This window comes from Papaver somniferum, chromosome 7 (assembly GCF_003573695.1).
Source record: "Papaver somniferum cultivar HN1 chromosome 7, ASM357369v1, whole genome shotgun sequence".
Taxonomy (NCBI): Eukaryota; Viridiplantae; Streptophyta; class Magnoliopsida; order Ranunculales; family Papaveraceae; genus Papaver; species Papaver somniferum.
The window spans coordinates 224,427,987-224,500,075 of NC_039364.1; the positions used below are offsets into that span (position 1 = coordinate 224,427,987).

General features: G+C 36.4%; 4 protein-coding genes and 1 pseudogene across 4 annotated transcripts; 3 read left to right on the top strand and 2 right to left on the bottom strand.

The window, feature by feature from the left end:
* The first annotated feature begins 1,453 nt into the window (after positions 1-1,453).
* LOC113293407 (amino acid transporter ANT1-like) lies at positions 1,454-3,852 on the top strand. The gene is made up of 3 exons (XM_026542055.1): positions 1,454-1,865; positions 1,947-2,588; positions 2,926-3,852. Exons 1-3 carry the CDS (start codon positions 1,629-1,631, stop codon positions 3,337-3,339), a joined length of 1,293 nt encoding a protein of 430 aa, XP_026397840.1. The 5' UTR covers positions 1,454-1,628; the 3' UTR covers positions 3,340-3,852.
* A 469-nt stretch (positions 3,853-4,321) lies between these two features.
* On the top strand, positions 4,322-9,078 carry LOC113299681. The gene is made up of 9 exons (XM_026548753.1): positions 4,322-4,584; positions 5,470-5,697; positions 5,880-6,001; positions 6,303-6,363; positions 6,562-6,702; positions 7,457-7,564; positions 7,746-7,974; positions 8,196-8,444; positions 8,711-9,078. Exons 1-9 carry the CDS (start codon positions 4,417-4,419, stop codon positions 8,791-8,793), a joined length of 1,389 nt encoding a protein of 462 aa, XP_026404538.1. The 5' UTR covers positions 4,322-4,416; the 3' UTR covers positions 8,794-9,078.
* A 612-nt stretch (positions 9,079-9,690) lies between these two features.
* Positions 9,691-10,493, bottom strand: LOC113299682. The gene has a single exon (XM_026548754.1). The coding sequence runs from the start codon at positions 10,410-10,412 to the stop codon at positions 9,954-9,956; it is 459 nt and encodes a 152-aa protein (XP_026404539.1). The 5' UTR covers positions 10,413-10,493; the 3' UTR covers positions 9,691-9,953.
* A 638-nt stretch (positions 10,494-11,131) lies between these two features.
* Positions 11,132-12,442, bottom strand: LOC113296029 (EP1-like glycoprotein 4). Its single transcript, XM_026544370.1, has one exon. It carries the CDS (start codon positions 12,440-12,442, stop codon positions 11,132-11,134), a length of 1,311 nt encoding a protein of 436 aa, XP_026400155.1.
* A 964-nt stretch (positions 12,443-13,406) lies between these two features.
* LOC113296030 lies at positions 13,407-19,656 on the top strand (annotated as a pseudogene).
* Positions 19,657-72,089: the final 52,433 nt, after the last annotated feature.

Consider the following 72,089-nt stretch of genomic DNA (forward strand, 5'->3'; position numbering starts at 1 on the left):
GCAGTAAAGGCTTATCGTTTACAGCAGTCTCAAAAACACTTACCCCTTTGTAACAGTGACGCTGTAACACTTCTATAGCGTTGCTAATTCTTGTTTCATCTTATATACATCAATAAAAACACCTATTTTATCCATAATTACATTTTGTGAGTGTGTTTTCGAGATGAGGAGCTAAACCCAATCCCAGGGGTGATGGAGGAAGCCATTCTTCCAAAAGTTATGTGGTAACATTCATTTAAATTTATTTATGCAATCCTTTTATGATTAATTGCACCGAATGAAAATTGAATAAATGATTTTTATTAATTAATTGTGTTTCTCTTGATGAATTATGCTTGGTTTATTGCTTTTGATATTTCATGCTTGCGATTAACAATGGATGTTTTGAAAATCTGATTTAGGCAATGATTAGAATCACAATTGTTTTTGATTTGAATTATAACGTCTAGAATTGCATGATAATAATTATTATTGAATCACATGAATTTTGGTGAATGGATCCTAACCCCTGGTCTTTCCATAATATTTACATCACCTTTGAATTTAATTTGTTTTATCTTTATTTTTTTATTAAGTCTAAAAATTATTTCCTTCACAAGTCTGAAAAGAACCCAGTTTTTACCACAACTACAACATCATTTGAAAAACCATTACTACACATTAAGAACGGTTCGGTTACCTCGCAAGCTAAATTTGGTAATCGAACTAGGTTGACCTAACCGATTTTTTTCCAGAAATTTTGAGTTTGGCCAAATTTTTGCACAATTCAAGCTACATTAACTAAATATGAGGCATACCTGAGTACCCATAGCTTCATCTTCAGGTTGTGGCTGATAAAATCCATCATTTGTTTGGTTAGCTTGAGTTTGGGGCAAAAAGCTTTCATCATCTAACAAATAACTCATTTCCAGATCATTAGAAGTATTGACAAATACACTATGAGGTGAAGGGGGTTCTGATTCTGAGGATGAGGTATCATCACGTGAATCACCCAAATCATAATTACTAAACTCAAAAAAAGATTTTTTTGGGTTCACCCATCTTCTTCTTCCTATTTCCTTCTTCTTCTTCTTCTTATCTCTCAATAATAATGTTATAACAAAACAATCCCACTAATATAACTCACTAATTACTTACTAATCATAACACTAACACTAACTAATCATCACACTAAGTTATCATTAAGAATAAAGTAGATATTTTAAAAAAGATCAGATATAAGAGGTGATTGGCAATTACTACCAATAAACCACCCAAAAACTTAAGAGTAGTCCCCATTTTTTGAGTACTCCCCAAGAAACGGTTCTTATGAATCCCGATCAGGGTTTAAACTTTTGAGTGCACCTACCGCATATTCCATGCAACATTCACATGATCAACACCATTACACTACATACACGTAACATCTTACACCACCACCTTTGTTCTCCCTCAAAAGGAAATATTTTTTGTCTTCATCACCAGAATCTATCCCGATAAGACACACGTTATTACTTACTCCGATTCCCAGATAATATATTTTATTCTCAAACCAAAAACCCTTGAAAACAGGAGAGTGAATTCAGAATTTCAGATACAAAGAGAAGCAGTGAATCATCATCATCAACCGTCCAAGCAACAAACACCAGATGGGCAAGAAAGAAAGTTTAGAAGATGGAGTTGCAGTTCCATTACTTGAACCTAGTTATTCAGATATACGAGGAGGAACATCTACATCTATTCAAACAATTGGAAACATCATAGTATCTATAGTTGGTACTGGTGTTTTAGGTCTTCCTTTTGCTTTCAAAATCTCTGGTTATCTTACTGGTTCTATCGGTGTTATCATTGCCGCCCTGTCCACTTTCTACTGCATGAATCTCCTTGTAAGTTTTTCTTTCTCCTTGTATGTTTTAGGCCATTAGCATCAACTTTCATCTTAAGGTGAAATTCTGTTTTCATTACAGGTTCATTGCAGGGATAGTATAGAAAAAGAAGAACCAGGACAAGTAAAAACATATGGAGATATAGGGCAAAAAGCATTTGGATTACCAGGGAGATATCTGACAGAAACCCTAATTATAATATCACAATGTGGTGGTTCAGTAGCTTATTTAATCTTCATTGGTCAAAATCTTTCATCAATTTTCAAACACCAGAATATACCTGTTTCTTGGTTTATAATTTCATTAATACCCATGGAAATTGTTTTATCATGGATTCAATCGCTTTCGACTTTGTCGCCTTTCAGTGTTTTTGCAGATATTTGCAACGTTTTAGCAATGGGTATTGTATTTAAACAAGACTTGCAGTTATTTGATGGGATTTCTGAGAGAAAAGCAATCACAACTGAGGGAATTATTAGTCAAGGTTTAGTGTTTTCGTGTGGAATTGCAGTGTTTTGTTTTGAGGGTTTTGGTATGACATTGGCTTTGGAAAGTTCGATGAAAGATAAGAAGAAGTTTAAATGGGTTTTGGGTTATGCTTTTTTAGGGATTACATTTGTGTATATTTGTTTTGGATTATTCGGGTACCTGGCTTATGGTGATGCGACGCTAGATATTGTTACTCTCAATCTTCCTAATGACTGGTCTTCTACTGCTGTTAAGGTATTTTTCCTTCTTTTTTGGCTTGGGTTCTTTTTTTGTTTTGTTTGTTAAGTTGATGAATTTTGAGTTAGTGTATGGATTCTGATCGTTAAGCTAGTATGGACGAATGTTTACCTTTTGTTTACCTTTGGTCATAGCAAAACTGTAGAACTACAAACAAGCATACATTCTGCTTAACTGAAACGATTCATATAAAGTCTTAAAAACAAATAGATAAGAAAAATTGAGCAAAACTGCTTGGCAGCATTCTGATTAAATGAAAATGTGTAGTGTGCATTGCAGCTGTAAATCAACGAGAGAATGTTATATTAACGTTTTATGGCTTGTCGTGGAACAGATCGGACTATGCTTGGGGTTGACATTTACATTCCCTATAATGGTTCACCCGATTCACGAGATTGTGGAAGGAAAGCTGAAAGAAAGTATGTGGTTTCAGAAACTCTGTTATTCAGACAAGGAGGAAGTATTCGAAAAGAGAGAAAGGTATGGACTGTACCTGTGTAGGGCTTCCCAGGTGATTGGACAGGCCCTGATAGCATTATGTGTTCCTGGGTTTGGTGTTTTTGTTTCACTGGTCGGAAGTACAGTTTGTGCACTGCTAGCCTTTGTTTTGCCTTCTACATTTCACTTGATATTCGTTGGATCCTCTTTGGCATTGTGGCAAAGAGCATTGGATATCATCATTCTGTTTTGTGGATTTTGTTTTGCTGTTTATGGCACTTACAATGCCATTGTTGGTGGTTCAAGTTAGGGTTACAGTACCGACTACTCTACTCATGTACATCTTAAATCTTGTCTACTGCTCTGGTGGGTTCCAACTTCCAAGTAGATTTCCTGGGCTGATTATCGTCTCTAGTTCTGTACCCTGTATCTGAAGGATCCGTGAAGTACTTCGTAGTTCTTATGTACTGTACATGGATTTCAAAAGGTTATAGAATACTGCTGCTCTGGTGGTTCCAACTTCCAAGTAGGTTTCTGCACCCCGTATCTGAAGGTCCCGTGAAGTACTTCATAGTTCTTGTGCACTGTACATGGATTTCAAAAGGAAGGGGACTATCAGAATGATATATTTCTTCACTCATATACCTTATACATAGTCTACAATCTACATGGAGTTGAACATGGAAAGGTTAACATTGCAATGACTGGATCACGGCGTTAAATATTTTTTTTTATGCATATCAGTTACCTGCTAGTTAAATATTTGTTTTCAGTAATTCGCATCTGCTATTGGTTTGTCTATACAATCTACTGAAGATATTGATGCAACAAACATTATGGCTGTTTCAGTTATTTTTTTTTTTACTAAAGGAGATACAATCTGGTGGACTTGAACATTGCACCATGAGAATCTTACCTGTGGCCAGCGGCCACCACCCTAGTTTGCCTGCATTGTCATTGAGACCTTCTAAAGGCATGCCCAAGAGACCACCACTTTCTATTTCAGTTTGCACCATGGAATATGGAGTGGACTCCCAGGACTTACAAGGCTCTTTTTGAAACCCTCAAAAAAACAAAAAAAAAAGCTACAAGGGCTCTTTTGTCCTTATTCTTGTTCCTCTCCAAAAGAACAACAAAAAATTCCATAAAATAGGCCAATCTCCCACAAAAGAGTACTAGTGTACTCCTTCAGGCGCAAAACTACATGGTCAAAGTCAAGCATAGGACTGATCACGTGTCATAAGCCCAACAAAGCAACGAAAAGCGTCCTCCTCACGCGCCTAGAACTGTTCACCACTGTATCAGAAAACCAAGAAAAAGTGGAGGAGTCTTTGTTCTCATTCTCCTTGTTTTTTGTCTTCTCCGAAGAAAACTTCGTATCTGATAAATGTTTGAAGATATGAAGGCAATTAATAAGATCAAAGTCTCGTTCCATCTTCTACAAATTCTCATCGCCTCGCTTTTCTTCCAAGCTGCTTCTTCTTCAGTGAAAGTGGAACCTAAAATTGTTTCTCGTATCTCATTTGGTTCTTGTGCTAATCAAAGTGCTCCTCAGGTTACTCTTTTATTCAATTTCTTAGCCTGTTCTATTCTTTATCGCGTTTCAATTTCTACTATTTAGGATTGACTTGACATTCTTAATTTATGATGTTTCTTTAGATCTTTAACGAATTAATTTTCTGTCTTTGACATTGGGAAATGTATTCTCTAAGGGATGATTGGTTTGTTGAATCGTAAACCGTAGAATTCTAGGTATTTTATTGGTATTCATAAAGGTTTTTTAGATAATCTAATGTATGTATGCGCGAGGTATAATTAGGAAGCCTAATGCCATGAATAAGTGTGCACTGATTGCGATGTTGTTCCACAATTCTAGTGGATTGTAAATCAAACTTGTGTTAATGATTTTGACCACAAACTAATATAAACATCAAAAAAATATGATTTAACGGTTTCAAATTTAACTGTCCAGAAAGAATCTAATTTCTCGCTCTAGAGAACACTAATCTACAAGGACATTTCAATCCAATATTTGCGGACACTTCTGCCCGTACTGGCACAATGCAAAGTTTGATGTTGTTTGTATATCTTGTGTGGTATTTCAGCTTACCATGTCTGAACAAAGTGAACATACATAAAGCCAAAAGTATAATTATTTGTGTGTGTGTGTGTTTGCTTGGACAGCAATTTGTAGATCTAATGGAACTGAATATATCTAAAGAAATGAAGAACATCATTACTGATACATGTAAATACGTATGCAATGTCGTTATCGGCGTCGCGGCTACTTGTGGCTCATTGTGTCCAACATTTCGTATCAGTGCTCGTCACTGCTACTCGTACTCACATCATTGCGTTATGCAGCAAAATATTTTTCTTTCATCCTTTTGTTTTCTTTGGAATTACTTAATATAATGTCAGGACTTGTGCTTCTTTGCAGCCCATTTGGAATGCAATTGTTGACTTTGATCCCCAACTTTTCATTTGGCTGGGTGACAACATTTATGGAGACATCAGGCGCCCCTTTAGAGTATTTGGAAAGCAAAGGACAATTGGCCCATGGAAGAATGTTCCTAGGTTCGTCCCTGCATCTAAGGAAGAAATGCAGTTCAGGTATCAGTTGGCGAAAAGCAATCCAGGATATTCTCGTCTTAGGAAGAAAACACAGGTATTCCGAATTTCCCACTATTTTGCAAATTTGTTTAGTTTGGGTTATTCATGCAGGTCATCTGTGTCAGAGTGCTTCAATGTGAAAATCTGCTTCCTATGCTGATTTTCTACGATGTGCTGCTTATTTCTGTTCATGAGTTTCGCCTTCTAACAACATTATCTTAAGTTTGAGTTTTGCAGGTGATTGGCACATGGGATGACCATGATTATGGATTAAATGACGCTGGAAAGGAGTTTACTGGGAAAAACACCACTCAACAGCTAATGTTAGATTTCTTGGATGAACCAAAAAATAGCCCAAGGTGAGGGATATTCTTTTAGTCCTTTTTTTTTTAAAGGAGAAATGAGTTTGGATGTAGTGCTGATTCAGAAGGATGACAACGGGATTAGCTGATTTTCACATAGTAAGCTTGTGTTACCCACAATGTGTTTTTATATCGGATATATATACTTAACTTATCATGGCTTTACAAGACCTCTACTTTTTATAAGTTAAAATATTCCAAACAGGAAATTGCCATTCTCATGTTTCTTAATTAATACAGTAAGTCTTTTCATCAAAAAATAAATAAAAATAAAGCTTATCACGGCTTGTTATTGCAGGCGCAAGCAGGCTGGTGTCTACGCCTCATATATGTTTGGCCCTAAACGGAAACAAGTCAAGGTTTATAAGTGGCCTTTAATATTTAACCACTTTATTTTACTGATATGTTCCTTCAAGTGCTGCTCTTTACCCTTTAAATTGCCTTGCTGCAGCATATTTATGCTTTACTATTACAGAGCATTTATCAGAATTTTGTAGGATATTATGGGGAGAGATAACAACAGCTAAAATTCAGTTTGTGGTTACTGATTTCCTCAGGTGATTATGCTAGACACCCGATACCACAGAGATCCATTGTCAAGTGATGGAAGTATTTTGGGGAACTCACAGTGGGAATGGTTAGCAAAAGAGTTGAATGGGCCAAAGTCAGAATTTACCATTATTGGATCTTCCATCCAGGTACGTCAAAAACAAATAGTTAACAGTAATTCCCAATGTTTATGTCACTATGGACCATGTGTTGCTGAACCTAGGGACTGGTGTTTGTAACAAAGGATGCAGTATCTAGGTATCTCTTTTTATCTTTTGGCTACATATAGGTTGAAGGGATAAAGGGTCTTAAAGGAATTCTTAGGGTTAAGGTTCCCCTTTATGTGTTGTATTGTTTGACAAGCAACCAAGGTTACAGTGAGTATCCTTCCTTGATTGAGAAACTTAGAAACATGAAGACTACTTTGGAGACTGAAACTTTCATGATTGTATTACGTTTCTTTATATTAGTAGGATTTCTTAGCTTACACTGAACATGAGTTATGTTAGGCTTGTTCTGGCTACTTTCATGAATTTATGTTAAGTTTTTTGTCTGTCCTTTCTATTTCATTCTTTCTCTTTTTCCTTTTGGTGCTGCATCGGCCATATTCCTTTGCAATTATCAGGACCATATCGTATTCATACCATATCGTAGAATGGTTTCATCAGAGACTTGTTTTACTTTGTGCTGCTACATCGGGTTAGAAGGATTACATCTTTTCATAGAGGACATATATGCTTTGAGGCTTGAACACACCTTCACTTAACATGGCACTTTAACTCATCCATGTGTTAAGATCACAAAACAAACTGTCGACGATATTGACTTTATATGCTTCTTTTGAGCGTTAGATGAACAACCACCTGCTCAAAATCAAACATACTTGTTTATTGTATGATTCAGGTTATTTCGAATATTTCTGCAACTACTGGACCCCTGTTTTATCTGGAATCTTGGGGACAATTTCCGAAGGAGAGGAAGCGCTTGTTCGAACTAATAACAAGGAGTAAGGTATTTGAATACTTGCAATTTGTATATTTGTGAGAAATGGTAACAACTTTGCTCTCATAACACTTAGCTTGTATTGAGCAACTTTTCTTCTGGTTTTATACAGCTAGTGTGACCAGCTGATCTTATGATTTGAAGGCCTTTCTATTGTTTTATATCTTTTGTATCATCTCTACTCATGCAGAGAAATGGTGTCTTCTTTATAAGTGGCGATGTTCATTTTGGGGAGATAACTCGATACGACTGCGGCACTGGATATCCACTGTATGATATTACATCTAGTGGGATCACCCAATCTGTGGAGAAGGCAATCCCACGGCCATTGGCATTTCTGGTGAGAGTTGTAGCATGGTTAACACCAACAACCATGCGAGTTACTGGACCGCAATGCCGATTCAAGTCATGCACATATGGTAAGTAACTAAGTTATCAGACTTTCTTTTCTCTGCTACATTTGAAATTTGACAGTTTATAAAAAAGATGAAAAAGAAAGATTGGAAGTTGGGTTCCGACCAGTGTTCAGGAAACATCCATTTCAAAGTTGTTACCATTTTCGTTGGCTGTGGCTCCCACCGATTTTCGATGACACAACAGGACTAACTTCAACTTGATGATCTTCTTTTCTTTCGTTCAGGGCAGTCGAATTTTGGAGCAATTGAGATAGACTGGGATGCTAACCCAGTGACTATGAAGATTCAAATAAGAGATGTTAACGGAATTCCTGTTCATGGTGTCAACATTTCAGTCTCAGATTTGCAAAACCAGGGTGTAAGCCATCCAACCGCAGAAGCAGGAAAATATTTGCGTCACTGCTCTCTTGAAACTAGTCTACCTTGGCTCGACAGACATTGCTTGATAATTCTATTCGCATGTAGTTTAGCAGGTAAAACAAGTCTCAACCTTTTGCCTATATTCCATTTCTGTTTGTTCGCCGCATCATACTAGGCATCCAGTAAGCTCTATCTCGCTGTGTATGTCATCTCAGACGTTAGCTCTGCCGTAGAAGGTGCAGCTGCTTCTCCCAGCAGTATCCTTCAAAAAGGGACCCCAAAATTTTATCAAAAACAATAGATTTACGCCAGCAGTTTCAGTCTTAGCTTCTCCTTCAGTTTCAAGTTAACAAGGCCTAACCACTGCTTTTTCTTGCAGGCGCACTTCTTCTTGTTATTATTGCTGTTTATGCATCAATATTGTTAAGCAGCAAATTAGTTCGCAAGTGCAAGTTCGATTAACAAATGGTTGGCAGACATGAATCTGGTATAGACAGAGTATAGATTAATGTAATATTGATACATGGACATGATTTCATATTTTTAAATTGATAATAGTTGAATATTTATTCGGCTGTTAGATTAGCACCACATAAAGAAAAGAAAACCCAAGTTATTACAGGTTGCACATGAATTACTTGTTTACCTTCTTCAGTGCAAGATTCAATTGGTGAAGAATATTGAGAGATTCTCATCCATTTGTGGTGGGATTGTCACATCTATTTCAATTGGCGACTGTTGAGAGTTTCTCGTGCATTTCTGATTGTCACATCTGTTTTTCCAGGGTCGGCCAATAAGTCTGCTGCATTTTCTTCCGAAACTGCCAAGTGAATCAGGCCTTTGAATGGCAGTTAACTGTCCCACTGGTTTCCATGCTTAAATTTGGTAGACATTTGTCTCACTGGAAACCATTTAAGAACATGGTTCACTGCCATCCAAAGGCCTGATTCACTTCTAGAGGGAAATATAAACACAATTTGCCTACCTTCCTATTTCTTGTAATCCAAATGGATTTATAATGCTTGGTTTCTGATAGTTTTAGTTTTGCAGCATTTCAATACCAGTAGTTGATCTCAGCTAATACCTTGCTCCAAATTAAAAACAACTTTCTTCTAATCACAAATGGATATGAGGTTAAACACAACTTTCTTCTAACCAAAAAGGATCTGAAGCTAGGTTTTGACAGCTTGAGCATTTCAAAACAAGTAGTTAATCTAAAGATGGGTTTCCAAAGGCTAAATGACTATCAGCAAAAAAAAAAAAAAAAAAAAAAAAAAGCTAAATAACTCTTAGCAATGAAATTCATGAGTAAGAACAATTATTACAAACAATGAAAGTTCCACCAGAACACATAAACAGAAGAGCAGAAACCCTATTCAGAGAATGTGATCAGGAATGTCATTCATCATTCATTCATTTTACATTAATGTCTATGGCATCCAATTCCCATTCTTTTATCATAATTTTAGTGGATCTCAATTTCATAGGATGAATAAACACAAAATTCAGCTAAAATCTATTCAAAAACAAACAGAAACATTCCCAGACAGAAAAATAAAAACTAAAAGAAAAGGGGTATGTAGATTGTTTTGAGGGGGAACAGAAACAACTTGGTAACAAAATCATACTTGGGTCTTGATGAGTTTCCTTCTAGCCAAGAATCTTGCAATTGGTGGAGTAAGACCCACAGTAATCGGAACCCTAATCGGAAACAAAGCTTTGTTACATAAAACAGCCAAAGCAAGAGCACCACCACTTGAAGCAATCAATTCAGCAGTTTTGTTTGTTTCCTTTGGTGGTAGTGTTTGGATCTGCTGGAAATCAGATTGTTGCTGTTCTTCAGAAATCAAACCCTCAGATGGGGTTTTACCAAGTTGGGGTTGTTGATTTCCTTCTCCTTCTTTATTAGTAGTTACACCAGAAGACATACCAACTTTACTGAGAAGATTTTCGACATCCACATTGTTATTGATGGCGAAATACAAACCAGTGACTGAAGCTGCAGAGACACCCAGATGGACACCTAATGCTACCTTACCATACTTCTTCATCAACTCACGGAATCTACCAACGAATGCCATTTTCAACTGTAGTTTTGAGAGAACGAGATTTGGGGCTTCTAGGGTTTTAGAAGAAAGAGTACTAGAATTTTGTATGGAGGGGTTGTTTGTTTAGAAAGTCAAGAGGTTTCTTTATATTGACACCGACGTTTTATGCTCGGGCACCCTTACAGTTCGTAATTTGCTCACCTCTTTGTGCAAGTCTAGAGAAAGACCGGCTTCGCCGGTTTACTAATTCCGACACATTAGGTTGAACGCCATTTTCATCATTTCCTCAAACAGTCGAAAAGGCAGGACCTTTCAGAATGCTCAATGGACATATATCAGTTCAATTTCTATCAGCTGTAATCGGTTGTTCAGTGCTTCTATATTAATTGATATTCCCTACCAAGTCTGGAGGTTAAACCCTTGGTGATTCCTATCCCAAATCCCTGTCATAGACATTCCAGTGAGAATCCCTTGGTAAATTCAGAGTTTGGCTTGCATTTTTGGAGGTGCGGTAATATTGGTTACCAAAAGCATAAGTAATGTGAAGTATATTCATTCCGCTTCAAGAAGCTGCCATGTCAAAATGTGCTAAACACGTTACAATGCTGCAGCTAAGCTGCAAAAGTACAAAAGATGCCAAACAGAAAACAGATATCCATAACAGCATAGCTTATGTAAGAAAGGTAAGACAGAGAACTGAGATTACAATTTTGTGTGCATAAAATCCATGAACTGAGGGAGATTACAGACTTCTACTTTGCGTATTTAATGTAAACAGTAGACAGTTTGTTACTCTCTAAATCGTCGCTGAGCTTCATCATGGTATAAAATTGGGCAGTACGCAAGCACATAGAACTATCCACTCTGTAGAAGAAACCGGCACATTTGCAGTCATCGCTGCATTTCTTCATACACGCATCGACCTTCATTGGTCCTTCAGCTTCAGCACTAGCAGCACTCAAGAAACGATCGACACCTTCAAGCTTGTAATAACCAACCTTGGCTGCACTAACACTGCAAGAAGGTAAGCTTGATGGTTTACATTCCTTGTTCCAACCCGTTGTTCCTTTTGGCGTAGGACAGGCCACACATTGGCTATTGCTGCAAAGACCAAACGACCCACACTTCTCCGGCATTAAACATTCTCCATTGGTTCCATTTTTAGAGAAAGTGGCATAAGTTTCCTCCCAGGCATCCCTTTCACTACTCTTTTCGAAGTAAGTATAGATATACGCATTACCATCGGCACCCAACCGAAAAATTGATAATGTACTGTTGTATTTAGGTTGAGCTAAAATGAATCTGGTACTAGGAGAGGTATAAAGGCCTAATTCATTAGCGGATTCGGCTCCGAAGGAGTCTGGGGCAATGTTGAAGGTGACACTTTTCAAAACAGAACTTTGAAGAATTGGCTCTATCAAATTGAAATAGTTCAATGGTTTGGATGATGATGATTTTGAGTTGGGATTGAAGAATAGACCGAGCTGTTTGCCTTGTAAAACCAGACTATAAGCCCCATTTACCAGCTTATTAGTACTTGAACTTCCAGGAATAAGAGCTTGTCCTACCACGAGAGTATTAGTAGGATGATTAAAACTCTGCCAGACAAATCCACCATTTTTATTGACAAGGACAAAGTTACCATTAGGGAGTAGTTTAATATCAACTACACCCTTGTTTGCCGTGTTAGTTTGCCAAGCAACTCGACCATCAGTATCGATTAAGGCGAGATTTCCAGTGCTATTGAACACGAGATTAGCATTCTCACCAACAGGGTGATTAAGGTTAGCTGCCCAAACCCACCGGATACGCGTGTTTCCGCCATTTCCCAAGCCAATAGCTAGAATATAAGAATCAGCTAAGAAGGGTTTGTAGAAACAAAGACGAAATGGGTAGTTTGCAAATCTTAATTGGCGAAATTCTGCATTGAACTCGACAATACCAGAGAGTAATGCTCCTCGATTGACAATATTGAATGTCTTTGAGGCAGGCACTACTGCCCTGACTATTATTGATGAAGAACACAAAATGAAGAACAAGAAGAGGAATAAAGATTTGGTCATTTTTGAAGAATGGGTATGGGTGTTTTGTTTGTTTACTGTATTTGTTTGTAGATGTACAACCACAATGCTTTTAAGATCTCTATTTATAGATGTAGAAATTCAATAAGTTTCAAAACCCATGTGCGGATATGGTTTCTATTTAAGGAAAGTCAAATTTCAGAAAGAATCAAAGTCCACTGTGATGTGCTATGCTAAATGCAACTTTCAATTCAAATACCGACAGCAGAGTTGGCTGCCATTGCAGATAAGGGATAATATTATTTAGAACACATTGCTGCTAAGAGAGTTAGAGAAGGTGAACCTTACTCATAGTGTATACAGAATATTAAAGGGCGTACACCCCCTAAAGACGAGCACTTGCCCATTTCAATCCAGCAAAACAATTTTACTTCTTTTCCCTCTTGCCGCCTTGATTTTGTGCCCCTTTGCGGTGTTAGTGTGCATCGTTCACATAGTGATCCCGCCAAAAATTAGAAAATGAAGGGAAACCTGAAGTATATGGGTTAAAAGGAAAAGTGCTGGCGGAACAAAACAATGTAATATGTGGATAAGGTATCCTTTTTACAGCTGAGAACCCCAAATTCAGGTATAACTTACCCCAACATTTATTAACGATCAGGTGATTGATTGTGTAGTTTGTTATCAAATTGAGACATTTTATATAGAATTTGGAGTTCTTAGTGGGTAATGCGGATAAGGTTCAAATTAAAAGGTTGAACCTTGTATTTTGATTTTGGTCGGTAACTGTTTGATGAAATTTCTGAGAGAACTTTTTTCATTATTTATCTTGGTCTTGGGATGAAACTTTCTCCTAATGATATATTGCAAATAAGACTTGTTAGTTAAAAGAATTAGCAAATTTTCTTGCAGTGGGAAAATAAAATAAAGTTCAAAGTATGATAAGCAAATCTATTTGAAATTGTATTAATTTAATGGGTTTGGAATTGTGTTAATTAGGGGAGATATGGGTCTGGCTTTAGATGCTGGTAATGTTAGAAGTAATTAAAGAACTACTGATGATCATTAGTGAGTCGTGGGTATATATATGTATCAGAATTCAGATGCTGAAAGCTGTATAATTTAAATGCTTGCTTCATTCGTTAGTTGATAACAATTATGTTGCTGTTCAGCATGCTCCCAAGGCCCTACAGAAGAAATTAAGGAAGTGGACTGGATGCTGATTATGCTTAGCATGGTGGTTGCTAAGGTTAGTACTGCCTTTCCTTTGTTCATTAATTTCACTATGGGTATGAATTGCGTGCTGATTATAAGCCAGGTTCTTGGAATGGTAACTGTTGTTGTCATCTGTTAATTACTTCTTCTTCTCTTTTTGCTCGATAATGAAGACAGGTACTGAATGTATGATTGTTAAGATGGTCACAACTGTACAAGGAATTGCTGCATTGTTGTTCTCTTTTTGCTCGATAATGAAGACAGGTACTGAATGTATGATTGTTAAGGATGGTCACAACTGTACAAGGAATTGCTGCATTGTTGAAAGACAGCAAAAAAAAAAAAATAGACATGGAAAATAGCTAAGATACATGATTGATGCTTCTTCACAATCAAGACCAAGCACATATGAAAAATCATTTCAGTTCGCAATCATGTCATCAGCATTTATGCTGTCATAATATGTAAGGGATTTGGTTTAGTTTATCTGTTTAGGTGGTTTCATTATTTTAGATGTAGCCTCGGTTAGGCTTCATATAGGGAACAGAGGATTAAGTTTTACTATTTCACTGTCTGTTGTAACGTTTCTGTATTTTTAGGTGATTTTTAAGGTACACATGTCTTCATATACATGTAATGCTATTATGAAATTTAGACTAATGAATGAAGGTTCCCTTTTATTAATTTGTACTTGTACGCAGGCACCTTCTCTTCTGGCCCCTGGGATGATGTAAAAACCACATATGAGACCAGCTTGCAGGAAACCGTTTGGAATAGACCAAATTAATCATACTTTTGGTTTTCATATAAGGTATTTGAAACATGGGCAGTTGAACTCTCTTAAACATCAATTAGTGTAGATCCTTTGGCTAAACAAGCAAAGAAGGTTAGGATGCAGAGGTAGCCATCGGTACTGTAATTGTCATATTAGCTCACCTTTTATTTCCATTCAAGTTCTTACTAAAGTTATTTCCATTTACATTTCATATGCATGTTGTTCAACAAATATGTGGGCTGGACTGCTGTCTAATAGGGTTGTTCCTTTTGTGAACCAAAGTCCACAGCCTATACACATGACTGCTCATTGAGGTGGCATCGGATTTCACTCAACACCATGGTCCAAGCAAAAGATCTGTGGAAGATAGTGGAATTTCAGGTTTTCATTCTATTCTATCTATTTTACTTTTTTCTGTTGCGTTCATTACGTACTATAGCCGTTAAGAGAATTCCTTTGACTGTAAACACTGACTTTTAAATATTGCCATTTTTGTTCCGAAATAAAACTTTTGTTTTCAACAAAGCATACAGATTCTTAAAAAGTAACATAACCTTACAAAGTTCTAAAAATGTAGAAGGTTGTACACTAGATCAGTTTTCACCTAAATGAGAGAAAAAAACAAATTAGAAATGATACATTTATTCAGTTAGTGAGGTTATGACTCACACTTAACAAACTCTTTGTAATGCATGTTGATCTGTAATTGTGTATGAATATAATTAACATGGCTTCCGCTCCTTTTGATACTACTCGGATCTCCTGGTTTACGAGCTTCTTAGCTAAGGTTGCAACTTTAGATAATGTTCTAAAGGTGTTCAACTCCTGTAGATTGGTCAAACGACTCAAACCAAACATGAGCTTCCAGATTGCTTTCGAATCTAATGCATTAAAATAATAAAATAATATAATGGCTAGATTTGAAAGTTACTTTTCCAACACAAATTTAATCTGTGATATATTCAGTTGTACATAAACTATAAAATTTCAAGGTGCGTGAATGCTTAGTCTGATTATAAGTGCAGTGCAACCTCGAAACCCAGTGAGCTAATAACTTATTATTGTTGGCACGCCTCCCACTCATTTGCGCTTCATTTCCAAACTATGGACATTAATTATAGCTCTTTCTGCAAATTATTAGATTTTTAAGTTCTTCTAGATTTTCTTTTGAATGGCTTAAGTGACCACTCATTGGTGCATCAATCAAGATAAGTTCATCCAGATACAAGAAAAGTAGTGTATAGAGTTAAATAGGCAACTAAATTGATCTGCTAGTGCTAATCAATCTGTTGCAGCCTAGTAATATATAGTTATTTATTTAAATAGATGACTAAGATTAGTTTACTATAATTTATTTGTTTATTTGATCACAAAGTTAAATTACTCGTCCTACATACATACACTAGCTTAAAAAGATCATATCTTCTGATAATATAAATATTTAATGCGTACATGTATTGCTGCACCATTGACTTCATTTTGACATTTAGGTTGAAAATTCTCTATGTCGGATATACTTGTCTAATGGTAATAATTATAAGCATGAAGATTCAATGTTCTTATTATCATTCCACTCATATTTCTAGGGGTTCAAGGGTTTACTTATTAACTCTCATTTGTAAACACCTTTCAAAATGGCACTTTGGTATAAAATGGAGAGACCATATGTGTCTTCAACGTCACCCTCAGCTGCTAATAATCTGCTTTCACAACTCAAATTTATCTTCTGCAATAACCTTCTAATTCTATTTACAGTTTTTCTTTGTTGCTCATTCTTCATAAAGTCATTTTCTTCAACTGACATTAATGTTTATCGAAGAAGACATCTGCTTGACAATGGCCTCGGAAGTACACCGCCCATGGGGTATATACATCACCCAATTATTAAAAACATCTTTTCTTTGTCTTCTTACCATGATTTTTCAGATTCCAAACTCATTTTATGCAACCTGCTGAGATTCTTTAGATGCCAGTGCATATACCGCATGCATACCCTGATGTTACTATCTTCTCACCATTGCAATCTGGCCTGAAAGATACATATAAAGATTAAAAAAGTATTTCTGTTTTTCATCTTTTACTTGTTTATATATTTACCTCAAGTTGTGGCTGATGCAGGTGGAATAGTTGGAATCACTTTAATTGCAAAATTGATGAGATTATCGTTAAACAAACAGGTGATCGAACTTAGTTTCTTGTTTCAGAATGTTTCTATAATGGGTAAACAGATCATCATAATTTATCTTTTATTGTTGGACCAATTACAGCTGATGCGTTAGTATCAACTGGTTTAGCCAAGCTTGGCTATGAATATGTTAACCTTGGTAAGATTATTAATATCATCATTTCAGTACGTGCAAATTCATTCTTGCATCTGAAATCCCACTATGTATAGTAACTTAATCCATCTTTTCATCAGATGATTGTTGGGCTGAATCTGCTCGTGACTCAGAGGTTGGTATTTGTCGTTTCCATTTTCATTCCAATATATCTTACATTCCCTGAACAACTGAATATGCACAAATTCTCGATTCATTTAAAATCCACGAAATTACATTTCAGGGTAATTTGGTTGCAAACAAGTCAACTTTCCCGTCAGGAATCAAGGCTCTTGCTGATTATGTTCACAGCAAAGGTCTTAAGCTAGGAATTTACGCGGATTCAGGGTACTTAAGTTTAAACATTAAAAATATGGTAACCTGTAGGCATAGTCAGTCCTTTAATGTTGTTTCTTTTCTATTACCGCCATATAGAAATTTTTGTCTCCGAAAATTGAAGAGATGTATAATTCTTGCAAATGAGATGAGTGATATTGAGGTCCTTGGCAATTAATGTGTGTATATTTCATTCGGGTCTGAAGCTAAACAAATCTTTATTTATAAACAAAAGTAGGGGGATTTGAAAAATGTAAATGAATTTTCCTTGAGCCGTGCAATCATCGATTAGATGTGCGAGATAATTTCTAAATCCTGCTTCCAGGCGGCGGACATGTACTGGAACAATGCCAGGTTCTCTTAATCATGAAGAACAAGACGCTAGAACTTTTGCTTCATGGGTATGGTTGCCTTACCTTTTGATTATTACTTATAAATGAACAGTTCTCTTTTTATAATTTAGTATGGTTATGTCCTCTACTGATGTCTGCAGTTAATTATATTCTATGTTACATTCTCCTGCAGGAAATTGATTACTTGAAGTATGATAACTGTTTCAATGACGATATAAAGCCAACAATAAGGTTGTTAATCATAAAAGAAACTCTTTTAGCTTGCCTTTTTGAAACCAGTTATATTAATTTCCTGTCATTATTTTATAACATAACAAATGGTATATCTTGTGAACAGATACCCTATAATGAGCAGGGCTCTTAATCAGACAGGACGTCCCATATTCTTTTCTATATGCGAATGGTAATACAAAAAAAAAAAAAAAATCATTTCATGACAAGTTGAGTTTCCAGTATTACCCAACATGATGTTCAATGCTGTAACTTAGAATAATTTGTATCAGGGGAGATATGCACCCGGCTTTATGGGCTGGTGACTGGGGAAACAGTTGGAGAACTACTAATGACATTAGCAATTCTTGGATAAGGTCTGTAAGAATTAACAAATGATTTTCTTTTTAAACTCTTCGTTAAACTAACAAAAATTTTGTCGACCAGCATGCTTTATACAGCGGACATGAATGAAGTGTATGCTGATTATGCCAAGCCAGGAGGTTGGAATGGTTAGTTTTATCGCCGTCTCTTAACATCTTACACGGTTATATGCTAAAGTACATTGATGTTTGGACAGGTTATGATTAGCTGAATATTTGTAATTTCAATAGATCCGGATATGCTCGAAGTCGGGAAATGGAGGAATGAAACTTAGGGAGTATGTGGTGCATTTCAGCATTTGGGCGATTCCTATGGTAGAGATACACATATAAGTATGTATTGTTATATGTTTCTCTCCGATTTCTCTGCAACAAACTTTGGATTAATGGATGAACATTGCCCTTGTATGCAGGCACCTCTTCTCCTTGGATGTGATATACGAAACACCACAACTGAGACCATGGTGATAATTGGCAATAAAGAGGTCATTGATGTTAATCAAGGTATGTTTTAAAACAACTAATTAAGCACTGGCTTATCTAGGCAATTAAGTTCTCTGTTACATGAATGATATGGTGTTGCATATTCATTGTGAGTAGATCTGCTGGGTAAACAAGCAAAGAAGGTCAGAATGCAGGGACAACGAATGGTAAATGCGTAATTTCTGTGCGATCTTTTTCATGTCAACCACGCTTTTAATGAATATTTGCAGTTACATTTCATATGGATATGGTTCTACAGATATGGGCTGGTCCACTGTCTGACAATAAAGTTGTCGTACTTTTCGTTAATCAAAGTCCACGGCCTACATCCATGACTGCCCATTGGGATGACATTGGTATTCCAAACAACACAGTGGTAGAAGCAAGAGATCTTTGGAAGGTGCACATTCTTTCCAGTTTCTTTACTGTTTTCCTTTTATATGCTATATCCTAAGGCATGCTGCAAAGAATATTTGTAGAAGTTGCATATAAATCATAAGACTTGTTTTTGATGTAAAACTGAATTTAATTTGAGACAGCAAAATAGTACACAGATAAAAGTAGCATTCCAATGACAATAAATTTTGATAAACAAGTTCACTAGATTAGACTCATCAAAGCGTATTAATATAATTCAGAATCAAATGAAGCCAAATCAGAAGTATAAGTAGCATATCTACCTACTCAGATCATGGCATAGCTCTCAAAACTTCACTAATATGCTCGTGGATCCTAATCACATATGTACTCTATGCATGGTTTTATATGATCATTGTCTATTTTATATGATTACTTACGTCACATTTTTTCCCCCTCATATGTAGCATCAAACTCTGGAGACTAACTTCAGTAATAAATTGACAACGGCAAGCATAGCCCCACATTCATGTATGATGTTCATATTAAAGCCTATACCTTAAGAACTTGTACTGCCTGATGAGTTCATAGAGACGATTGACAAGATCACGTCTTGAAGAAAAGAAATTCTACTTGGTCAGTAAGTTGAGTTTTACACTCCATTTATTATTAGTTTACAGTTTGCATTAGCAGAATTTGCTGCTTTACATAAGTTTTAGTAATTTAGAAGTTTTGCTATCATTTAGAGGTTCTTCCAAGTTGAGTATTAGTGGTCTTGAAAACTTGTTTATTACGAAATTTAAGTAGGATGTATTCCTGCAAGAAAAATTACAGATTCATGGATAATACTCTAAAATTTCTCTTATTTGTTTTTTCGAGTTTAACATTGTTATATATAGTTTGGTATCAGAAAAGATTTTCCTACTTAATAGACCTTCAACAAGAAGAGAAGAATCTCAATTAAAACAGTTTCCACTTCCAGAATTTGGGGTGATTCAACTAAGTTGATTGTTGAAGTTCTATTGGGTATGATTTTCCAGATTCTATGGGGTCACTGAATCCATATAAAACAAGAAACCTGTTTTGAGGCATACTCGAATGCTTTGAGGCATTCATTTGCCTAAGTTCGGCTGAAAAGTTATCGGCCGAACCTCTGAGTTATCAGCCGAACCTACGTAAAATTTCAAAAAACATAGATTCGGCTCTTAATTTGAGTATGCCTCACATAATTTGAGTATGCCTCAAAACAGGTCTCAAAAACAAATCAGTCCTAATTACTGGATCCACTGGATTGGTAATTCGTGGAACCTTCTTGCACCTGGGCAGCTGGGCTGTAGAAATTCTGGGAATATTCCCTAGTGCTTGCAAACGGGATCCGAATATTCCCTAGTGCTTGCAAACACATCTTTGGGGATCCCATTGGCGTTGAGATCTGCCATGGACCAGCTACTACACATACCACTTAGCCACGTTAAAAATGTGCATGAAATAACTATGGCACGTCCTTTTAGGAATCACATGTGCTTTCAGCCTTTACCTGCTACTGCACCAGCATATATATACAAAAAATCCCACGTTTTTCCCACGACCATATCTTACCTTATCACCATTGGTCGATATAGATCTAAAGATGCTCCATAACACCTATAAATGCTGTTCTTATCAAGGAGATAGATATCAGCGTCTCATCTTTTTTCTTCCAAGTTTCAACTTCTTCTACTTTTGCAAGCCTCAGCAACCATGTCTTGGTTTAGAGATCCTGAATTGTTTTTGGATTTTTTGATGGGTGAACCCCGTCTATGGAGGCTTACAAAAAAATCCGGTACTCCATTTGCGGCAAGCGATTTCACTTTCATAGGAAATGTGTCTCACGCTAATTACCTCTCTTTGGTCGACCACTCTTTTGCGTGGAAGAAGAGTGACTACGATGCTTTTGCAGCTTTCATCTATAGGAATGACTTGGTAGTGAACTGCCAAGGTTTGGTGATCACTGTCGCTTTCCCTCGGGATAGAAATAATGGTTACCGTCCTGACGGGAACCGTCCGACTTATTTCTGGTCACACGAGGTTCTAAACATGCCCAAGTACGGTCTTCCTGTCCCATCAATTCCGTCCAGACCCGTTCGGTACATTGGAGGAGGCGAGTTAACTCCAATACATGTATCCGAAACTGATCCAATGCCAATGCCAATCTCACGATCTTAAATGAAGTATCCGGGAGTCGGGATTCCCATGCGACTATGAGCTCTTATTGTTTTCTTCGTTTTATGTTTGCCTTAGGATCTGTTAGCTAGCGAGTAATTATGAATGCTGAGGTTAACCAAAGGAGAATAACTCAGTTCGCTGGGTTCTTATCTTTCTACTTGACGTCAGAGATCTGATTCTCCGTTTCATTTTTAAACTTTGTACCGAAAACTATTTAATAAATCATAATGTGTTTTGGGCTTGTCTCCAATCTTGTTCAATTTTTAATGTGAAAATTACAGGGAGACCCATTCTCCCAAACTTTTCTACTATGAAACTCACGCTCAGAAAAACACAGGCGCGCACCTATTTTCTGGAAGAAAATTATTCTCAAACCCATAATTTCTGAAATTATGTTTCGGTCTTTTTTTTTCTTCTTCTTCTCAGATTCGTATCTCCCTACAGCTTTCTTTCCTATCTATCGACGGAGTCCAAAATCTCGATTGAGATTAGAAATTGCAGCAACCAAGTTGGGTCCGTTTGTCAACTGGATTGGGTGTATTCAAGGGTTCGTTTGTGATTCGAATCATCTACAGTTGAGGTAATGTTTGAGAGGAAGAAGTTAGGGTCTGATTTGTTGATGTAATTGATTATGAATGAAGTTTTAGAAGATCAGATAAGGAATTTGGTGAAGTTGCAAAACTGAAATCAACAAAGAAAAGGGGATCTGGGACTGATTGATTAAATGGGTTTTGGTGGTTGTGTTCGAAGAATCGGGAGCTCGAGATGATGTAGAAGTTTGGGTTGTATTTTAACTCAAGAGAGCCAGGAAAGAAGAATTTCTTACATCCCCTCTTTTCTCTGTCCAAGAGATGTTGTTGCTGTGGTTGATTGTGACAGTAAATGATGATGAATGAGTCTAGTTTATAATTCCTGGAAGAAGTGGAGTTATTGGGCTGTGTTGAATGTGAAATTGCAGGAATTGGAGAGCTGAAGGAGATGGTTTCTCAACATACAACAACACCATCAGGTAGCGTATATCAACTGTTCGACAGAAAAGCTGAACTACCATCTTATTACCACCTAGTTCGCAGCTGTTACAATGGTTGATGCTATGGGCATTGTTGATTATCTGGGTCGTGTAAGAAGAGGAGAAGAAACAAATGCTGCTGCAGATGTTTGTATGGGTGCTGTGTGCTGTTGCCGTGGGTTTGAAACCAGCAAGATATCGAAGGATACATGTTGTCTATGGTGAGGGTTTGGTACAGTTCTGGCAGTGAGAAAAGAAGGAAGAAAAGGGTGCAGAGTGATTCACAAATTTGGTTAGTGCTGTGGAAGATTTGGTCAAGGCTAAACAACAAGAACATAACCAGCTGCAGCTGCTTGACCGCACCGTTTCCTTGCTGGTTTGCTTTGCGTTTGTGGGATGAGTACAAGGGTTGTTTGCAGCGAATGTGGCGTTAATTAGAAGCCAGTAGGGTGAGCTAACTTGGGTACCAATGTGTTTCAGCATCAGATAGAGTTTGGGTCCTTGAAAATAGCTAAGAAAGAGTGTAGCTGCCGTCAGTTTTATGAGATGAATGGCTGCAGATTGGTGGTGTTTAGTGTTTGTATCGAACAAGGATTGTTGGAGGCGGTTTATGGTGCGACATTACAGGGTTTATCACATCAGGTTTTGACAGAAGAAGCATTATCAACGGCAACTTGGTTTGCTGCCAGGATTTGACTTGAATCTATGATGTTTTATTCTACGTCTGCAACAATGGATATGAGGGTGTGCTTGTTGTCCGAGATTGAAGAGTCTGATTTTTGTCGAGATATAGATGGGGAGCTGTGAAGTTGGTGGCTAGTTATGCATGACACGTTGTTATGACTGCATAACATGTCAAGATCAGATTTGGTTTTTAGTCTGTTGGGTGTTGTTTTAAGTTGTTATGCAGCTATGAAAATGGATGCATAACCTGTTATGCATCTACAAAATTTGCTGCATAACTTGTTATGCAGTCCAGAAAACGGTTGCATAGCACGTTATGCATCAACTTTTTCGTCAACCAACAAAAACAAAGACTGCACAACTTGTCATGCACCTACAATAATATCTGCATAACATATTATGCAGTCGTGAAAATTGATGCATAACCTGTTATGCATCCGAAAATATGGCTGCATAATGCATCGAGAAATTTGTTGCATAATCTTTTATGCATCGAGAAAATAGATGCATAACCTGTTATGCATCCGAAAATATGTTTGCATAATGCATTATGCATCAATTTTTTTATGTACGCACTAAAATCAACCAAAACAATGGCTACATAACTTGTTATAGATGCATAACTTTGTTATGCAGATGCATAATTTGTTATGCAGTCGAGAAAATGGTTGCATAATTCGTTATGCGTCTGCAAAATGTGTTATGCATCTTTTTTGGTGGCTGCATAATGGTTATGTAGTCAGTTTTCGAAATTTTGCCTAAAATGATGATCACCTCCGATTTTTTCGTGAAAAACAAAAATTAAATATTGTTGTTTGTACTCGTTGCGTAGCTCTCTTAAAAAGATTTCTAACGATATAAAATTTGTAAAATTCCAAGGCGCGGATTTTTAGATATGTTATATCCAAGTTGCGTTGCCAATTATACCCCTGATGCATAACCCGTCATGCGGATGCATAATCCGTCATGCATACATTTTTAATAATTTCATATAATTATGGGTGTCACGGTACCTAAAATTAATTGTGGGCCTGAGAATGAGATTTTTTTTTTTTTGGGTCTCCCCCTAATTTCCCCATTTTTAATTTGCTTGTCATGAGATATATATTTTTGAAATTTGTATGTTGATTTTGGTGGCTGCATCCAGCATGGCACATACCGATCCAATCCTATTAGGCTAACTTCTTATTATGTGTAGGTTGATTTTGGTGGCCGCAGCGTAACACGGCACATACCGATCCAATCCTATTCGGCTAACTTCTTATTATGTGATCTGAAACCGTCCAGAACCCACATGAACTAATCCCGCGAAAGCGATAATTGGCATTGAAAATGATAAACAACAACAAAAACACATGAAAAATAATATATTCTGCATTGGAGAGAGAAGATTTTTGGTGTAATTTTCTAGGTTTTGTACTTGACTATTTACATACACATAGGTAGGAAAAAGGGTTTAATAACTTAGTTAATAAGTTCGTAGACTTTAGAATAAGAAACCAATTAAGAGTTATCAAACTCTTATCACCGACTGACTTTCCGAAATCACTTCCATCGACCAAACTTCTAGGATATAGGTAACACACGGTTTTGGAGTTCAACACGGTTTTGAACTCTCCCAAAAACGTATCATATAAACTAGGATCCAACAACTCTCCACCTCTATTCATGCATGACACGATCAAAATATACGAAATCACCTATGTCTTCCAACGTTGATTGCACCAAAGGTTGCATATGTATCCTCTGCAAGGAATCAAACCCACCATAGTTCACTTAATGACCTTGAAAAAGCGGGGGTCTAACAACCACACCCAATATTTCGCTTAGCAATCTGTATGGACTAACTCCAATATACTTTCAAGAGAATCAACTAGACAGTCAGACTCAATCTTAAGAAAAGTATATCAAAGAGTTATATCTCAATTTCTCAATTCAATCTGCAATCAAACAAATAGGAATTTGCGAGCCCGATGGAATATAGGAAATTACTTGGACGGCATCAAAAACCAATATATACGAGTCAATCAATTTAATCAACAACCAAAGATTGGATTCACAATTGATTGAACTTACGCACAACCTGTGATATTTCAATTATATAAACAAATATAATGGGGAAAAGAAATAACACAGACACCAGAAGTTTTGTTAACGAGGAAACCGCAAATACAGAAAAACCCCGGGACCTAGTCCAGATTTGAGCACCACACTGTATTAAGTCGCTACAGACACTAGCCTACTCCAAGTTAACTTCGGACTGGAATATAGTTGAGCCATAACCAATCTCACACTGATCAAGGTACAGTTGCGCTCCTTACGTCTCTGAACCCCGACAGGACTCTACACACTTGATTCCCTTAGATGATCTCACCCAAAACTAAGAGTTGCTACGACCCAAAATCGAAGACTTGATAAACCAATCTATCTCACACAGAAAAGTCTATTGAATAGATAAATCTGTCTCCCACAGATGTACCTATGAGTTTTGTTCCGTCTTTTGATAAATCAAGGTGAACAAGTACCAATTGATATACCTGACTTATATTCCCGAAGAACAGACTAGAAATATCAATCACCTCACAATAATCTTAATCGTATGGTAGCGAAAAAAGATATTGTGGAATCACAAACGATGAGACGAAGATGTTTGTGACTACTTTTTATCTTTCCTATCGGAGATTAAATCTCCAACAAATCTTAGAGAAGATAGTAATCAATCACGACAGAAAACAACAAGATCAGAACATGCAACTACAGAGAAAATAGTTGGGTCTGGCTTCACAATCCCAATGAAGTCTTCAAGTCGTTAACCTACAGGGTTTTGGGAAAACCTGAGGTTAAAGGAGAATCGTCTCTAGTCGCAACTAGTATCACACATGAGGTGTGGGTATTAGGTTTCCCAGTTGCTAGAATTCTCCTTTATATAGTCTTCAAATCAGGGTTCGCAATCAATGTGCCTTGGTAAGAAAGCATTCAATATTCACCGTTAGATGAAAACCTGATTGGACTCAAGCTAATATCTTTAAACTGTTAGATCGAACTTAGCTTGTTACACATAAATGAAAAATGACTTCATTTAGATATGAGTAACCGCACCTAAACGTGTTCACCTTTGTTGGATCAACAATAGTTAACCGAAGTTAGCCATATGAACCTTTTCATATCAACCTTATTCATCTTAACCATAACTAGTTCAAATGACTCAAATGAAACTAGTTCTAGAGTTGTTCAATTGTTTATATTCTCATAGAAGTATACAAGACACAATTGAAGAAAAATTGATTTTGATTCACTCGAATAAAGTCATGAACATTATATCCATTGTTGCAAATGTATGTATTAGTTCATGAACAAACCGATTTTAGAACATAACCCACTCAAGTATGCAAACGAGTACGCATACCTTAGTGGTCGGACTAAGTTTGGGTTCGTCGGTATGTGAACGGGTACGCATACCACCAAACTCAGTAAAAGTCCCGGAACTTGAACCTCACGCCGGTACGCATACCGATATACGTAGTTAGTTCCCGGACCTCTACTAAACCAATCAGTACGCATATGGGTATGCATACCATGGTTCCCGGATTTGGATTACACATATGCAAGTACGCATACTGTGCTAATATCCAATTGTTCTAAAATCTCATTTCAACCATTAAAACATTCTCGGAAGACGACAATAGCTGTCTCACACAAACTATTAGATTCAAAGAAATTTTCAAGTGATCGAATGATCAATACGAAACATTCTGAGTCTACATCAAATGACTGTCTTACACAAAACATGTAAGATGTTACCAAGTGATTTTCACATGATCATCTTTTGACTTCCGTCAAGAATATAAGATGAACTTGGTTAAAGCGAAAACTTACCAACACATATTTCGAGAAATATATAAGCGAGTTAAATTCAGCTCGAAATATCAAATGTGCATAAAGTCTATATAGCTATACGACTTTTGTCTCAAATAGGAGATATAGTAGATAGACTTTTGAATGATAGATGAGTTCAAGTCTCCACATACCTTTTGTTGATGAAGTTTCGTAAGATCCCCTTAGTAGTTCTTCGTCTTCAATCGATGAACGCCGTGAAGTCTAATGCTCAACTACACTTTCTATCCTAATCCGAGACTTAGCTATAAGTAGACTAGAAATCAAGACTTATAGTTTTGGCAACTAAACTTGACAAACAAGCTTGAGATAGCAACGCTTACGAGTTCGATCGAGCAGTGCTTTAACATGCCTTGCTAGAAAGGCCTCCACCATTTTCCTAAGAACCTCTACCCTAAAGAGTCTCATCAAACCGGAAGAATTTGAATCAATTTCGAGCAATGACGAAACCTGACCCCAGATACTACTTTCGTCAAAAAAATCGGCTGAACTATCTTTGGTATTGATCTTCACAAGTAGAATGTCTTCTTCTTCCAGAATTTGTCTAATAAAGTGATATCGAACATCTATATATATTTGGTTCTGACATGATGTACTTGATTCTTAGCCAAGTAAATTGCACTAAGACTATCACAATACACAGGCAGTTGTTCATACACAACACCCAAGTCATCTAGCAAACATTGTAACCATATAGCCTCTTTGAATACCTTTGTCTATGCCATATACTCCGCTTCAGTAGTTGAGAGAGCCACGGTAGACTGCAAAATTTATCTTCAACTAACTGGTGCTCCTGCCAAGGTAAATACGTAACCTGTAGTTTAACGTCTCTTGTCCAAATCACCAGCATTGTCAGAATCCATATAACCAATACACAGCTGTTTATTTCCATTTTCCTTCACAAATTCCAAGCCAACATCAACAATACCATAAAGATACCTCAAAATCGATTTCAAGGCTTTCCAATGTCTTTTACCAGGATTATGCATATAACGACTGATCATACTTACAACATGTGAAATGTATGGCCTCGTACATTCCATCGCATAAATCAAGCCACCAACAACACTAGCATATGAGACTTGAACCATATACTCACGCTCTTCTTCAGTAGTATGAAACATTTCAAAACTCAACTTAAAATGAGGACTAAGGGGAATACTTACATATTTAGTTCCTCCGCAGATACCAAATTTCCGTAACACTTTATTCAAGTATGCCTTATGAGACAAACGAACTTTACCCTTCTCTCTGTCACGATGAATCTTCTTAGCTTCTCCTATATCTTTCATCTAGAACTCAGTTGACAATTTTTGCTTCAAATTATCAATCTCTTTTTTGTTATTCGATGCTATTAGCATATCATAGACATACAAGAGCAAATATATGAAAGACCCATCACCTAGGTTCTTGAAGTATACACAATGGTCATAGTGAATTCTTTTGTATGTATGGCCAATCATAAAATGATCAAATCGTTTGTACCACTGTCTTCGAGATTATTTCATCCCATACAACGATCTTTTCAGCTTACATACACAATCTTCTTTTCCAGCAACCTTGAAACCATTCGGCTGACTCATATATATCTCCTATTCTAGATCACCATGTAAAAACGCCATCTTGACATCTAGATGAACTTGGTCTAAATGTGCTACCAAGGCCACCAAAATTCGGATTGATGAGTGTTTCACAACTGGCGTGAACACCTCATTTTAGTCAATCCCTTGTCTTTCGGAGTAACCTCACAACTAACCTTTCCTTGAAGCATACTTGATTCACCTGAGATCCTTCCTTCTTAACATATACCTATTTGCATCCAATAACCTTCTTACTCTTCGGAAGCTTCGAAAGAACCTATACGCCATTCTTGTAAAGAGACTCATCTCATCCTACATAGCAGCTTCCCATTCTTCACGCTCTACATTGTGTACAACTTCAAAATAGGTATTAGAAATTCCTTCTTCAACAACTGGTAATGCATGTGCTACAAAATTATCCATCTAACCAGGTTTCCTGGTTTGTCTTCTCAGTTTGCTGGTTGTTATAGTCTCAATGACCGTAGCTTCTGTATCTTTTACTGCTTCGTGTTCCTCTTTATTAACAATGTCACTATCATTTGGAACTTCAGTAGTTACCTCATTTGTAGACGCCATGGCTTCGGAAGTAGACGTAGCAGATACAGACTTAGGTGGAACTAGTGGAGATGCATCAATCTCCACCTGCTGCAAAGGCTCACTGGTATTGGTAGTGTTCTCCACCTGTCAAGAACCCCAAGACTTCACCGTAGACGCTTTATAAAATGTAACGTCTCTACTCATGACTATCTTCTTCTCTACTGGAATCCAAATATTGAACCATTTCACTCCTTTCTTCACGCCCATAAAGAACCCTTTAACATCACGGCTATCTTGTTTTCACTAACATGATACCAAGCAGGGCAAGCAAAGATATGAATTGAGTCATAATCATAATTTGGTTACCATACCACTTCTCCATTGAAGTTTTACCTTTTAACGCAGCTGATGACAACCTATTAATGAGGAAGCACGCATTGTAACTGCCTCAACCCAAAACGCTTCACCTAATCCAGCATTAGATAACATACATTGTACCTTCTTCAGCAACGTACGATTCATGCGTTCAGGTACTCCATTTTTTTGCGGTGTCTTCTTAATTGTGAAGTGCCTTTGTATTACATCATCCTTGCATACTTGCAAGAATGTATCACTTTTGTACTACCCACCATTGTCCGAACATAGTACCTTGATCTTTCTGCCAGTTTGAGTTTCAGTTGCCTTCTTCCACTTCACAATGACTTCTAGGACATCACTTTTTTGTATCATGGTGTACACCCATAAGCGCCTAGAATAGTCATCAATAAACGACAAAAACCAATGTTTCCCTGATCCCTTGACTTAAGTTAAGATATTTAAAAGGTCCGAGTGAGAAGACAAAATAAAGTGATTCTAGATTAGGCTCATAGACTTCTAATCACTTTATTTCAAATTGACTTGTCTGCACATAAAAATTATGAGGCTCCCTCATCCCAACGAAGAAAGAATGGATTACTTTCATGGAAAAATGATGGGATCTGCGAGGATCAACCAACATCGCGTTTTTCTTTTCTGGATCTGATTCGTTTAGAACTGGATGAAATCACCTGATTCATATGGATATGATTCAAAAGGTTTGACATATGACTTGTACCAAGTCAGATTCAGACGCCGAATCAACAAAAAATATGACATCCTGCAAGTGTGGGATGGAGAATGGGTTGATTTGTGTGTAATAGAAGGAATCAATTTTTGGATTTCAGGGAAGGGTAGATTATGTAATTGACAATAGTTATTTCATGAGGTCGAGGATCGGGCGATAGTGAGTCGACCTAGTTTCTCTCCGATTTATAAATTTCATCAATTTGGTTTCCATCATGTCCTTGAATGTCCTATTACAAACAATAAATCGATTATTTTCTGCTCTAATATTCTCTTAGGACCCTATATCTTCAATTGTTTTGCTCAGGTTTTACTGAGACGATCCAATTTTCAACTTAATTTCTTCTAAACCTCCGTCTGATATGAAAACCAAGCGTGGCAAAAATTGGCGCTTGGGGCCATGACAACCTTGTATTACTACCATGTCTCATAAATTAAGCTGCGATTTACCGGGTCTAACATCATATCACCTTATATAATGGTTACATCTATCAGTAGTGGATTTCAAGTATCAGAGCTTCGTATTTTATATCAATTTCGTTCATTTAAGGATGAAATTAAGAAAAGGGAAAAGAGAATAGTTGCAGTGGTCTCATCTTTTTACAAGGACCTGTCAGTAGGTATTCTTCATGCTGGTGCTCTCCTCATAATGGTCATTTCACTCTTTTTCGTTTTTTGGTTAAGATTAAGAGCTCAATATTCAAGGGCTTTCATTTATCTTTTTCGATTCTCCAATTTCAGGGGTTGGTCTTGTTTTTTCTCTAGTTTAATTTATTTGCATCTTTTTCATTGATTGTCTAGGTGTTTCATCATTTTATCTCTGAGTTCGTATCATGAATATGCATAATAAGTGTTTGTTTTCACTCTAGTTTAATTTGTGTCGACTCTACTGATTTTCCTCTCTGTTTAACTATTTTGGTGTTCTGTTAGACCCTTTTAGTCTGGTTTGTTGTTGTTTCTGTAAAATAGTTACACCTATTGGCATTATTGTGTTTGTGTCGACCTCCTGAATTTTTACCATGGTTTTTAACTATTTTGGTCCCCTGCTAGACTTAATTTTGCCTGATTTTCTTTGTCTCTGTCCTATGGAATAGTTAATCTATTGGTTTCCTTTCATATCGTAATCAACATAGTCTAGTAATCATCCTCCTATGTAATGTCTTTTTTGGTACAATCTCTTGGCGTCTAAAGGTTTCTTTCATTTCTCTAGTGTCTCTTAATCTTTAAGAAAAACTTATTAATTTCTCACTGCATGTTTTTCTAAGTTAATGTTTTATCATTTTCCATACCCCTGTGGATTGTTTTCGTTTTTTTTTTTAGATTTTGGTGATGATTGCCCGTGATGCTCATGTTAGTTATCCCCCTCTGGTGATTACCATTTTAAGACGAAAAATTGGTGATTGGTTATGGGTTTATTTTCTCACAACAGAAGACTGTATTATTTAGATCCACTTGTTAATATTGTTGCTCTTGTCGTTCAACCGTTAGCAGGTAAATGCTTGCCTTTTGTAACCATTTAGTTATTCGGTTTCTCGGCATATTTGAAGTATATGAATTTGATCCCTACAATGCAACAACATTTTTTGATGGTGTAGTATATTTGGTGTTGTCAGGGCCCCCGGGCCCTCTTATCTATTTGCGACTTTGTTTGTAATCAATCTTTTCCTCTTAGACAATTTTCTTATAATCTGAATTATCATCTAGCATAACATTTATTTTGTGTTACTCCCTATTTTTTTAATTTGTGTGTCTCTCTGTATTTGGCTTGTTTGTTCTTAGACTGTGTCTGCCAAACCCTGCTGTATATCTCAATCTGTGAATCACTTCTCATCTTTTTATTAGATTGTTCTTCTTTCATGTTGTGTATCTCGATCAGAGAAACACTTTTGCATGTTTATCTGCTCCCCTTTTTCTTTACCTATATCAACAACATTTTAACTTATTTTTATTCCTTTTTTTTTTCCTACCCTAGTAGTTTTAATTGGCTTAAATCTTTTTCTAAGAGTCACTATGAAACTACTCTCCTGTAATGTCCAAGGTATTGGTGAAAAATCAGGGGTATAACAACTACACCCAATAATTCGTACGACAATCTGTATGGACTAAACTCAATATAATTCCGAGAGCACCAACTTAAAAGCGAGCTCAATCAAGAGATATATCAAAGAGCTCTATCTCTATTTCTCAATCCAATCATCAAATCAAACAGATAGAAATCTGTGAGCCTGACTGATAAGAGAAATAACTTGGATGGTACCAAAGACCAATGCCCAAGTGTCAATCAAGTTATATCCAACAAACAAGGTCAGATTTATCAACGGACTGAACTATGCACAACCTATGATATTTCAATTATATAAACAAATATAATGCGGAAAAGAAATAACACGGAAACCAGAAATTTTGTTAACGAGGAAACCGCAAATGCATAAAAACCCCGGGATCTAGTCCAGGTTGAACACCACACTTTATTAAGCCGCTACAGGCACTAGCCTACTACAAGTTAACTTCGGACTGGAATGTAGTTGAGCCCTAACCAAGTCTCACACTGATTAAGGTACAATCGCGTTCCTTACGCCTCTAGAACCACGTCGGATTCTGTGCACTTGATTCCCTTAGATGATGTCGCCCACAACTAAGAGTTGCTACGACCCAAAGTCGAAGACTTATAAACAAACCTGTCTCACACAGATAAGTTTATTCTGATAGATAAATTTGTCTCCCACAGAAGTACCTATGAAGTTTTGTTCCGTCTTATGATAAATCAAGGTGAACAAGAACCAATTGATTATCCAGTCTTATACTCCCGAAGAGCAGCCTAGAAATATTAATCACCTGACAATAACTTAACTATGTGGTGGTAGAAGAAGTTACTGCGGAATCACAAAGTCTGAGATGAAGAACTTTGTGACTACTTTTTTATATCTTACCTATTGGAGATAAATCTCAATCAAATCTTAGAGAAGATAGTACTCAACACGATAGAACAAGTAAGATCAGAATACACAACTACAGAGAAAATAGTTGGATCTGGCTTCACGAATCCCAAATGAAGTCTTCAAGTCGTTAACCTAATAGGGTTTTGAAAAAACATGGGTTATAGGAGAATCGACTCTAGTTTGAAACTAGGACACAGGAAAGTGTCGGGATTAGGTTTTCCACTTGCTAGAATTCTCCCTTATATAGTCTATAAAATTAGGGTTTGCTTACAATAAAAGCTAAGATAGCTTAGTAACAAAGCATTCAATATTCACCGTTAGATGTCCTGATTTAAGATTCAAGCTAAGTCTGCTTTAAAATAAAGAAATCAATCTCCACAGATGGATGGTCTTAGCTTGTTACACGGAAATATACCTTCATTTAGATATGGGTAATCATACCTAAACGTGTATATTGAGTTGGCTCAATAACAGTTAACCGAAGTTAGCTATATGAACATTTTTGTCTTAACCACATTCATATAACACTTCTAGATCAAATATGATGATCAATCAATCATGAAAGATAAACAAATGAATCTAATTGTGTTTCAAATAGAGTTGTTCAATTGTTCACTATCTCATAGAAATATATATGAACAAATTGAAACAAAATCGGATTAATTCGTAATTGTACAAAGTACTTATACTAGAATCAATTCATGACCATTAAGCAATGGTTTGCAAAGATTGCATTCCTTAATTCATAAATTTTTAGTTCATGAGTATGTGAAAAATCGGGGGTCTAACAACCACACCCAATATTTCTTTTAGGCAATCGGTTTGGACTAACTCCAATATATTTTCAAGAGAATCAACTAGACAATTAGACTCAATCAAGGAAAATACATCTAAGAGTTATATCTCAATTTCTCAAATCAATTTGCAATCGAACATATATGTGAGCCGGATTAATAAGAAAAATAACTTGGATGGTACCAAAGACCAATATCCAAGGGTCAATCAATTTATATCAACAACCAAAGGTTGGATTATCTAATTGATTGAACTACGCACAACCTGTGATATTTCAATTATATAAAAATATAATGTGGAAAAGAAATAACACAGACACTAGAAATTTTGTTAACGAGGAAGCCGCAAATCAAAAAAAAAACCCGGGACCTAGTTGATTGACACATTTTTGTATCTAAGTTGTCCTCAATTTTCTGTATTGTTGGTACTCGATTTTGTACTTATCATGGGGTTTTATGTATTTGTAGGTATTTTTGGGCAACAAACATTTTTGGAAAAATCGCCTCGAAAAGTTGTCTAAAGCACCCGGAGGACACGTGTTATTCAGACTCTCACTTTTGGATAAGGGGTACCCCCCAATTGATAAGGGGCACTCACCTGATATTCGGCATCCACAGATTTGGTTGAGGGACACCTTCTTCTCCATTTCAAATTTAAGTTTTGGCGGGAAAGATTTGCAGGCGACTGGCAGAATTAGGGTTCACCATTTGGAGGAGTTTTAGAGAGACTCAACGGCTGAATTTGATTGGATTTGTTCCTATGGGATTAACAGACGTGGTGTGATATTCGAAATCAATCCAATTGGACCAGATAATCGTTGAGAAGGAAACAAAGTTCACGGGAAGAATATGATGAAACTACGGGATTTTCTGGATTCGGTTTGGAGAGCTTCTGGTGAGACTCGATCGAAGATTTAGCTTGGTCTGGGACTGTTAAACTCAAACAGGACTGGTAAGTCCTTCAGATTCGAAAAAAGATGGGTTGAATACATGGATTTGGTTGTAACAGAAAAGAGAAGATATTCACGGGTTTTCTAGCGTTCACTGAGGTCTGGCATGTGTTTGACTCAATCAAAGACAATCTTAGACGATCTAGGAACATTCGATATGCAGGAAAATATGAAGAATCAATTGCAGCCGCGTGAGAATCAAGAAAATATTCCCGAGAGTTAACAAGAAGATTTGGGAAGATTATTTGCATTTACAGCGAGATATATGGGTCCTGTGAGTATAAATAGAGTTGCCTGAAGTCGGAGAAAGGGAGATGGAGTGTGAGGGGAGAATTGGGAGCAGTTTAGAACATTAGAAAGCCGGAAATCAGAGTTGCAGGAATAACATTTTTGCTGCTGGTGAAGAACATATGAAGAACATAAGACATATAAAAGCAGTCGTTCTTCAACAGTGCTAGCGACAGTTGTCTTTTATCGTTCCCTATAACAATTGAGTTTGTAACAAATATAAGTGTTACAAACCCGGTTTTATCATTTTTTTCTCCTATTTCATCATCTTGTAAACACTTTTTGAGCCATGAATAAATATTTTAAGTGTGTTTTCGACGTGATGAGCTAAACCCCAACACTGGGACGACGGATTAAGATGAATTTCATACACGGGTAAAATTATTTAATTCTTTTTAAGACTTTTGCATTAATTTTAATTGAAATATGATTTGAATTAATTGGTTGTCATTTAATTTGATGAGCTATGATTAGCTTAAATGTTTTGATACATCATGCTTAGGATTTACAACTAATCTTTTGAGAATCTACCTTGGAAAAATCAGAGTCCATGTTAATTTTATTTATTGAGCTTTAATTGTTGAGAATAAATAAATTGAACCCTATGTTATGAATTCAACGAAATCCTAGTCCCAATAACTCTCTTCATCCCGTGACATATTTTGTATATATTTTTTTATTTTTAGTATTTTTTTATATTTAAGCCTAAATCAATCTCAACAAAGTCCGAGTGAACGAAAACTCTAGTTACCACTATATAAAATTCGATCACTAGTCCCGATTTGAACACCACATTGTATTAAGCCGCTACAGACTCTATCCTACTACCAATTAAATTCGGACTGGAATGTAGTTGATCCCTAACCAATCTCATACTGATTAAAGTACAGTAGCGTTCCTTACGCGCCTCGTGAACCATACCGGATTCTGCGCACTTGATTCCCTTAGCTGATCTCACCCACAACTAAGAGTTGCAACCACCCAAAGTCGAAGACTTGATAAATAAATCTGTCTCACACGGAAAAGTCTATTGAATAGATAAATCTGTCTCCCACAGAAATACCTACGAGTTTTTGTTCTGTCTTTTGATAAATCAATGTGAACAGGAACCAATTGATAAACCAGACTTATATTCCTGAAGAACATCCTAGTAATATCAATCACCTCACAATAATCTTAATCGTATGTAAGCGAAACAAGATATTGTGGAATCACAAACGATTAGACGAAGATGTTTGTGACTACTTTTTATCTTACCTATCGGAGATTAAATCTCGAGCAAATCTTAGAGAAGATATTACTCAACATGATAGACCAAAGTAAGATAAGAACACGCAACTACAGAGGTGTGGGGATTAGGTTTCCCAGTTGCTATAGTTCTCCCTTATATAGTTCCCAAATCATGGTTTGCAATCAATGCTACCTTGGTAATAAAGCATTCAATATTAACTGTTAGATGAAAACCTGATTAGAGTCAAGCTAATATCTTTCAACTGTTAGATCGAACTTAGCTTGTTATACACAAATGAAATGTGACTTCATTTAGGTATGAGCAACTGTATCCAAACGTGTACACATAGTTGTCTCAACAATAGTTAACCGAAGTTAGCCATATGAACACTTTCATATCAACCTTTTTCATCTTAATCACAACTAGTTCAAATGACTTAAATGAAACTAGTTATGGAGTTTTTCAATTGTTTATATTCTCATAGAAGTATACAAGACACAATTGAAGCAAAATCGATTTTGATTCACTTGAATCACTTCATGAACATTATAGCCACGGTTTGCAAAAGATTGTGTTCCTTAATATATAACTATATTTGTTCATGAATAAACCGATTTTAGAACTTAACCCACTCAAGTGTGCAAACGGGTACGCATACTTAGAGTTCTGGACTTGGTCTGGGTTCGCCAGTATGCGAACGGGTACGCATACTGTCGTACGTGACCAAACTCAGTTGAATTCCCGGACTTGAACTTCTCAGTCGTTACGCATACGGGTATGCATACTAAGTTCCCGGACTTCGTCTATCAAACCAGTACGCATACGAGTATGCATACTATGGTTTCCGTATTTTGAATAACTTGCAACAGTTAGCATACAAGTATGCATACTGTGCTATATCCAATCAATGGTTAATCGTCCTAAACTCCATTTTAATCATTGAAACATTCTTGGAAGACGAGACTAGCTGTCTCACAAAAACTATTAGCTTCAAAGCAATTTTCAAGTGATCAATTGATCAATACGAAACATTCTGAGTCTACATCAAATTACTGTCTCACACAAATCATGTAAGATGTTACCAGGCGATTTTCACATGATCATCTTTTGACTTTTTTCAAGAATAAAGATGAACTTGGTTAAAGAGAAAGCTTACCAACACATATTTCGAGAAATATGTAAGCGGGTTAAACTTAACTCGAAATCTCAAATGTGTATAATATAAAGTCTATATAGCTATATGACTTTTGTCTCAATAAGAGATATAATAGAAATAGACTTCTGGGTGATAGATGAGTTCAAGTATCCACATACCTTTTGTTGATAAAGTTCCAAAAGCTTCCCTTAGTAGTTATTCTTCTTCAATCTATGAATGTCGTGAAGTGTAATGCTCAACTACACATTCTATCTTAATCTGAGACGTAGCTATAAGTAGACTAGAAATCAAGACTTATAGTTTTGGAAACTAAACTTGACAACAAGATTGAGATAGCAGAGCTTGCGAGTTCGACCGAGCAGTGCTCTAAAAATCTCCCCCTTTGTCAATTTTAGTGACAAAACTATCAATACATATGGATTACAAAATAAATAATCTTTGTAGCTTCTCATCCAAATGCTTGATTTCCTTGGTTCTTCAACATTAATCGAAATCTTCGTCACTTCCAAGTACTCCAGTGATTTTGAACGTGTTCAACTCAGCATCATAGTTGTTAAAGATCCGTAGCCATAACAATAAGAAAACAATTATTCTCAATTATTGCTATACAGTGTCATAATATTATTACACAGTATCAAAGTACAATTGTATCACAACTTTGACAATAATACTACGGTGATATGTATCACTCCCCCTTAGTCAATACTTCATCTCATATGAAAACCACTCCCCCTTACATAATGATCCGTAAACCATATGTATTTGTAGTGTGAACTACACATTAATTCTCCCCATTTTTGTCAATATAAATTGGCAAAGGTACGAAAACTAGTGGGATCATAATGAAATTCTCATAGAGATACTTCATGACTAAAAGAGAACATATCAACTTTGTTTCGATGATTTCACATAGTCGAAAGTTAGTGTATTCATCAAGGAGTTTATATAGATATAAGAAAACTCCTACAATATTCCACAACCGCACTCCCCACAAAGATTTGGCAATTAGGCACAAGTTCAATTAAGAACTCTCTCCCATAAAATGTCATTCCCGAAAGTACAACAAGAGCGACCTTACTTTCACAAAAAAAGAAGGATTTCTTTGGATATTAACAAATCACATGAACCATGAATTTTTATCAAGAAAACTCAATTAAATTAACTACAAGAGAACCCATGATTAATTTAATCGGAAATGCTCAACATAAGAGATCATACGGAGCCATACAGTACTTTCACATAGAAGTGGATCAGGGAAAGATCAATACTGCGGAATATTCAAAGATTTATTATATTTTTCATCAATATTTGCATAATGATATCATAAACTTAATATTTGCAATCAAAAGTTCATCATATCTTCCATCAATATTTGCATAATGACATAATATGCTTAACTTTTGACATATATGGGACAATCATAGTTCACGGACGTAAACACACATATCCCATAACAATTTTTTGCAATATACAAAACCAATAAAGATTAATACTGCAAAATCATCTTCGAAATAAACTTTATAATTTAAATAAATAAATCTAAAAACATTGCAAGATGAAACCGTTGGCAATAACAATATGGAATAACAAAAATAAGTTATTCCAAACCCTAGTTATCCTTCTTAAAACACATGAATAAATTCTTATAAGAAGTTTCCTAGGCATTAAGTCCTCTGAAAAATTCTTTATCGTCCCCGAACTCCTTGTCGTCAACATCCATTGGAACATAAGGTTCATGAAGGAAGGATTCAATTCCAACAAGCCTTCTTGACTGATGTCGAACCGAGGCCTTCTGAATCTCAAGAGTCCTTAAAACAATAGCCTTTATTTGCTGAATCTCCTTCCTAGTTTCCTTCAACTCTTCAATAACACCAGAAAACTTCTGAAGATTAGAGGGGATAGCCTTGGTTTCTTCATATTCTTTCCTTCTCTCTTTAAAGTTGTAGAGGAAGAAGACTTATCTTTTTACTTCATGATTGATGGATTAACAATCATATTTACATCTTTTCTATCAGAAGACATGATGCTTGGAGTCTCCATACAAGTATGGAATTGTGAAAGAAATACACAAATAAAGCTCAACAAGAAATCTTGTGATAAAAAGAGTTTTTTCAGGGAAGGAAAAAGGAATGTTGGGTTACGGAACCTATATACATAGTAGGATTCACGTACGACCAATTCATAACCCTAAAGAAGGTAGAATTATCGATTTTAACCCATTTTTAATGAAAAAGGATATTCTTATCAATGTCAATATGATATGAGAAGATCAACAGAATTCCAAAAACAAAAGCAAAAAAAAAAACTTTCTTTTCCTAAAGCCTGAATTGTGCAAAACGGTTGTCTCTTTGAAGTCAGGCACATGAGACAAGATGCACTTTCACCACAATTAAGCTATGTCGGGGTGAACAATAATCTGTCCACCATGCACTTCTTGTACGGAATTCTTAACACCCTTTTTCACAGAATGTTTAGACCTTGTTCTTTTCCGGAGAGATCTAATTAGTTCTTTAGAAATTAATTTTTTCGGAGAGGAATTGAGTTTTTTTACTTACCTCAGGTGAATTAGACTTCTGAACAAGTTTGAGATTATTTGCTAATCGATTTGCTCTCCGTTGAATTTTATTGACATATCCTATTTTATGTTTGTACTTGTAACACATAGAGAGTTCATGACCCGTAAAAGTATAATAAGAACATGTCAATGTGGAGGACGGTTCAGACACCATAGCTGAGCATGCTGCTAAACAAAATGAGGTACCTGAAACATGTAAAATAGAATCTCAGTAGACAGGGAAAAATCCATTTTATCCTCCATAGTAGTTGAAGAAGTTCCTCCAGGAAGAATATCAAGATTGATGTATGTATTTCTACAATTATCAAAATCAATATTTTCACCAAGGAGTGCAACACTTGGCTTTTCATCTTCATCTGAATCATAGTGATCAAACATCTCATCAAGAGTTGTAGGAAGACCTTTATTCCCAGTGTATTTTCTACGATTTGGACACTCATTAGAAAAATGACCAAAACCTTTACACTTGAAGCACTGTGGCATATCTTCATCATCAGTGTCGACGGTGTCTCTGTTTTTAGGAGGGGCACAGTCGTGAGGTTTGACTGATGACCTGGGTTTATTTCTGATGAACCGTTTACTTCTCTTCAACAAAAGATCTCTAAACTGTCTAGTGATCAGTGAAACTGATTTGTCAAGATCTTCATCTGATGAATCAGTCTCAATATGATCAACTTCAGAGTTGCCAACACTTTTACTTTTATCAAGTAATTTAGTGTTCTTTTGTGCTTTGAAAGCAATATCCTTCCCAGATTTGGATGTATGCTCATGATCAAAGATCTTTAACTTCCCAACAAGAGTATTTTTGGATAAAGTATTAAGGTTATTTCCTTCAAAGATGGAATGCTTCTTAGAGTCGTATTTGGCTGGCAAAATAATCTTACCCAACGCAAAAGATGCATTAACAAGTTCAGATACTTTGTGATTAAACTCATCAAATGAATCTTCATCAGTCATATGAAGGTTTTCCCAATCAGAACATAGGTTTTGAAGCCTAACTTCTTTCTCAGAGAAACTTCCTTCGAATTCAGTTTCTAAGATATCCCAGGCTTCTTTAGACTTAGTGCATATATTCACATGGTGCTGAAGATATGGGGTAATTGCATGTATGATAGCATTTAAACCGTCGGAATTTACTTCGCAGCAAGAATCTCGTCAGGTTCATATCTACCAATATCCTTTGGAACAGTTACGTCGCCTTTTGTATCAACTGGAAGATCATAGACATTAACAACACGAACCCATGTTTGAAAATCACGAGCTTGTATAGAAACACGCATAGAAATTTTTCCACCATGAGTAGTTCGAGCCATCGAAGACTGGTGGTACGTTTATAGAGATAACACTTTTGTCCATAAAGTCAGATTGCTACAAACACAGACTTATGAGGTCTTAAGCGTGTTTGCCTGCTGTGATACCAATTGAAAAACTGGGGGTCTAACAACCACACCCAATATTTCGTTTAGGCAATATGTATGGACTAACTCCATTATATTTCTAAGAGAATCAACTAGACAGTCAGATTCAATCAGGGAAAATACATCTAAGAGTTATAGAACAGATAGAAATCTGTGAGCCGGATTAATAAGAGAAATAACTTGGATGGTACCAAAGACCAATATCCAAGTGTCAATCAATTTATATCAACAACCAAAGAAATAAAACAAACACAAGAAATTTTGACAACGAGGAAACTGCAAATGCAGAAAAACCTTGGGACCTAGTCCATATTTGAACACCACACTGTATTAAGCCGCTACAGACTCTATCCTACTACCAACTAACTTCGGACTGGAATGTAGTTGAGCCCTAACCAATCTTACAATGATTAAGGTATAGTCGCGTTCCTTATACCTCTTGAACCACGCCGGACTCTGCGCACTTGATTCCCTTAGATGATCTCACCCACAACTAAGAGTTTCTACGACCCAAAGTCGAAGACTTGATAAACAATGAAGTCTTTAAATCGTTAACCTATAGTGGTTTTAAGAAAACTTAGGTTAAAGAAGAATCGACTCTAGTCGCAACTAGTATCACACATGAGGTGTGGGGATTAGGTTTCCTAGTTGCTAGATTCTCCCTTGTATAGTGTTCAAATCAGGGTTTGCAATCAATGCTACCTTGGTAACAAAGCATTCAATATTCATCGTTAGATGAAAACCTGATTAGAGTCAGGCTAATATCTTTCAATCGTTAGATCGAACTTAGATTGTTATACACAAATGAAATGTGACTTCATTAAGGTTTGAGTAACCGTACCCAAACGTGTACACATAGTTGGCTCAACAATAGTTAACCGAAGTTATCCATATGAACACTTTCATACCAACCTTGTTCGTCTTAATCACAACTAGTTCAAATGACTCAAATGAAACTAGTTATGGAGTTTTTCAATCGTTTATATTTTCAAAGATGTATACAAGACACAATTGAAGAAAAATCGATTTTGATTCACTTGAATCAATTCATGAACATTATATCCACGGTTTGCAAAAGATTGCGTTCCTTAATATATAAATATATTTGTTCATGAACAACCCGATTTTAGAAATTAACCCACTCAAGTATGCAAACGGGTACGCATACTTAGAGTTCCGGACTTGGTCTGGGTTCTCCAGTATGCGAACGGGTATGCATACTGTAGTACGTGACCAAACTCAGTTGTATTCCCGGACTTGAACTTCTCAGCCGGTACGCATACGGGTATGCATACTAAGTTCTCGGACTTCAACTATCAAACCAGTACGCATACGGGTATGCGTACTATGGTTCCCGAACTTTGTATAACTTGCAACAGTTAGCATACAAGTGCGCATATTGTGCTATATCCCATCAATGGTTAATCGTCCTAAACTCCATTTTAATCATTGAAACATTCTTGGAAGACGAGAATAATTGTCTCACACAAACTATTAGCTTCAAAGCAATTTTCAAGTGATCAATAGATCAATACGAAACATTCCGAGTACATCAAATGACTGTCTCACATAAATCATGTAAGTTGTTACCAGGCGATTTTCACATGATCATCTTTTGCCTTTCGTTAAGAATAAAGATGAACTTGGTTAAAGCGAAAGCTTACCAACACATATTTCGAGAAATATGTAAGCGAGTTAAACTCAACTCGAAATCTCAAATGTGTATAATATAAAGTCTATGTAGCTATATGACTTTTGTCTCAATAGGAGATAGAATAGAAATAGACTTCTGAGTGATATATGAGTTTAAGTCTCGACATACCTTTTGTTGATGAAGTTCCAAAATCTCCCCTTAGCAGTTCTTCGTCTTCAATCGATGAATGCCGTGAAGTCTAATGCTCAATTACACATTATATCCTAATCCGAGACATAGCTATAATTAGACTAGAAATCAAGACTTATAGTTTTGGAAACTAAACTTGACAACAAGCTTGAGATAACAATGCTTGCGAGTTCGACCGAGCAGTGCTCTAATAGTATGAGAATCATACTTTACCGATTTTAGAACTTAGCCACTGTGCTCGCAAACCAGGTATGCAAACAACAGCTTCGGACCTTGGCCTTGTCCAGGCGTTTGCAAACCAGGTATGCAAAAAGCTGTCCCAGATATAACTCAGGTGAACCCGTTTGCATACTAGGTACGCAAAAAAGGTTTTCAGACCGTTACAGTTAAAACCGTTTGTATACTAGGTACGCAAACAAGGTTCCCAGACCTAAATCATAACAATAAAGTTCGCATACTAGGTATGCATACCATGTTGTATCCAGACATGGTTAATTGTTCTAAACTCCTATTTCAATCATTAAAACATCCTTAGAAGACGACAATAACTGTCTCACAAAACTATTAGCTTCAAGTAATTTTCAACTGATCGAATGATCAATATGAAACTTTCCAATTCGACATCAAATGATTGTCTTACACAAATCATGTAAGATATTTCAAGGCAATTTTCACATGATCATCTTTTGACTTAATATTTTGTTTCCAACAAATAAATTTGTCTCCAACTAAACTCGTCAAGAATAATGATGAACATAGTTAAAGCAAAAAGCTTCCAACATATATTTCGAGAAATAGATGACTGAGATAAACTCAGCTCGAAATATTAAATGTGTATAATGTAAAAGTCTATATAGATATACGACTTAGTCTCATTAGAAGATAAAATAGAATAGACTTCTGAGTGAAATATAAATTTTAGTCTCTGAAAAAGCGGGGGTCTAACAACCACACTCAATATTTCGCTTAGCAATCTGTACGGACTAACTCCAATATACTTTCAAGAGAATCAACTAGACAGTAAGACTCAATCTTAAGAAAAGTATATCCAAAGGTTGGATTCACAATTGATTGAACTTACGCACAACCTGTGATATTTCAATTATATAAACAAAAATAATGCGGAAAAGAAATAACACAGATACCAGAAATTTAGTTAACGAGGAAACCGCAAATGCAGAAAACCCCCGGGACCTAGTCCATATTTGAACACCACAATGTATTAAGCCGCTACAGACACTAGCCTACTCCAAGTTAACTTCGGACTGGAATGTAGTTGAGCCCTAACCAATCTCACACTGATCAAGGTACAATCGCGTTCTTTACGCCTCTAGAACCACGCCGGATTCTGCGCACTTGATTTCTTTAGCTTATCTCACCCACAACTAAGACTTGCTATGACCCAAATTCGAATACTTGATAAACCAATTTGTCTCACATAGAATTTAATAGATAAATCTGTCTCCTACAGATATACCTATGAGTTCTGTTCCGTATCTTGATAAATCAAGGTGAACATGAACCAATTGATACACCGGACTTATATTCCCGAAGAACAGCATATTAATATCAATTACATCAAAATAATTTTAATTGTATGGTAGCGAAACAAGATATTGGGGAATCACAAACGACGAGACGAAGATGTTTGTGACTACTTTTTATCTTGCCTATCGGAGATTAAATCTCGAGAAAATCTTAGAGAAGATAGTACTCAATCACGATAGAAAATAGCAAGATCAGAACACGCAACTACAGAGAAAATAGTTGGGTCTGGATTCACACTCCCAATGAAGTCTTCAAGTCGTTAACCTATTGGGTTTTGGAAAAACTAAGGTTAAAGGAGAATTGACTCTAGTTGCAACTAGTATCACACAGGAGGTGTGGGGATTAGGTTTCCCATTTTGTTAGAGTTCTCCCTTATATAGTATTCAAATCAGGGTTTGCGATCAATGCTACCTTGGTAACAAAGCATTCAATATTCACTGTTAGATGAAAACCTGAATAGACTCAAGCTAATATCTTTCAACAGTTAGATCGAACTTAGATTGTTACACACAAATGAAAAGTGACTTCATTTAGATATGAGTAACCGTACCTATACATGTACACCTCGTTGGCTCAACAATAGTTAACCGAAGTTAGTATGACATGGATGCAAGTGGCGCACAATGATTGCGCGTTACAATGTTGCAGGCCAAGTCAGTGTCCGACAATGATTGCGCGATACTGCATATATTGTCAAGTGCTAAGAATGGCATAACCCCGCAGGTCCACTGAAGTGCAAGAGTAGCACTACATTGTAAATACATTTGGCTAAATAATGAATCTTATTGGCCGACACAATGAAGCTTCATTGAGGAAAGGCAAGACAAAGCCAAAGTTTCAAGGTGCAACATGCAACATGTGATGTTGGCATGTCCGTGGAATTGAGTTGGCCCAAACTCAAGGATGATGCAAGAAGGTAGAATAGGCCTAGAGTTGGTCTACGTATTAGTTCAAGGCTGGCCAAAGCTTGAATAATGCAAACAATCTAGTAATTCGAGAGTGCGCATTACTATTGTCAAGCAAATTGGCTAAGTGAAGTAAGAATAATGCATATGAGCATATGGAACGTATTGGCATCAATTGGAAATCATGTTGGCGTGAATTTGGATTAACTAAGGCATCTTAGCACAAACACACACTCAAGTCAGTCGCGAAGAGAAGAACAATCGTTAATGCTACAGTGACTACGACAAGATTTTGTAACACTTCTTTTCAAATCTGCAACACTTATTAGTGCTCTATTGTAACAGTGGCGTCTGTAATGCCTGTGCAGCATTGCGAATCTCTGTATTAGCACTTTCCTTCAATAAACACCTTTTTGAGCTATGGATTATTCTTTTGAGCGAGTGTTTGATATCATGAGATAAAACCCGTCACTGGGATGACGGAGGAAGCCAATTCTCATCACTGTGGTAACTCTATTTAATTCTTTTTATGATTTTGCATTAATATAAATTGAATTATGATTTAAAATTAATTAGTTGTCATTTAGTTTGATGGGTTATGCTTAGCTTTAGTGTTTTGATAACCCATTCTTACGATTTAAAATTAATGATTTATAAAATCTACCTTGGCAAAGATTAAGAGTCAATAATTGTCGTTTTTGGAGTTATAATTGTCTAAGAATTAATATTGAAACAATAGAATTAGAGTTTGGTGAAATCCTGATTCCCAGTAATCTCTCAATATTGTCATTATTTTTTCTTTTATTTGCTAGATTAATTTTATTTAAGTCTAAAATCAACAACTTCACAAGTCCGAGAATCAAGCCCTTTCTTACCACTGTAAAAGCTACATCAGTTTTTGGCGCCGCCGACGCGGACTTACCTTTAGGTTAGGTTATAGATTTTTATTTTTATTTTCTTTGATTTTAATTTAATTTGGGTATTTTTGTTTTTGGTGTGCAGGTTTGTTGGAAGCTAAAAGTGGAAAGTTGGACTTGCCTAAAAAAAATACAGAAAATCCAAGATTTTTATTTATCTTTGTTAGTTTTTATTTTCTTTATTTTTGGACTTGTATAAATTGTTTGTTTGTTTATTTTTTTAGTATTTTATTTATATAAAAAAAACAACAACACGCTGCACAAACCAATTGCATCGTCAGAATTACCGAACTTAGGAAACTTGTGGAAAAGTACGCTGAACCCGTGCCTTGGGCCTTATGGCAGTTACCAGACGAAATTCCACAAGCCTAAGCGTCGTACCTATAAGTATATTTTGCTGAGGTATCCCAAGCTTACATAATTTAGTAAACCCTGCATTTGCATGTGCAAGATTTCTTGCTGAAGAATAGTATTCTTGCTTATGTATGCGCCGTTGGAAACGTATAGGAGATAGACTTGAGGAAAATGACCTTTTTAATTTGACTCCAACCCGTTACACGAATTTAGCTGATACTTGCATTTTTTCGAAATGGTTAAAGAAAATGATGATGAGGTCCCGGTGAAAACCCTTAGGGATCGTTTGAACCCGTCTAAAGTAGTTCGTGAGCCAGGTGTAGTTCTACCAGCTTCTACGGTTCAATTTGATATTAGACCTGAGACTATTGGCATGCTTCGTACCTTTAGGGGGTTAGAGAATGAGAACCGTATAGCCACATAAGAGACTTTGAAATGATTTGTGACACAAAGAACTATTCGAATGTATCCAAAGATGTGCTTAGGTTACATTTGTTTCACTTCTCTCTCGATGGGAAAGCCAAAGAGTGGTATCATTTTATTCCTTCTAAAACAATTACCATATTGGATGGTTTTGTAGAGGTATTTGTTAAGAAATTCTACCCACACCATAAGACTGCCGCTGTTCAGCAGTCTATCTAAACCTTTAAGCAGAAATTAGGTGAAAAACTTCATGATTATGTAGAAAGGTTTAGTGAATTGTTATACCAGTGTCCACATCACAACTTTGAAAAATCCCACATGGCCCAAATTTTATATGAGGGCCTTGATAGTGAAACCCGTATGCAGGTAGAAACAATTAGTGGTGGAGAATTTACCCATCAAGACTCAGATGAATGTTTTGACGAGTTCATCGAGTTAGCTGAGAAAACTAGGAAATAGGCTTCAATGAGAAAACCAGAAATACCTACAAATCCTATCCATAGGATCGATAGAGTTGATTATTGGTCAGATATTCTTAGGCGTCTAGAGGCCTTAGAAATGAATCAAGGGTCACACCATGCCAGATACGAAGAGCAAACCCATGCTCTTTATAATAACTCTAGGTTTGAAAACCGTCAGAGATTTGATCCATATTCTGAGACTTATAACGCTAGTTGGAGAGACCATCCTAATTTCTCAAGGTCTAAGGGACCAAATCAAGGTCAGTCTAGTAATTCTCAGGCTCTCTCGGGGTTTGGCAATACTAAGAATCCTTTAGGACCGACACAATTTCAGAGCCTTTCAGATAAGAAAATCATGAGTTTAGAAGAGTCTCTAACCATCTTATCTCATAACACTGCAGTGTTTAAGCAATCGGTTGAGAAAGGTTTACAGGAAAACTCTCAGGCTATTTTCGAGCTAAAAACCCAAGTTAGTCTAATTGTTGAGTCTTTGCAAGAAAGATAAAAAGGTAAGTTCCCTAGTCAACCAATACCTAATCCTAGAGGAATTCATTCGATAACAACCCTTAGGAGTGGTAAAACGGTAGACAATACGGTAGGCATGACTGATAGTGCACATACTGTAGATCCACCTTTTAGTTCCCAGGAGGAATCACTAGCTGAAGATACTGAAAAATTTTCTAGTGATGCCGATGTGATTCCTCCTGATAGGTCTCATTTTGTTCCCAGAGCCCCATATCCATAGTTGTTATCTCCAACAAAGAGAAAGTCGACTTTCAACGAAATAATGGAAATGTTTAAGCAGTGAAAAAGCGGGGGTCTAACAACACCACCCAATATTTCGCTTAGCAATATGTATGGACTAACTTCGAAATACTTTGCTAGAGAATCAACTAGACAGTCAGACTCAATCTAGATAAAAGTATCTCAAGGAGTTAATATCTCTCTCTTGATTTGATTTGATTTTTACTCAAGCTAAAAACAATAGCGAGTCTTTATCAAATACAAGGAATAACTTGGACGGTACCAAGGACCAATGTCCAAGTGTTAATTAATGAAATCGACAACCATAAGGTCGGATATCCAATCGATTAAACTTTAACGCACAACCTGTATTATTTCAATTATAAAGATAAGCAATATAATGCGGAAAATGAAATAACACAGACACCAGAAATTTTGTTAACGAGGAAGCCGCAAATGCAGAAAAACCCCGGGACCTAGTCCAGATTGAATACACATTGTATTAAGCCGCTACAGACACTAGCCTACTCCAAGCTAACTTTGGACTGGACTATAGTTGAACCCCAATCAGTCTCCCACTAATTCAAGGTACAGTTGTACTCCTACGCCTCTGATCCCAGCAGGACACTGCGCACTTGATTCCCTTAGCTGATCTCACCCATAACTAAGAGTTGCTGCAACCCAAAATCGCAGACTTGATAATAAACAAATCTGTCTCACACAGAAAAGTCTATTAAAGGATAAATTTGTCTCCCACAAAAAAACCCTAGGTTTTGTTCCGTCTTAAGATATAAAATCAAGGTGAACATGAACTAATTGATAATCTGGTCTTATATTCCCGAAGAACAGCCTAGATTAATCAATCACCTCTCAACAATCCTTCTTGACTACACAAGCGGTTTGTCGAGGAATCACAAACAGTGAGACAAATATGTTTGTGACTTTTTTATCTTGCCTATAGGTGAACTTTCTTGATCTCAAGTCAATCAAAGATTGTACTCGTACGATAGAAGATGCCAGATCAGATCACACAACTACGATAAAAGTAGTATCGGTATGGATTCACAATCCCAATGAAGTCTTTAAGTCGTTAACCTGGTTTTAGAGAAGAAAAACAAAGGTTAAAGGAGAATCGACTCTAGCGAGCGCACTAGTATCACACATACGTGTGTGGATTAGTTTTGCACAATGCTAGATGTCTCCTTTATATAGCCTTCAAATCAGGGTTTTGCCTTAGTTACAAGGCAATCCATATTCACCGTTAGATGAAAACCTGATTTAGACTCAAGCTAATATTTCTCAACTGTTAGATCGCAAACTTAGCTTGTCACACACACTTGGGTAGACTTTTACTGGGTTTGTGAAAACCATGCCCAAACGTGTACGTGTATGTTGGTTCAACATAGTAACCCAAAAGGTTAACCATATGAGCTTTTCATATTAACCTTGTTCTTCTTCACCATAATTAGTTCAATTGACTCAAATGAACTAGTTAGAGAGCAGTTCAATTGCTATGAGATCTTATGTAACTACACAAGACACAGTTGAAACAAAGATGATTCGATTCGATGAATCGGCTCATGAACTTTATAGCCACGGTTTGCATAAAGCATTCCTTAGCAATTTAAGTTTCATGTTCATAGCACATCCTTAGATCATAACCACTTAAGCTCACAAACAAGTTCGCGGACTTAAGGCAACCGGCAGAGTTTTCCAAACTCAGCAGAAAATCTCGACAAAGAGACTTCCGCCAGTTCGTAGACTAGGTTCGCGGACTGAGTTCGCCGACGAGTTTTTGGAAAATCCCAGCAGAAATTCTCGGTAAGAGAACTTCCGTCAGTCTGCGGACTGAGTTCGCGGATTGGGTTCGCGAACTTGGCAAAGCCAATTCCTCCGGTTTCTCTCAATCAACAAAGTTCGAAAACTTCGGATTAAGGAATATATGGTTATGTAATCTAAACACTCATTCCATTCATTGAGACATTCTCAGAAGACGTTATACAGCCGTTATTCACAGACCGTTTCACGTCATAGCAATTCTCAAAGTAATTAAACTTTTCATGACTTTCGTCACTAGGTGAAGATAAACTTGATCAAAGAGAAACGCTTTACCAACACACGATTTCGAGAAAAAGATAAGTAGTGAATACTCATCTCGAAATTTCAAATGTGTATGATCCAGTCTATATAGCATACGAATTTTTGTCTCATAAGAAGTATGAGATAGAATAGATAGACTTTTGAGTGATAGATAATTTCAAGTCTCCACATACCTTTTTGTTGATGAAGTTCCACGGTTCCTTGAGTAGATCTTCTTCGTTGTATGAAGTCCTTGAGCTCAACTACACTTTTCTATCGTAGTACGAGACTTAGCTATAATAGACTAGAAATCAAGACTCATAGTTTTGATCACTAACATTGACAAACATGCTTGATATAGCAACGCATGCGAGGTCGACCGATCTATGCTCTAACAATCTCCCCCTTTGTCAATTTTAGTGACAAAACTATTAATACATATGGAATACAAAAAAGATAAACTTGAGTGACTCCTATTCCATAGTCTAATCTTCAACGTTCCTTGAAATCTTTGTCCTTCCAAGTACTCCAATGATCCCAAAGGTTGTAAGTTTATCACCACCGTTGTTGAAGATCCGTAGCTATAATAATGAGAGAAATCGAGATTCTCGATCATTATTATACAGTGTCATAGTATCATTATGTAACATCAAAGTCCAATTGCATCACGACTTTAACAAAAATACTATGGTGATATGTATCACTCCCCCTTAGTCAATACTCCATCTCGATCATGGAAACCACTCCCCTTACACAATGATCCGAAAACCATATTTATCTGTAGTGTGAACTACATTATTTCTCCCATTTTTTGTCAATAAAATTGGCAAAGGTAAAAGAACGGGATCATAATGAAATTTCCACAAGAGAAATTTCATAGACTAAAAGAAAAATACATACCAACTTAATTTAGATGCAATCATAAAGTCGAAGCTAAATGCATTCATCAAGGAGTTTTAAGATACAAGATAACCCCTATAAAATTCCACATCCGCACACACTGCAAGATATTACCATTAAGCACAAGTTCAAAAGAACTCTCCCCCATTTGATGTCATTCTAGAAAGAACAACAAGAGCGACCTTAATTTCGAAAGAAAAGAAGGATTTTTAATTGGACACCAAAAACCATGGAAGTGATTTTCTATATCCAAAACTCAACCAAATTAATCACAAGTAAACCCATGATTAATTTAATCGGAATACGAAACTAAATCAAACCACAAAAGTGATCAATTTAATTGAATGTGCTTAACATAAAAAAACTCACGGAGCTACGACTAATATAACCACACGGAGATGACTACCTTAATATTTCAAATACTCAACATCATGAAAACTTTACGGAATATACGACTACATCAAACAATAGAACATGATTAGTATATCCGTCCATATACTCAACACAAGAACTTGTGGAATATATGAAAAATTCAACTAAATTAATTACAAGAGAACCTATAATTAATCTAATTGGAATACACAACCAAACTAATCACCAAAGCAATCAATTTAATTGTCAAATGATTTTGCTCGGCAAAAGAAGACTTTCGGAGCAAATAACTAAATAATCAATCAAGATGATTAATTTACTTCAAGAATGCTCAACATATAGCATCTCATGGAACAACCAACAAAGCCAATATTAATCGACATAGTTGTAAGGTGCTCAACATAAGATACACAATGGAGACTTCACGGTAAAACATAACAAAATGGATCAATGAAGATCAATACCGTGGATAACATACAAGGATCTATTCTATCTTTCCATCACTATATGCATAATGACATAATAGACTTTATCCTTGTCACACAAAAGATTTTATCCTATTTTCCATCAAATAAATGATTGCATAGGCATGACTTTTGTATTTGTCAAAAGTCCATTCGTCCTTTCATCAATACGAAAACCAATTCATGAACGACTTTACTTGTGACAACATATGGGACCTTCAAGTTCACGGACGTAAACACCAACATCCCATAACAAGTTGCAAATACTGCAAAACATCTTCCAACCCAATTTAGAATTTAAACCAATAAATCTAAAACATGAAGATGAAGATGATATCGTTGGACATAGCTATGTGTAATCACAATAATGTTTATTCCAAACTTTAGTAATCCTTCTCAAAAACAAGAATAAATTCTCATAAGAAGTTTCCTAGGCATCAAGACAAACTCGTAATGCACATATAAGATGATTTGACCTAAGAGGGTAGAATCAAACTTTTTCGCCCGGATTTACACCAAGAATAGCTACCAAAGGCGTATAAAAATATTTTCTTAACAAAGAAGAACATACAAAGTCAATAAAGACCATGCATCATAGTTCACACAAGATAATTGTGCACATTCAAGAATCTCATAGTAATACGTACTACTGCCCATCTTAAACTTTCTTCTTTGTGATTCACCAACAACACTCTTGTAAAAACTACAAATGAGCTTATAATAATGGTACTCCAAGAACCCAAGTGCCCAATTCCAAGAGAAGTGGAACAAGTGCAACGAAACGGAGTAAAATACTCAAAAACAAGAGACATGACAAATACCAATCTTGACTCATCCAAATTCATGGTTTCTCATCTCCATTTTGAATATAATTAAAATAAGAAGAGAGTGCAAAAAGAATGAGGTCAATCCGAGATAGTACGAAGAAGTTACGGCCAAAACAAATTTACCGAATATCGACGTCTACAGACAAATATGCATACGGGTTTGCAAACGAATTTTCAAGTCCGAGAACTTAAACCCCTGGATTTTGATTTTAAAAGATGTTATGCATACCTGGTAGGTGTACCATGAAGTTCAAACATCCCGAACTATTATTTTCAAACCTAAACATTTAAGAACCTTAAACACATATCAAGTTAGGTAGAAAACAACGATAAGAAAGGTATGTGAATCATTATAAGTTCTCTAAGCAAATAAAAGCACAAATCTTGCTCAAATTTATAGACATACCTTTTTTAGATGAATCCAGACGAATTCTAAAGCCTTACCGAACATAATATGTGTGCCCAAATTCTCGTGCTTCCCTCACCGTATACATAACAGGGCATTCCTTGGTGAGGATGTACTTACAACACAATCAAGTTGTGTTTGGGTGAACAATGTCTTGATCAACACAAGTGACCTTTGGATTATCATGAAATAGATCGCTTTTAGAACCTTTCACATCCAATTCCATTTTCCCAAAAAACTTGTTAAGTTCCAACATTATGGATATTTCCTTCTCCATAGTCATGGAATTTTCTGGGAGATCATTCCTTTTCACACTCAAAACATCATCGAATTTCTTTGGTATCCACTTCTGAGTGCGTTTAAGAACAATTGGAACCTTCTTCCCATTACTCTCTTCTAGAATTCTCAGAAGAGAATTGGAATGACTATTCTTTTGCAAGTTAGTCTTTCTCCAGTTGGGAGCATCGGATCTTGTCTTCGTCTTTACGAAGTTATCCTTTTGATAACCATTATGATTTTGAAAAGGATTCGTACGACGTTTATAGGCAAATCTAGGTTTATCATAGCACTGATTCCCTTGCCTAAAGGTTGGACAATTACAACCTGTAACGTTAAGAGGATCAGTCTTAACATATGATCTTGGTTTCACAACTTCTTGTGATTCCCAAACAAGAACATCATGAAGTTTCTCATTTCGTATACGGAAACGACATCTCCTTTCCAGGTGACCTTTATTTTCGCAAAAGTGGCAAACATAAGGAATGTTCTTACCTCGATCCATGTGTGTTGTCTTTGGAGGTTGATAAACTTTGCTCTTTTGAACCTTAACTGCAGGTAAAGGTATTTCACTTTTGCCATAAGTGGAAACCTTTTTTTGAGAAGAATCATTAGCCTTGACAAATTTTACCTCTTTGCTAATACTTGGAGCATCTATTCCCTTATAGCCCAATCCTCGTGTATCACGATGATTTTTACCTGCTCCTAGCATAATGGTTAATTTGCTTGAACTAGTATTGAACTTTTTCAAGTCATCTTCCAACATCTTGATTTTATCAAGAGCAGCAGCTAAATCAGCCTCAAAGCATTTTTCTTGAGCGAGACAAGCACTTTCTCTGTCATCAAAACTAATTTGTTAAGAGTTAAACCTTGCTTCAGATTCTGCAAGTTTCTCTTCCAACAAAAAGTACTTTTGATAAAGATTGTCACATTCAAGTGACTTCATACGTAGGTTCAATCCTTGAGGATCGATTCGCAAGAACGATTCGAAAAATGAATGTTCTTACCTCGATTCATGTGCACGATTTCTTGCTGAAGAATAGTATTCTTGCTTGTGTATGCGTCGTTGGAAACGTATAGGAGATAGACTTGAGGAAAACGGCCTTTTTAATTTGACTCCAACCCGTTACACGTATTTAGCTGATACTTGCATTTTTTCGAAATGGTTAAAGAAAATGATGATGAGGTCCCGGTAAAATCCCTTAGGGATCGTTTGAACCCGTCTAAAGTAGTGCGTGAGCCAGGTGTAGTTCTACCAGCTTCTACGTTTCAATTTGATATTAGACCTGAGACTATTGGCATGCTTCGTACCTTTAGGGGGTTAGAGAATGAGAACCGTATAGCCACATAAGAGACTTTGAAATGATTTGTGACACAATGAACTATTCGAATGTATCTAAAGATGTGCTTAGGTTACATTTGTTTCACTTCTCTCTCGATGGGAAAGCCAAAGAGTGGTATCATTTTATTCCTTCTAAAACAATTACCACATTGGATGGTCTTGTAGAGGTATTCGTTAAGAAATTCTACCCACACCATAAGACTGCCGATGTTCGTCAATCTATCCAAACCTTTAAGCAGAAATTAGGTGAAAAACTTCATGATTATGTAGAAAGGTTTAGTGAATTGTTATACCAGTGTCCACATCACGGCTTTGAAAAAGCCCACATGGCCCAAATTTAATATGAGGGCCTTGATAGTGAAACCCGTATGCAGGTAGAAACAATTAGTGGTGGAGAATTTACCCATCAAGACTCAAATGAATGTTTTGACGAGTTCATCGAGTTAGTTGAGAAAACTAGGCAATAGGCTTCAATGAGAAAACCAGAAATACCTACAAATCCTATCCATAGGATCGATAGAGTTGATTATTGGTCAGATATTCTTAGGCATCTAGAGGCCTTAGAAATGAATCAAGGGTCACACCATGCCAGATACGAAGAGCAAGCCCATGCTCTTTATAATAACTCTAGGTTTGAAAACCGTCAGAGATTTGATCCATATTCTGAGACTTATAACCCTAGTTGGAGAGACCATCCTAATTTCTCAAGGTCTAAGGGACCGAATCAAGGTCAGTCTAGTAATTCTCAGGCTCTCTCGGGGTTTGGAAATACTAAGAATCCTTTAGGACCGACACATTTTCAGAGCCTTTCAGATAAGAAAATCATGAGTTTAGAAGAGTCTCTAACCATCTTATCTCATAACACTGCAGTGTTTAAGCAATCGTTTGAGAAAGGTTTACAGGAAAACTCTCAGGCTATTTTCGAGCTAAAAACCCAAGTTAGTCTAATTGTTGAGTCTTTGCAAGAGAGATAAAAATGTAAGTTCCCTAGTCAACCAATACCTAATCCTAGAGGAATTCATTCGATAACAACCCTTAGGAGTGGTAAAACGATAGACAATACGGTAGCCATGACTAATACTGGACATACTGTAGATCCACCTTTTAGGTCCCAGGAGGAATCACTAGCTGAAGATACTGAAAAAGTTTCTAGTGATTCCGATGTGATTCCTCCTGATAGGTCTCATTTTGTGCCCAGAGCCCCATATCCATAGTTGTTAGCTCCAACAAAGAGAAAGTCGACTTTCAACGAAATAATGGAAATTTTTAAGCAGTGAAAAAGCGGGGGTCTAACAACACCACCCAATATTTCGCTTAGCAATCTGTATGGACTAACTTCGAAATACTTTGCTAGAGAATCAACTAGACAGTCAGACTCAATCTAGATAAAAGTATCTCAAGGAGTTAATATCTCTCTCTTGATTTGATTTTTACTCAAGCTAAAAACAATAGCGAGTCTTTATCAAATACAAGGAATAACTTGGACGGTACCAAAGACCAATGTCCAAGTGTTAATTAATGAAATCGACAACCACAAGGTCGGATCTCCAATCGATTAAACTTTAACTCACAACCTGTATTATTTCAATTATAAAGATAAACAATATAATGCAGAAAATGAAATAACACAGACACCAGAAATTTTGTTAACGAGGAATCCACAAATGCAGAAAAACCCCAAGACCTAGTCCAGATTGAATACACATTGTATTAAGCCGCTACACACACTAGCCTACTCCAAGCTAACTTCGGACTGGACTATAGTTGAACCCCAATCAGTCTCCCACTAATTCAAGGTGCATTTGTACTCCTACGCCTCTGATCCCAGCAGGACACTGCGCACTTGATTCCCTTAGCTGATCTCACCCACAACTAAGAGTTGCTGCAACCAAAAATCGCAGACTTGATAATAAACAAATCTGTCTCACACAGAAAAGTATATTAAAGGATAAATCTGTCTCACACAGAAAAACCCTAGGTTTTGTTCCGTCTTAAGATATAAATTCAAGGTGAACAGGAACCAATTGATAATCCGGTCTTATATTCCCGAAGAACAACCTAGATTAATCAATCACCTTTCAACAATCCTTCTTGAATACACAAGCGGTTTGTCGAGGAATCACAAACAGTGAGACAGAGATGTTTGTGACTTCTTCATCTTGTCTATCGGAGAACTCTCACGATCTCAAGCCAATCAAAGATTGTACTCGTACGATAGAAAATGCAAGATCATATCACACAACTACGATAAAAGTAGTATTGGTCTGGCTTCACAATCCCAATGAAGTCTTTAAGTCTTTAACCTGGTTTTAGAGAAGAAAACCAAAGGTTAAAGGAGAATCGACTCTAGCGAGCGCACTAGTATCACACAGACGTGTGGGGATTAGTTTTGTACAATGCTAGATGTATCCTTTATATAGCCTTCAAATTAGGGTTTTGCCTTAGTTACAAGGCAATCCATATTCACCGTTAGATGAAAACCTGATTTAGATTCAAGCTAATATTTCTCAATCGTTAGATCGGAAACTTATCTTGTCACACACACTTGGGTAGATGTTTACTGGGTTTGTGAAAACCATGCCTAAACGTGTACGTGTATGTTGGTTCAACATAGTAACCCAAAAGGTTAACCATATGAGCATTTCATATTAACCTAGTTCTTCTTCACCATAACTAGTTCAATTGACTCAAATGAACTAGTTAGAGAGATGTTCAATTGCTATGAGATCTTATGTAACTACACAAGACACAGTTGAAACAAAGATGATTCGATTCGATGAATCGGATCATGAACTTTATAGCCACCGTTTGCATAAAGCATTCCTTAGTAATTTAAGTTTCATGTTCATAGCACATCTTTAGATCATAACCACTTAAGCTCACAAACAAGTTCGCGGACTTAAAGCAACCGGCAGAGTTTTCCAAACTCAGCAGAAAATCTCGGCAAAGAGACTTCCGCCAGTTCGCGGACTAGGTTCGCGGACTGAGTTTGCGGACGAATTTTTGGAAAATCCCAGCAGAAATTCTCGGTAAGAGAACTTCCATCAGTCCGCGGATTGGGTTCGCGGACTTGGCAAAGCCAATTCCTTCGGTTTCTCTCAATCAACAAAGTTCGAAAACTTCGGATTAAGGAATATATGGTTATGTAATCTAAACACTCATTCCATTCATTGAGACATTCTCATAGGACGTTATACAGCCGTTATTCACAGACCGTTTCACGTCAGAGAAATTCTCAAAGTAATTAAACTTTTCATGACTTTCGTCACTAGGTGAAGATAAACTTGATCAAAGAGAAACGCTTTACCAACACACGATTTCGAGAAAAAGATAAGTAGTGAATACTCAGCTCGAAATGTCAAATGTGTATGATCCAGTCTATACAGCATACGACTTTTTGTCTCATAAGAAGTAGGAGATAGAATAGATAGACTTTTGAGTGATAGATAATTTCAAGTCTCCACATACCTTTTTGTTGATGAAGTTCCACGGTTCCTTGAGTAGATCTTCGTCGTTGTATGATGAATCGCCATGAAGTCCTTGAGCTCAACTACACTTTTCTATCGTAGTACGAGACTTAGCTATAATAGACTAGAAATCAAGACTCATAGTTTTGATCACTAACATTGACAAACATGCTTGATATAGCAACGCATGCGAGGTCGACCGAGCTATGCTCAAACAATCTCCCCCTTTGTCAATTTTAGTGACAAAACTATTAATATATATGGAATACAAAAAAGATAAACTTTAGTGACTCCTATTCCATATTCTAATCTTCAACGTTCCTTGAAATCTTTGTCCTTCCAAGTACTCCAATGATCCCGAAGGTTGTAAGTTTATCACCACCGTTGTTGAAGATCTGTAGCTATAACAATGAGAGAAATCGAGATTCTCGATCATTATATACAGTGTCATAGTATCATTATGTAACATCAAAGTCCAATTGCATCACGACTTTAACAAAAATACTATGGTGATATGTATCACTCCCCCTTAGTCAATACTCCATCTCGATCATGGAAACCACTCCCCCTTACACAATGATCCGAAAACCATATTTATCTGTAGTGTGAAATACATTATTTCTCCCATTTTTTGTCAATAAAATTGGCAAAGGTAAAAGAACGGGATCATAATGAAATTTCCACAAGAGACATTTCATAGACTAAAATAAAAATACATACCAACTTAATTTAGATGCAATCATAAAGTCGAAGCTAAATGCATTCATCAAGGAGTTTTAAGATACAAGATAACCCCTATAAAATTCCACAGCCGCACACCCCGCAAGATATTACCATTAAGCACAAGTTCAAAAGAACTCTCCTCCATTTGATGTCATTCCAGAAAGAACAACAAGAGCGACCTTAATTTCGAAATAAAAGAAGGATTTTTAATTGGACACCAAAAACCATGGAAGTGATTTTCTATATCCAAAACTCAACCAAATTAATCACAAGTAAACCCATGATTAATTTAATCGGAATACGCAACTAAATCAAACCACAAAAGTGATCAATTTAATTGAATGTGCTTAACATAAGAAAACTCACGGAGCTACAACTAAAATAACCACACGGAGATGACTACCTTAATCGTACAAATACTCAACATCATGAAAACTTTACGGAATATACGACTACATCAACCAATAGAACATGATTAGTATAGCCGTTCATATACTCAACACAAGAACTTGTGGAATATATGAAAAATTCAACTAGATTAATTACAAGAGAACCTATAATTAATCTAATTGGAATACACAACCAAACTAATCACCAAAGCAATCAATTTAATTGTCAAATGATTTTGCTCGGCAAAAGAAGACTTTCGGAGCAAATAACTAAATAATCAATCAAGATGATTAATTTAGTTCAAGAATGCTCAACATATAGCATCTCATGGAACAACCAACAAAGCCAATATTAATCGACATAGTTGTAAGGTGCTCAACATAAGATACACAATGGAGCCTTCACGGTAAAACATAACAAAATGGATCAATGAAGATCAATACCGTGGATAACATACAAGGATCTATTCTATCTTTCCATCACTATATGCATAATGACATAATAGACTTTATCCTTGTCACACAAAAGATTTTATCCTATTTTCCATCAAATAAATGACTGCATAGGCATGACTTTTGTATTTGTCAAAAGTCCATTCGTCCTTTCATCAATACGAAAACCAAGTTCATGAACGACTTTACTTTTGACAACATATGGGACCTTCAAGTTCACGGACGTAAACACCAACATCCCATAACAAGTTGCAAATACTGCAAAACATCTTCCAAACCATTAGAATTTAAACCAATAAATCCAAAACATGAAGATGATAACGTTGGACATAGCTATGTGTAATCACAATAATGTTTATTCCAAATTTTAGTAATCCTTCTCAAAAACAAGAATAAATTCTCATAAGAAGTTTCCTAGGCATCAAGACAAACTCGTAATGCACATATAATATGATTTGTCCTTAGAGGGTAGAATCAAACTTTTTCGCCCGGATTTACACCAAGAATAGCCACCAAAGGCGTATAAAAATATTTTCTTAACAAAGAAGAACATACAAAGTCAATAAAGACCATGCATCATAGTTCACACAAGATAATTGTGCACATTCAAGAATCTCATAGTAATACGTACTACTGCCCATCTTAAACTTTCTTCTTTGTGATTCACCAACAAAACTCTTGTAAAAGCTACAAATGAGCTTGTAATAATGGTACTTCAAGAATCCAAGTGCCCAATTCCAAGAGAAGTGGAACAAGTGCAACGAAACAGAGTAAAATACTCAAAAACAAGAAACAGGACAAATACCAATCTTGACTCATCCAAATTCATGGTTTCTCATCTCCATTTTGAATATAATTCAAATAGGAAGAGAGTGCAAAAAGAATGAGGTCAGTCCGAGTTCGGACAAAGAAGTTACGGCCAAAACAAATTTACCGAATATCGACGTCTACAGAAAAATATGCACACGGGTTTGCAAACAAATTTTCAAGTCCGAGAACTTAAACCCCTGGATTTTGATTTTAAAAGATGTTATGCATACCTGGTAGGTGTACCATGAAGTTCAAACATCCCGAACTATTATTTTCAAACCTAAACATTTAAGAACCTTAAACACATATCAAGTTAGGTAGAAAACAACGATAAGAAAGGTACGTGAATCATTATAAGTTCTCTAAGCAAATAAAAGCACAAATCTTGCTCAAGTTTATAGACATACCTTTTTTAGATGAATCCAGACGAATTCTAAAGCCTTACCGAACATAATCTGTGTGCCCCAATTCTCGTGCTTCCCTCACCGTATACATAACAGGGCATTCCTTGGTGAGGATGCACTTACAACACAATCAAGTTGTGTTTGGGTGAACAATGTCTTGCTCACCACAAGTGACCTTTGTATTATCATGAAAGAGATCGCTTTTAGAACCTTTCACATCCAATTCCATTTTTCCAAAAAACTTGTTAAGTTCCAACATTATGGATATTGCCTTCTCCATAGTCATGGAATTTTCTGGGAGATCATTCCTTTTCACACTCAAAACATCATCGAATTTCTTTGGTATCCACTTCTGAGTGCGTTTAGGAACAATTGGAACCTTCTTCCAATTATTCTCTTCTAGAATTCTCAGAAGAGAATTGGATTGACTATTCTTTTGCAAGTTAGCCTTTCTCCAGTTGGGAGCATCGGATCTTGTCTTCGTCTTTACGAAGTTATCCTTTTGATAACCATTACGATTGTGAAAAGGATTCGTACGACGTTTATAGGAAAATCTAGGTTTATCATAGCACTGATTCCCTTGCCTAAAGGTTGGACAATTACAACCTGTAACGTTAAGAGGATCAGTATTAACATATGATCTTGGTTTCACAACTTCTTGTGATTCCCAAACAAGAACATCATGAAGTTTCTCATTCCGTATACGGAAACGATGTCTCCTTTCCATGTGACCTTTATTTCCGCAATAGTGGCAAACATAAGGAATGTTCTTACCTCGATCCATGTGTGTTGTCTTTGGAGGTTGATAAACTTTGCTCTTTTGAACCTTAACTGCAGGTAAAGGTATTTCACTTTTGCCATCAGTGGAAACCTTTTTTTGAGAAGAATCATTAGCCTTGACAAATTTTACCTCTTTGCTAATACTTGGAGCATCTATTCCCTTATATCCCAATCCTCGTGTATCACGATGATTTTTACTTGGTCCTAGCATAGTGGTTAATTTGATTTAACTAGTATTGAACTTTTTCAAGTCATCTTCCAACATCTTGATTTTATCAAGAGCAGCAGCTAAATCAGCCTCAAAGCATTTTTCTTGAGCTAGACAAGCACTTTCTCTGTCATCAAAACTAATTTGTTAAGAGTTAAACCTTGCTTCAGATTCTGCAAGTTTCTCTTCCAACAAAAAGTACTTTTGATAAAGATTGTCACATTCAAGTGACTTAATACGTAGGTCTTCCTCAGAATCCTTGAGGATCGATTCGCAAGAACGATTCGAAAAATAAACACCTGTGTAACATCTTCTCCATTTCTTGTTTTCTCGACAGAGAGGAATCAGAAGAGGTGAGACATGAGAAGTTGTAATCTTCTTCATTTTCTATGAATCCAAAAACTTAACATACTCTGATACTTCCTCATCAACATCTCTATCAATGTCTGAATCACCTTCATCAGAAAGTTCATCCAACTGTTATTCTAGGAGAGTTTCCCAATCAACAGTTTTTACATCAAGAGAATGTTTAGATATTGACTTAGATGTGACAGTAGTGTAGCACAGAACAGGGGTAACAGGGATAGGTTTAAGTTTCGTCAGAAACTTAATTGAAAACTGATTCTAGGATCAAGATTCTAAGACAAAAGATTTATAAACAAACTTGATAATAAGATGTGTCTTGTAAACAAGAGTTCCAGCCTTTATATAGACTTACATGAACTGATTAAAGGAAAGAGTTTGACGAAAACTAGAAAAGGAAATAATTGTGAAGCAAACTAACTTAAACTGACGTAATGGATCAACAGTCATAGTTGATCCAAAAGCATGAGGTCAACTGTTACAGTTGATACAGAAGAAAGGGATCAATAATCATTGTTGATATAGAGAAAGATGTACTACATCAGTCCCCCCTTCTTGAAAGAAACTCGCCCTCGAGTTAAAGTATTAGAAAGAACTTCATTCTCTCCATGGAATTTGAATATTTCTTGCACATTGAAGATATTAGAGATGTTCCAAGTCGATGGAAGATCAATAACATAAGCATTGTCACTGATTTTCTTCAAAATCTTGAATGATCCATATTTCTTCATCTTGGTCTTGTTATAAGTACCAGTAGGAAATCTTTCTTTTCTGAGATGAATCATAACCAATTCTCCTTCACCAAAAGTTTAAGTCTTCTATGCTGATTGGCATCGTCCTTGTACTTGTTGTTAGAATCTGCAAGCTTTGACTGTACCTCTTGATGTATGAGTGAAGCTTTCTCAACAAAGTTATCTGCCTTAGCATTTGATTTACGCAGCTTGGGAAGTACCACCAAATCTAAAATATGATTAGGAACCTTAGAATAAACAATCTGAAAAGGTGTCTTACCTGTAGATCGATTAACTGAAGTGTTATAAGCAAATTCCATATGTGAAAGGAGATTATCCCATTGCTTCTCTTTTCCTCCAATAACCTTGGCTCTAATCAGATTTCCTAAAGATCAATTGACCATTTCAGTTTGTCCATCTGTTTGAGGGTGAGCAGTTGTACTAAATTGAAGTTTAGTACCCAAACGCATCCATAAAGACTTCCAAAAGTAGCTCAAAAATTTAGTGTCTCGATCAGAAGTAATTGTTTTGGGAATTTCATGCAAACGTACTACTTCTTTGAAAAATAAATAAGCAACATTGGATGCATCAGTTGTTTTCTTGCATGCTATGAAGTGAGCCATCTTTGAGTAACGATCAACAACTACCATAATAGAATCATTCCCCCTCACAGTACGTGGTAAACCAAGCACGAAATTCATGCTAATATCCACCCAAGGACCTTCAGGAATTGGTAGAGGAGTATACAAGCCAGTGTTTTGAATATTACCTTTAGACTGTTGAAAAACCATGCATTTTTGTACGTACTTTTGAACATCTCTTTTAATAGAAGGCCAAAAATAACGTTCTTCAACCAAAGCTTTTGTTTTATCACGTCCAAAATGTCCACCAAGGCCACTGCCATGTAATTATTGGATGAGATGAAGACGTAGGGAACATTGTGGAATACATAAACGATATCCTTTAAAGAGAAACCCTTCTTGAATGAGAAAATCATCAACACTTCCTGTTGAAGAACCACACTTGTCCCAAAGTTGCTTAAATTCTTTGTCTTCACTATATAAATGCTTTAAGAAATCAAAGGCTAAACTCTCATGTTTAAGAGTAACCAGAAGATGAGCTCTCCTACTCAAAGCATCAGCAACTTGATTAAGTTTCCCACTTTGATGTTTAATGGAAAAAGTATATTGGTTAATAGTAGATAACCATCTATCATGCATCCTATTGACCTTTGCTGAAGTTTTCAAAAACTTGAGAGCTTGATTATCAGTATTGACAACAAATTCACTGTGAATAAGATAAGGATGTCAATTCTTAAGAGCTTGAACAAGAGCAATTAATTCCAACTCATAAGTAGACCACTTCTTCCTTGTATCTGAATTCTTTTCACTATAGTATGCAACTGGATGTCCTTCCTGAGATAACACAACACCAATGCCAACAACAGAAGCATCACAATGAATCTCAAAAGGTTTATCAAAATTTGGCATGTCAAGAACAGGTGCACTGCACAATTTTTCCTTAAGAATATTAAAGCTCTTATCTGCTTCTTCGGTCCACTCAAAATTATCACACTTCAAACAATATGTCAAACCAGTTGCAACGGTAGTAAAGTTTCTCACAAATCTTCTATAGAAAGAAGCTAACCCATGAAAACTTCTTACTTCACGAATATATGTTGGAGTAGGCCAATCCACAATTGCCTTAACTTTAGAATCATCCACAGTAATACCAGTATCCGACACAACATATCCCAAGAAAGTGACTTTGTTTGTAAATAAAGTGCACTTCTTTAGATTCACATACAAAACATTGTCCTGCAGTGCCTGAAAGACTTGAGATAAATGTGAAATATGCTCTTCTTCATTGTTGTTAAAAATCAGTATGTCATCAAAATATACAATGACAAACTTTCCAAGAAAAGGTTGCACAACTTGATTCATGAGGCGCATAAAAGTACTAGGAGCATTAGATAATCCAAAAGGCATGACTAACCACTCATATAAACCTTCTTTTGTTTTGAAAGCTGTTTTCCATTCATCACCTTCTCGAATACGTATTTGATGATACCCACTACGTAAATCAAGATTTGTAAACACTTTAGCACCCGAAAGCATATCTATCATGTCATCAATTCTTGGTATGGGAAACCTATATGGTATAGTAACTCTGTTTAATGCTCTACAGTCTATACACATACGATGTCCACCATCCTTTTTGTCTACTAAAAAGGCTGGACTAGCACAAGGACTTTTTCTAAGTCTTACCAAACCTTTTTGTAACAAATCATCAACTTGACCTTGTAAAATCTCATTTTCTTTAGGACTTAACCTATAATGAGGTTGATTAGGAATAGAAGTTCCAGGTATAAAGTCTATCTGATGTTGTAGATCTCTTAATGGAGGCAAAACATTGGGTAATTCAGTAGGAAATAAGTCATTGAAAGAAGATAATAAAGGTTGTACCTTGTCTGGAATTTCCACCATTGGTTTATCAGCTTCATGAGAACTCAAAGAATGATTTGGTTGTAAAGAATGAACAATGGTAGCAACTAGTGCATTTGTCTTCTTATCTGATGGTTCCTTGACTGAATTAGAAGATTGTAAAGGCCATAGAACTTTAGTAAACCCTTCATGAACAAAGGTATAAGTATTCTCATAACAGTTATGAACAACACGAATATCATACTGCCATGGTCTTCCCAATAATAAACTTGTTGCAGTCATGTTAATAACATCACACAAAACATAATCTGAATACCCAGGGAAAGAAAACTTCACCAAACATTGATGATTAATTTGCTGAGTGGAAGAGTTGTTTATCCATCCAACTGAATACGGTTTTGGATGAAGAGTAACAGGTAAACCAAGTTTCTCAACTAACTTTGCAGAAACATAGTTTTCTGTACTTCCACTGTCAATGATCATAGTGCAAAGCTTTTCTTCAATGAAACAATGAGATCTGAAAATATTATGTCTCTGAGTAGGACATGGTTCAGTGATTAAAACTGGTCGAATCATCCCAAGGAAATCTGCATCATAAGTCTCATGTTCTTGAAGATAAAATAATTTATCATCTCCTAATGCTTCTTCTTCTTGTGCTTCGTCTGAAGTTTCATTAATGTAAGCATGGAATTTGCGACAATCACTAGAAGTATGGCCAGTTTGGTTGCACTTGTTACATTTATCTCCTCGAAATTTTGAATAAGGGTTAGAGGGTTTAGATAATGGTGGAAAATCTTGTTGAAACTAAGTACCTTTAGTATTGCGAACAAAATTTCGTTGTGGAGGAGGCTGAGGTGGCTTAGCAGATGAGATATGCATTGTAGGAGCAGGTTCTGAAGGAACAGAAGTAGTTGTTGTCGCTGATATGGTTGGTTTGCACTTCTGTCATGTGGATCAACAAAGACAGTTGATCCATGTGAGGATGGATCAACGACGACTGTTGATCCCTTTTCAGCTTGGTAACCATAAGAATAATTATATGGTCTGGCAGTTTTAGAAAAGTGTTGATAACGAGCTTGACTTGGAGTTGCTTGTCTAGAGGTACTGAGTACACGCCTTTCAACTCTAATAGCTTGTTGGATGGATTCAACCATTCTAAACACGGACTGCGTCAGTCCCTGTTGAATTAAATTATTCAAACCAGCTATAAAACGTGCAACTAATTGCTCTTCAGTTTCATTCAATTGGTTACGAGCAACTAAAGCATAGAACTCAGCAACGTATTCTTCAACTAATCTTGCCCCTTGTCGACAGTTCTGAAGCTTAATAAAAAGTTGTTGCATATAATCTATAGGTAATAATTTATCTCTTAATAATTGTCTCATTCTTTGCCATGTACGTATAGGAGGTTTATGAGCATTGCGTCGATCTTCACCGAGTTTTTCCCACCAAGCTGCAGCTCCACCTTTTAATTTATAAGCTACCAGTTTAACTTGAGAAGATTCAGGAACTTCCATGAAAGTGAAAAAGGAATCGACTTCATAAAACCAATCCAGCAAGTCTTCAATATGTAAACCACCATGAAAACTAGGTATATCAGCCTTCAACTTATATTCTGGTAAAGTTCCATAAGGATTCATACCAGATTTTAATCGTTTTTCATTAACCCATTGTTGCTCTTTGAGTTCTTCAGCTTTGTCATCTTCATCATAGTTGAGGGGTATGGTAATCTTTTTTTTTGTTAACATAACCTTCCAAGGGTTCCTTGTGGTAAAGGGTATGGTAAATATTCTCAGGAATATTATCATTCTGAGTAAAAGAAGGTTTATCTTTTTTGGTTTCATCTTCTTCTTTTTCGCCAGAGCTTTGGTCCCCTTCTGTATCATCGATTAATTTAGGCATCACCAAGTCACCAAAACCAACATGTTTCCATAATTTGTCTAAACAATCTCCATGCATAGCAAGTGCAGATTTTAGAGAATTTGTAGTTGAATCAAGCTTGGTAGCAAACTTGGTTTCTAAGGAACTAAAAGACGTTTCAATTTTGTTGCCGAGCTTGGTTTCAAGTGCTGCGCTGAGCTTGGTTTCAAGTGCTGCGCTGATCTTGGTTTCAAGTGCTATGACAATGGCATCGATTTCAGTTGGTGTTAACTTGTCTCCCATTGTAACGAAAGGTAGGTGGGTGAAAATTAAGGGTTTTGAGTTGTTGCGGAAGCTATGGAAAGGATCTGTTTCTAGATAAAAATCTAAAAACTTTGTATCTGATACCAACTAGTATAGTACAGAACAGGGGTAACAGGGATAGGTTTAAGTTTCGTCAGAAACTTAATAGAAAACTGATTCTAGGATCAAGATTCTAAGACAAAAGATTGATAAACAAACTTGATAATAATATTGATAATAAGATGTGTCTTGTAAACAAGAGTTCCAGTCTTTATATAGACTTACATGAACTGATTAAAGGAAAGAGTTTGACGAAAACTAGAAAAGGAAATACTTGCGAAGCAAACTAACTTAAACTGATGTAATGCATCAACAGTCATAGTTGATCCAAAATCATGAGGTCAACTGTTACAGTTGATACAGAAGAAAGGTATCAACAATCATTATTGATACAGAGAAAGATGTACTACATCAGACAGTTCTCTCAGTTGAATCCAAGCTTTTAGAATCGTCTGGTAATTTCTGAACTGGTACGTTATTAGAGATAGACTCGTCCATAATCAGATCGCTACAAACACAGACTTATAAGGTCTTTAACGTGTTTGCCTGCTCTGATACCAATTGAAAAAGCGGGGGTCTAACAACACCACCCAATATTTCGCTTAGCAATCTGTATGGACTAACTTCGAAATACTTTGCTAGAGAATCAACTAGACAGTCAGACTCAATCTAGATAAAAGTATCTCAAGGAGTTAATATCTCTCTCTTGATTTGATTTTTACTCAAGCTAAAAACAATAGCGAGTCTTTATCAAATACAAGGAATAACTTGGACGGTACCAAAGACCAATGTCCAGGTGTTAATCAATGAAATCGACAACCACAAGGTCGGATCTCCAATCGATTAACCTTTAACGCACAACCTGTATCATTTCAATTATAAAGATAAACAATATAATACGGAAAGTGAAATAACACAGACACCAGAAATTTTGTTAACGAGGAAACCGCAAATGCAGAAAAACCCCGGGACCTAGTCCAAATTGAATACACACGGTATTAAGCCGCTACACACACTAGCCTACTCCAAGCTAACTTCGGACTGGACTATAGTTGAACCCCAATCAGTCTCCCACTAATTCAAGGTACAGTTGTAATCCTACGCCTCTGATCCCAGCAGGACACTGCACACTTGATTCCCTTAGCTGATCTCACCCACAACTAAGAGTTGCTGCAACCAAAAATCGCAGACTTGATAATAAACAAATCTGTCTCACACAGAAAAGTATATTAAAGGATAAATCTGTCTCACACAGAAAAACCCTAGGTTTTGTTCCGTCTTAAGATATAAAATCAAGGTGAACAGGAACCAATTGATAATCCGGTCTTATATTCCCGAAGAACAGCCTAGATTAATCAATCACCTTTCAACAATCCTTCTTGAATAGACAAGCGGTTTGTCGAGGAATCACAAACAGTGAGACAAAGATGTTTGTGACTTCTTCATCTTGTCTATCAGAGAACTCTCACGATCCCAAGCCAATCAAAGATTGTACTCGCACGATAGAAGATGCAAGATCAGATCACACAACTACGATAAAAGTAGTATTGGTCTGGCTTCACAATCCCAATGAAGTCTTTAAGTCTTTAACCTGGTTTTAGAGAAGAAAACCAAAGGTTAAAGGAGAATCGACTCTAGCGAGCGCACTAGTATCACACAGACGTGTGGGGATTAGTTTTGCACAATGCTAGATGTCTCCTTTATATAGCCTTCAAATCAGGGTTTTGCCTTAGTTACAAGGCAATCCATATTCACCGTTAGATGAAAACCTGATTTAGATTCAAGCTAATATTTCTCAATCGTTAGATCGGAAACTTAGCTTGTCACACACACTTGGGTAGATGTTTACTGGGTTTGTGAAAACCATGCCTAAACGTGTACGTGTATGTTGGTTCAACATAGTAACCCAAAAGGTTAACCATATGAGCATTTCATATTAACCTAGTTCTTCTTCACCATAACTAGTTCAATTGACTCAAATGAACTAGTTAGAGAGATGTTCAATTGCTATGAGATCTTATGTAACTACACAAGACACAGTTGAAACAAAGATGATTCGATTCGATGAATCGACTCATGAACTTTATAGCCACGGTTTGCATAAAGCATTCCTTAGTAATTTAAGTTTCATGTTCAGAGCACATCTTTAGATCATAACCACTTAAGCTCACAAACAAGTTCGCGGACTTAAGGAAACCGGCAGAGTTTTCCAAACTCAGCAGAAAATCTCGGCAAAGAGACTTCCGCCAGTTCGCGGACTAAACACGCAAACGAGTTTTTGGAAAATCCCAATAGAAATACTCGGTAAGAGAACTTCCGTCATTTCGCGGACTGGGTTCGCGGACATGGCAAAGACAATTCCTCCGGTTTCTCTCAATCAACAAAGTTCGAAAACTTTGGATTAAGGAATACATGGTTTTGTAATCTAAACTCTCATTCCAATCATTGAGACATTCTCAGAGGATGTTATATAGCCGTTATTCACAGACCGTTTCACGTCAGGGAAATTCTCAAAGTAATTGAAACTTTTCATGACTTTCGTCACTAGGTGAAGATAAACTTGATCAAAGTGAAACGCTTTACCAACACACGATTTCGAGAAAAACATAAGTAGTGAATACTCAGCTCGAAATGTCAAATGTGTATGATCCAGTCTATATAGCATACGACTTTTTATCTCATAAGAAGTAGGAGATAAAATAGATAGACTTTTGAGTGATAGATAAGTTCAAGTCTCCACATACCTTTTTGTTTATGAAGTTCCACGGTTCCTTGAGTAGATCTTCGTCGTTGTATGATGAATCACCATGAAGTCCTTGAGCTCAACTGCACTTTTCTATCCTAGTCCGAGACTTAGCTATAATAGAGTAGAAATCAAGATTCATAGTTTTGATCACTAACATTGACAAACATGCTTGATATAGCAACGCATGCGAGGTCGACCGAGCTATGCTCTAACAAGCAGGTAAACATTAACATCCCTTTACTAGAAGCAATTAGGCAAATGCCTGCGTATGCCAAATTCGTTAAGGATCTTTGTACACGAAAGCATAAGCTTAATATCCATAAGAAAGTCTTTTTAGCTGGTCAAGTAAGTTCAATCCTTCTGAACCATACAACCCCTAAATATAAAGACCCTGGATGCCCCACCATATCTTGTACGATTGGTAATCACATGGTTGATAAGGCATTACTTGACTTAGGAGCTAGTGTTAACTTACTCCCGTACCATGTATACACCCATCTAGGTCTTGGAAAGTTGCAGCCGACTAAAATGACATTGCAATTAGCTGATAGGTCTGTCAAAGTCCCTCGTGGTGTCATAGAGGATGTTCTGATTGAGGTTGATACGTTTATTTATCCAGTGGATTTCGTTGTTCTAGATACTCAACCTGTCCAGGACCCCAGTGCTCAAATACCGGTGATTTTAGGTCGCCCATTTTTAGTCACAGCTAATGTTGTCATCAACTGTAAGACCGGACTTATGAACATATCCTTTGGTAATATGACCACTGAACTAAATGTATTTAATGTTACTAGACAACCTTATGATGAATTAGAGGAAGTGAATATAATTAGCACTTTAGTTCAGGATCTAGTTCAGGATAATTGGGACTACATTCCATTCGATGATTCTTTGGAGGAATTTGATGAGATTCTCTTAAGTCAGTTGTGACCAAACTCATGAAGTAATTTTTTAACTTCCCATCAATGTTTTTGATAAAAATGAGCTTGTAAATCTGTTGTACTATATTATTTGATTAATATAATTTACCTTCCCATCAAAAAATAAAATAAAATTCATGAGATAATTTTTTAACTTCTTCTTTTCTAAACCCCCTCCTAGAGTCGAGTCACGGTTCTGTCACTGGATCGATCCAGCTAGCTAGGATTAGCTAGGGAGCATCAACAGCACCAATACTCCAAAGATCTATGCAATAAATTGTTAGTAATTTTTTATTTTATTCGTAACCAATGTAGTAATTCAAGTTTCTCGATAATCAAATAGTGTAAAATATACGTAGTTTCCAATATGTGATCT

What these genes read in the sequence shown, in the direction of transcription:
- LOC113293407 (XM_026542055.1), top strand. Translation starts at nt 1,629, where the DNA reads ATGGGCAAGAAAGAAAGTTTAGAAGATGGAGTTGCAGTTCCATTACTT. An exon ending in TCTACTGCATGAATCTCCTT is followed by an intron (nt 1,866 to 1,946) that starts GTAAGTTTTTCT and finishes TTTTCATTACAG; the next exon opens with GTTCATTGCAGGGATAGTAT. An exon ending in GGTCTTCTACTGCTGTTAAG is followed by an intron (nt 2,589 to 2,925) that starts GTATTTTTCCTT and finishes GTCGTGGAACAG; the next exon opens with ATCGGACTATGCTTGGGGTT.
- LOC113299681 (XM_026548753.1), top strand. Translation starts at nt 4,417, where the DNA reads ATGTTTGAAGATATGAAGGCAATTAATAAGATCAAAGTCTCGTTCCAT. An exon ending in CTAATCAAAGTGCTCCTCAG is followed by an intron (nt 4,585 to 5,469) that starts GTTACTCTTTTA and finishes GCTTCTTTGCAG; the next exon opens with CCCATTTGGAATGCAATTGT. An exon ending in GTCTTAGGAAGAAAACACAG is followed by an intron (nt 5,698 to 5,879) that starts GTATTCCGAATT and finishes TGAGTTTTGCAG; the next exon opens with GTGATTGGCACATGGGATGA.
- LOC113299682 (XM_026548754.1), bottom strand. Translation starts at nt 10,412, where the DNA reads ATGGCATTCGTTGGTAGATTCCGTGAGTTGATGAAGAAGTATGGTAAG.
- LOC113296029 (XM_026544370.1), bottom strand. Translation starts at nt 12,442, where the DNA reads ATGACCAAATCTTTATTCCTCTTCTTGTTCTTCATTTTGTGTTCTTCA.